General features: G+C 35.9%; 3 protein-coding genes and 1 long non-coding RNA gene across 8 annotated transcripts in view; 1 reads left to right on the top strand and 3 right to left on the bottom strand.

The window, feature by feature from the left end:
- Positions 1-734, bottom strand: part of LOC113699848 (uncharacterized) — a 765-nt gene extending 31 nt beyond the window's left edge. Inside the window, exon 1 of the mRNA XM_027220204.1 lies at positions 1-734. This exon is cut by the window's left edge and continues 31 nt beyond it. Coding sequence (XP_027076005.1) covers positions 1-734 — 734 coding nt within the window.
- Positions 735-13257: 12523 nt separating this feature from the next.
- Positions 13258-18188, bottom strand: LOC113697791 (uncharacterized). Its single transcript, XM_072056764.1, has 4 exons — positions 18043-18188; positions 14701-15185; positions 14365-14596; positions 13258-14248 (listed from the first exon to the last, which is right to left on the bottom strand). Exons 2-4 carry the CDS (start codon positions 15169-15171, stop codon positions 13779-13781), a joined length of 1173 nt encoding a protein of 390 aa, XP_071912865.1. The 5' UTR covers positions 15172-15185; positions 18043-18188; the 3' UTR covers positions 13258-13778.
- A 3521-nt stretch (positions 18189-21709) lies between these two features.
- Positions 21710-30579, top strand: LOC140010222 (uncharacterized). 5 transcript variants are annotated; one of them, XR_011817505.1, is made up of 5 exons: positions 21710-22135; positions 22223-27121; positions 27634-27689; positions 29742-29937; positions 30110-30579. It is a non-coding gene; the product is annotated as an uncharacterized lncRNA (long non-coding RNA). The 5 variants fall into 5 exon arrangements; XR_011817504.1 differs by having other exon boundaries at positions 22213-27121; XR_011817507.1 differs by having other exon boundaries at positions 21710-22552; positions 22645-27121.
- Positions 30580-41848: 11269 nt separating this feature from the next.
- Positions 41849-46711, bottom strand: LOC113699052 (putative late blight resistance protein homolog R1A-3). The gene is made up of 2 exons (XM_027219101.2): positions 42574-46711; positions 41849-42122 (listed from the first exon to the last, which is right to left on the bottom strand). Exon 1 carries the CDS (start codon positions 46481-46483, stop codon positions 42704-42706), a length of 3780 nt encoding a protein of 1259 aa, XP_027074902.2. The 5' UTR covers positions 46484-46711; the 3' UTR covers positions 41849-42122; positions 42574-42703.
- Positions 46712-72089: the final 25378 nt, after the last annotated feature.

Raw genomic sequence — 72089 nt, 5'->3', positions numbered from 1 at the left:
ATATCCTCCTCAGTTGCACACCATCCTCCCTGCTCCTTCTCCAGTTTGGAAATTCTGTTCCTTTTCCTTCTGCCCTTCACCACAGCATGAAAATAAGTTGTGTTCTTGTCCCCATTTTGAAGCCATTTGATTCTTGCCCTCTGGTTCCAATAAAGTTCCTCTTGCTTATAGGCATCAAAAAGTTGTTTCCTAAGCATCCTTATGGTTTCTTTATTATCACTTCCATTTCTGGTCCTCGAATCTTGAATCTCTTCTTTGATCCTTTTAATTTCTATCCTGCTGTTTAACTTCAATGTTCTGCTCCAAGCCGAGAGAGACATTCTACACTGCTTGATCTTCCTACTGATTCTCACACCCCTGGACCCCACTTGATTTTTACCCCACGCCTCTTGGATTAGGCCTTCTACTTCCCTATATTGTAGCCATCTGGGATCAAAGTGAAATCTTCTTTTTGGCTTCCTAATTCTAGGCTCTGTCTCCAAAAGAATGATATTGTGATCAGAGGCTTCAACCTCAATATGAGTCACTCTTGCATCTTTGAATACCTCACACCAATCAACACTTGCAAGAGCTCTGTCCAATCTCTGTTTAATTTCACCCTCCCCCTCCCAAAGCTTACTCCAAGTCCATGAGAGACCCTCAAAACCAACATCCAGGAGCTCATTTTTGTTAATGAAGTCTTTAAAATCAGTGAAAGTCCAATTTGGTCGTGTTCTGCCCCCCCCATTTTTCATCATTGGAAATTATGTCATTAAAATCACCAATTAAAATTTTGTTTTTACCCCAGAAAGTGTTCCTACTACACAAACAATCCCATTGCTTTTTTCGAATTTTATCGTTAGTACTAGCATAAACAAAAATGCACCACCAGTTACCAGATTCATTGTCATCATTCAACAGAAGTTCTATGGTAAAAGGGGTAAATAAAACATTCAAAACGTTTGTGGTATTTTTCCAAAAAACAGCAAGCCCACCAGCTTTACCAACAGGTTCTACTAAAACCATTTCCTCATACCCTATTTTCCTTTTAAACCCGTTCAAAAACTTTTTTTGATTTTTTGTTTCACATAAAAAAAATAATGTTAGGGGAGTGAAGGTGGATTACCTCCTTAAGACAGGGAACAGTCAAGGAGCTCCCTGCCCCTCGACAATTCCACGCCGCAACTATCATGTGGACTTGGGAGACCAATTAAGGCTGGCCTCCATGACCTTAGAATTTGGTACCCATTTGCAATCTTGCTTCCGTTTAACTCTTTTTGCCAAGCCCCCATCAATTTGCATATGTTTGGCTTCTTCCTCCTCCTCTGGTAATCTCCTCTTTGCAGCTACAGTTGTAGTTTCAATGTTCATGTCCATATCTGATAGTGGGAACCTACCCAGCTAACCTTATTGCCCTTTACCATCTTTCCTGGCTACCTTAAATTGCTTCTTACCTTTATTTCCCATCTCTCTACCTGCTAGTATTAGGCTGCTTACCCCTTGGTTTGCAGCTGATTGATCTTCGACAGAATGTTCGAGAGAGGTGTTATTTCCTCCTTCCTCGTTGGTTTCAACTAAAATGTCCATCTGATCCTCCAGGCCCTATTTGAAATCTTGCTTATATTGGGGACATTTTGGAGTCAGGCTACAAATTGGGCCTGGGCTTATATTACTTTTGACTTCCCCTGGAACCCACTTGCCTCCTTCCTATTCTGTTGTGTTTTCAGAGGTGGGCTTACTTACTTTCTTTTCTGCCCCGCCCAATTTTGAATTTTGATCTTGGATTTTTTGAGCCCGCCCTTTGCCTGACAAGACTGTGTCATCTTCCCTCTCTTTCCTGACAATCTTCAGTCCATCAATGTTAGTTCTACTGGAACCCAACCCCCTTGACTGGTGAACTATGTATTCTCCTTCGAACAGCAATTTTTGTGCAACCGCATTCATCGATTCTTTTGGATCTCTAGGGATATCTAACCGGTACTCTATTCCCTTTTTTGGGGATGCTCCCTTGGCTTGAGCTCTCATCCAAGGTCCAAATTGAGGTTTGGAATTGCCCCTGATTGTCTCTGATTTGTGCTTGCAAGATTTGTCACTGTGCCCAATTAATCCGCATCCATAGCAGAAATCCGGGCATTTTTCGTACCTGAATTCCACCCAGATGCTTTGACCACCTCATTGCACCACCGTTCCTCTTAACAGTGGAAGGGATGTATTAATCACCACTTTCAGCTTTATATGTCTCCCTTTTTTGCTTCCACCCATTGAGATAATGATATCCTCCACATCTTCAAAGATACCACCAATCTTTTGTTGTAAAAAACTTGATATTTCAAAAGATTTTTTTTCGTTTGTTTCGGACTAGAGCTTTATCTGATAATACTTCATCAGAAATGATTGTTTCTATTTTGATGGAGAAATTTTCAAAGATAAGGCTTTGACTAAAAGGCAAGTTCAAGTGCCAGATAGGAAGTTAGGCTTCGGATGGCCTTTTTTTCAAATGACTTGACCTTTTCCAAACTTATCACCACAGAGGATAGACCTCTAACTACTTCAGAAGATAAGTCTGGCAAGGGAAGCAAGCCTATTCTCACAGAAAATTAGCTTTCAAAATTCTATCTTCTTCCGTCCCGTGAAGCTTATAAATAGAACCAGTTGCTAGGCTCATTTTGCACTGAAAAAACGAAGTCTACACTTCAAAACTCTATTTACCTTCTCCTTTGTTTATCCTTCACAATGTTCTTACTTTTCTGCTGGGTTAGAAACAAGTTTTTTGGCTGGTTCTACGTCCCTCTCACAAAGTAGAGGAAGACTTGTTTAATTTTGGGGAAAGATTTCAATACCCCGAAATAGTTTCTTAGGACACTGCTTTCTAGCACGACTCAAGTATCCACGTGTTGACATTGTTCGAGCCGCTTTTTCCTACAATCTAAGAAACTATGGCATCTGACAATGTTAGCACCCCACAGCCTTCATCAGCAACTGTTGCAGTGGCACTACCATTCGCCAAGTCCTTTCCGGATATATCCAAAATTTAAATTTTCGCCAATGAAAATTTTAAAAGATGGCAAGAACGTGTGCACTCTCTACTTGATATCCATGGAGTAGCTTATGCGCTCACTGAATCTCAACCTTCTGCAACTGCGGATGCCAAGACTCAAGAAGCATGGCAATCGGCCAATAAGCAGCAAAGAAGCCAAGGCTATTTGGGAAGCCTTGGTAACAAAGTTTACTGCCAAAGATGCAACCAAACAAAAATTCGTCGTAGGAAAATACAACCAATGGCAAATGACTGATGACAAAGAGATGAAAATTCAAATCACCGAATATCAAATGCTGCTAGAGGACTTGAAAAATAAAGACATCAATCTTCCTGAGAAATTCGCTGCAGGTATGCTGATTGAAAAGCTACCTGAGTCATGGGCTGACTATAAAAACAACTTGAAACACAAAGAGAAAAATTATATCATGGATGAACTCGTGAAGCACATCCTCATTGAGGATTCAAACAAAAGGGAGTCAAGAGCTACCAAGACAAAGGAGATGGCTTTCAAAGCCAATCTGGTACAAAGCAATAATAAAAGGTACGCCAATAAATCCCAGAATTACAAGCCCAAAAATTTTAATTTCAAGCCTAACAATCCCAACTTTAAGAAAAGGAAAGGCAATTGCTTTTATTGTGGAAAATCAGGACATCATGCATTACAATGTAGACTTAATAAAGGTGACAGAGCAAATGGTAATCCTCCTAAGGTGCACTTAACTGAAGGAGATGATATAATTGCTGCTGTCATCTCTCAAGTGAACATTGCAACCAATGTCAAAGAGTGGGTGGTAGACTCTGGGACTACTCGGTACATATGTGCAAATCGAGAAGCATTTTCCTTCTATACTCCTATAGGGGATGATGAAGAAGTGGTCTACATTGGTGACTTACGAACAGCTAATGTTTTGGGTAAGGGCAAAGTATTCTTGAAACTCACTTCAGGAAAAACTTTGGCTCTCAATGATGTGCTGCATGTGCCCAACATTCGGGCAAATCTGGTTTCCGTAGCATTGCTAGGAAAAGTTGGAGTGAAAGTGTCATTCGAATCTGGAAAGATTATAATGACAAAAAATAATGTATTTGTGGGTAAGAGCTACTGTAATCAGGGACTTTTTGTACTTAATATTTTCAATGTGATAAATGAGAATGCTTCTTCTTCTGCTTATATTGTTGACTCGATTTCTTTATGGCATGCAAGATTAGGACATGTTAATATTAGTTATATAAAGAAAATGCAATCTTGTGGTCTAATTTTTGGTATTAATGATAAAATGGATAAATGTGAAATATGTGCAGAAAATAAAATGACAAAAAAGACTTGTTTAACTGTTCAAAGAGAAACTGAACTATTAGATTTAATTCATATAGATTTAGGTGACTTAAAACAAACTATGACTAGAGGTGGGAAAAAATATTATGTTACTTTTATAGATGATTATTCTAAATATACTAAACTTTACTTACTTAAAAATAAAGATGATACTCATAATGTCTTTTTATCTTATAAGTCTGAGGTAGAAAATTAACTTAATAAGAAGATAAAAAGAATTAGGTCTGATAGAGGAGGCAAATATTTAGCTTCAGATAAATTTTGTGAACATGAAGGCATAATACACGAAACAATACCTCCTTATTCGCCAGAATCTAATGGAGTAGCTGAAAGGAAAAATAGAACATTAAAAGAAATGATGAATTCTATATTAGTTAGTTCTCATGTTCCTAATAATTTATGTGGAGAAGCTATTTTATCTGCATGTCACTTACAAAATAGGATACCTCATAAGAAAACTGGCAAAACCTCTTATGAGTAATGGAAAAATTATAAGCCTAATTTGAAATATTTAAAAGTATGGGGGTGTCTTGCTAAAGTATTGTTGCCTGAATCTAAGAAAAGAAAATTAGGTTCTAAAACTTCTGATTGTATGTTTATTGGATATGCTGAACATAGTGCTGCATATAGATTTCTTGTTTTAAGAAGTGATGTGCTCGATTATAATACAATTATTGAGACAAAGAATGCTGAATTTTTTGAACACATTTTTCCACCGTCTAGTAATATTTCTCATGCACCTGTTGAAATAAATAGAGAAATAATTCCGAATGGGGAATTAAGAAGGAGTAAAAAGCCAAGAAAAGAATTTTCTTATGGAAATGATTTTCAAACTTTTCTTGTTGATAATGATTCTTTAACATACTCCGATGCTTTTTGTTCCCCTGATTGTAAGTTTTGGAAAGAAACAATTAAATCTGAAATCGATTCTATCTTGTCAAATAAAACTTGGATTTTGGTAGATTTACCTCCTGGTGAAAAATCTATTGGTTGCAATTGGATTTTTAAAAGAAAATATAACTCTGATGGCTCTATAGAAATGTACAAAACTCGTTTAGTAGAAAAAAGATTTTCTCAAAAACAAAATATTGACTATTTTGATACATTTGTACCAGTAACAAGAATTGCGTCTATTCGAGTTTTATTTGCTTTAGCCTCTATCCATAAACTTGTTATTTATCAAACGGATGTCAAAACAGCCTTTCTAAATGGTGATTTAGAGGAAGAAATTTATATGTTTCAACCTGGGGGATGTATTGTATCTGGATAAGAAAATAAGGTTTGTAAACTAATTAAATCTCTTTATGGCCTAAAACAAGCTCCTAAATAGTGGCATGAGAAATTTGATCAAGTGTTAATAAAAGATGGATTCTCATCTGTAGAAGTGGATAAATGTGTGTATGTCAAAATTATAAATGATCAATATGTGATAATCAACTTATATGTGGATGACATGCTTATATTTGGTACTAGTTTAGATATTGTAAATAGTACTAAATACTTTTTGTCCTCTAATTTTGATATGAAAGACTTGGGTGAAACCAAAATGATATTGGGTGTTAAAATCATAAGGAGAGGTGATGGTATAATGTTGTCACAAGAACATTATACAGAGAGATTTCTTAGGAAGTTTGAAAATTATGATGTGACATCTGTGAGTACCCCTTATGACGCTAATACTCAATTGAGAAAAAATAATGGCGACCCAATTGTTCAGTCTAAATATATGCATTTGATGAATTTTACTAGACCGGATATAGCTTATGATGTATGTAGACTGAGTAGATATACTCACAATCCCAATCGTGAGCATTGGTTGGCATTAATCAGACTAATGAAATATTTGAGAGGTATCATGAATTTTGGTATCCTATATAGTGGATTTTCCACTGTATTAGAAGGTTACGGTGATGCTAACTGGATCTCTGATCCAAATGATACAAAATCCACTAGTGGTTATGTGTTCACCCTTGGTGGTGGTGCGGTAGCATGGAAATCAGCCAGACAGACAATTATTGTTCGGTTAACTATGGAATCGGAGTTCATAGCTCTAGAGTTGACTGACTCTGAGGCAGATTGGTTAAGAAATTTCTTAGTCAATATTCTTCCTATTAAGGATCTGTTGCCTCCTGTGTCTATACACTGTGACTGTCAAGCGGCTATTGCTATTGCAAAAAATAAATCTTATAATTGTAAAAGTCGATACATGAGATTAAGACATGATGTCATAAAGTAGCTGCTTAAAGATGGAATTATTTCCATTAATTTTGTGAAGTCAGAGTTGAATTTGGTCGATCCTCTGACTAAACCTGTAGGAAGAAAATTAATTCTTCAAACTACAAGGGAGATGGGACTTAGGCCAACGGTTGTCAATAGAGATGGTAACCCAACCTATGTGATTGGTGATCCCATGAAATAGGTTCATATGGATAATAACAAGTCGATATTGACTGTAAAGCCCTTGAAATTTAAGTCTCTTCAAAATTAAGTGCTTTGACTGCCAGTAATTGTGAGACTGAGTTTAATACTCTTAATGAATTTATATCCCTTCAGGGAGGTGTATTTAGGGCAGTATACACTTGATAAATTCACCTATATGTGAATGGAGTAGGGCCACTCCTATAAGATTTTTGGCCGAATCTTTAGAGCTCTCATGAACAATCAGGCAGGCACACGGCCTAAATGCGTGAAACTGCATTGAACGGCAAAATTATGGGTTATAATGTGATTGATAAGATCTCTATCATACAATAAGAATTATTGGTTCATAGAAAGATATTTTTCACCAATAATTCTGTAAGACGTATTTTATCAATTTAAGTTTGGTTCATAGTCCAAAAGACACCAAACTGATTACATTGAGTTCAGACAAATCCAACAGATGTTTATACTCTTTTGTCCAAAATCTTTTGAAATAGGTGGAAAATTGTTGTAAAAAACTTGATATTTCAAAAGATTTTTTTTCGTTTGTTTCGGACTAGAGCTTTATCTGATAATACTTCATCAGAAATGATTGTTTCTATTTTGATGGAGAAGTTTTCAAAGATAAGGCTTTGACTAAAAGGCAAGTTCAAGTGCCAGATAGGAAGTTAGGCTTCGGATGGCCTTTTTTTTCAAATGACTTGACCTTTTCCAAACTATCACCACAGAGGATAGACCTCTAATTACTTCAGAAGATAAGTCTGGCAAGGGAAGCAAGCCTATTCTCACGGAAAATTAGCTTTCAAAATTCTATCTTTTTCCGTCCCGTGATGTTTATAAATAGAACCTGTTGCCAGGCTCATTTTGCACTGAAAAAATGAAGTCTACACTTCAAAACTCTATCTACCTTCTCCTTTGTCTATCCTTCACAACGTTCTTACTTTTCTGCTAGGTTAGAAACAAGTTTTTTGGCTGGTTCTACGTCCCTCTCACAAAGTAGAGGAAGACTTGTTTAATCTTGGGAAAACATTTCAATACCCTGAAATAGTTTCTTAGGACAGTGCTTTCTAGCACGACTCAAGTATCCACGTGTTGACATTGTTCGGGCCGCTTTTTCCTACATCTTTACCCCTATCTCCTTTGTGATCCAATGTATTGGCAGGTTCCATAGTTGAACCCAGATGTGGGCTTTTTGGAATGCCTCCATCTGGCGATCTATGCCTTCCTCCCACGGCTTGATGTTGAGGAGCTGGTTGTCAATTGTGTATGGTCTTCCACTCAGTATCTTTTCCATATCCATCACATCGGAGAAATTAAATTGAAACAGATTTGCTCCAAGTTCCACTGCCACCATATTCCTTGGGTAACCCCATACTTGGTTGACAAAGTTCTTCACTCCTGTGAAGTTGGTGATCCTTTCTCCCATTATTCTTCCAAAGAGACTTTTCCTGCATTCTTCCTTACCTATATCCACATCGACCCCGTCCAAACTAATTCCTAAGCTTTCTCTGTTGGATAGATCAAATCTATCAAACACTTCCACAAGTTCTTCCGCCATGATTTTGTTGCGATATTCAATGGTATTCCAGACACCTCACTGGATGAATTGCTACGTTACCAACCTACGCAGGGAAAATAAAATCAGGATGATGAGTCAGGCATATACACCCTAACCCCAAAGCCAAGATAGTAAGAAATTAAAAAAATTAAAAGAAGAGAGTTTAAGACATTTTCAGAAAGAGAAGATTTGTTTTTTTTTCTTTTGTCAAATATCAGCTTCAATAAAAAGAGAAAGAGAAGATTTGTTTGAAACTGGAAGAACTACTGAAAAGCTACAGAGAAGGGACCGAAGAGAGTTGGGTTTAAGTGTTCTAAAGAGTTTTCCTACTCCCACTAAAGAGGAGGCAAGGCTCTCATCGCAGAGAGAGAAGCTCTCAAAATGAGAGGGTCACGTCTTGTGCTATTCAGTCTAGTTGTTATTAATGTTTTAACCAATGTTTTAAAAACTGGACTGTTAATTGAACCGGTGACGTGAAAGGGTCGAGATTCAATCGGTCGGACCGGTTCAACCTCGGTTCAATAAATTTTTTTAAAAATAATTTATATAAATATTTATGCACAAAATAAGACATGTAATGGACTAATTTAATACATTATATGATGAAAAGTTTACTATTTTTGAATAACTTGATTTTTTAAAAATAAAAATTTTAATTATAAGTTAAAACAAATAAATTTCATTTCAATTTCAATTATATCTACCAAAAAAAATCTTAGATCTAACCCAAAAATATCATAATATTTTAAAATTATACAAAATTCATGTCTATGAGAATTTAGATTTTGTGAACTTAAATTTTAATTTACGTTTTGGGATTTAGAGATTGCAATTTAAAAAAGAAATTTTGGAGTTCGAAAGAAATCAAGAGAATCGAAAATAGAAATGCAAACTTGATAAGAAATAAAAAATGAGATAAAAGTGAGTGGTTGTGGCATTAAATAATTTGGATTGAAGAAAAATAATTCTTTTTTAACCTTTTTCAATTTAATGGACAAAAATAAAATTAAAAGATGGAAGAAAACATCAATAAATTAAAAATAAAGTGGTTCGATTAAAAAGAGAGTGACAAAAAAAAGAAGAAGAGAGAGTGTGTGTGTGTGTGTGTTGAAGATTAAAAAGAAAGAGTCATGAGAGGATTAGATTTTGTAAAAAAAATGACAAAAAGAAATATGAGTTTTTGTTTTATATAAATAAGTTATCAAAAAAACCTAATAAGATGTGATGGTGCAATGGTTACTACATTGGTTTTCTATTACAAAGGTCTTGAGTTCGAATCTTGATAAATGCATTTTGCAAAACGAAAAAAAAAAAAAAAAGAAATCTCGAAAACCTGAAACCGCCGGTTCAATCCGGTCCGCGCGGTTTTTACGGTTTAACCGATTTTTGACCGGTTTTCTAACCTGGTCAACTATAGCATAGAACCGGACCGGAGCCATGGCCGGTTCGCGGTCCAACCGGTCGAACCGGCCGGTCCGGTCCGATTTTCAAAACACTGGTTTTAACGGGCAAAGGCGTTGGGCGGCATTTAATATCCGTTCTAATAGGGTGAAAGCTCCGAGGCATGAGGCGTAAACTCCGTGAATTTTTATTTTTTAAAATATATATATTATAAAAAATTCATTTGAAGATATAAATAAATATAATAAAATTAGAAAATTTGTACAAATAAAGAATTATTATTGTATAACTCTAACTAATACTTTAAGAAACATACATACTAATATTAGTTGCAAACAAAAAGCAGAATAATTAACATTACAAAAAGTTCAACCTCTGAAACAAACTAGTCACAATTTAAAAGTCAGCACATTATCAAGCACTTAAATTACTAACACATAAATTCAAGTAGATACAAACTTCAAAGGTTAATTGTTTCAATAAATACACTTAACTAGTATCAAAAATAAAATACCAAATTAGCAACCATATTGCTTATAATACATAACAAGGAATAGCACAAAAAATTAGAAATAAACTGACAAATAAAATGATACTATTCATCAAAGTTACTGTCATCCATGTCATCATCTTCATCTAGTGTATATACACTAAATAATTTTCTTCTAATAGTTAATGGTGGTTCCGGTATTTCCATCCCATCACAGGATCTAATTTACAGGTAACAATATCTTTTCATTTACCTTCCTTGTCTAACCATATATTGTATTTCAAATAAATTCATATCAAATTCACCCAATGTCTCAATATAAAAGATAGTATATTAGTAGTAAAGCTGAATATGAAAAAAGTTAAAAACTTAAGTGATGAAGTTAAATCTTTTTTTCCTAAGACAATTTGTGGGGCGTACGCTTTTAACACCCCACTTCAGAGGGATGCCCAAACGCCTAGGACGTATACCTCGCAACACTTTCGCCTTATGCGATCACCCAGCAGTATTGGAATGCCTTGTCCTCGGGGCTCGCCCTGCGAATGCTTTTTCAAACATTGATTGTTATATATGTTTATAACTATATTATAATCTTGTATTGAATATATGCAAATATTTTATGCACATCACTTTTTTACTAGTATAATAATATAATACAATTACACACCAAATAATGTAATAAATACAGCAACGGGATCAAAGCATACATAATCACAACACCACCAGCCCAGATCCCGTTTTGCACACAACACCATCGGGCCCAAATCCCGTTTTGCACAAGCACATGGTATGTGAAAGCTCTCGATACAAAGTAACAGGTATGGATGTGAGTGGGTTCATGAAAACCATATTGATTGGATGATAAAGACACGATTTAAAGAAAAGTAAATGTCAGTCACATTGTTAATCCGATGACTAGGCTAGAATTCGAGAATTAAAATGAAGCTTAGTAGTTCATTCAATTAATGAAGCCAATTAATATGTAGAATTAATTGCACAATGGATTGGAGGAAAAGATTTGGTACCAGCAAATTTCCCTGGATGTAGCCGGGGTTATTTGCAAGAATAGAAAGACTAAAGATGAGCTACATGGGAGAATTTAACAGTGGACAGGGCTGGAGGAAGCTGGAAGGCTTATTTTTCAATAAAATAAGAGAGACAGTGACGTGAGCGAGTTTTTTTTTTCTCTTACAAATTTGCTACATAATTAATGTGTAGGGTGGGCTAAATCCACACTCCTCTAGTCTAAATCCACACCCTTTACATCAAAATGTCTATAAAACTCATACTATTTATCAGGATTTCATAAGAACTTCTTCAATACCAAAAACTAACCTTTTTGTGGTGGAAAAAGATGGAGCCAATCAAGTTCATTTTTTCTCCCACTTTACTGCATCCTTTTATCGTCCCCTCTTCGTACCTTCCAATACTGCAGACTTATAGTAGCTACTATCATCATCAACTAAAATGTACCATAGCATAGTAAAAATATTATTGATAATAAAAAAACAAAAATTTCAGGATCAAAATTGAAGAGTGATACTTGATTTTCAAATATCAATTGGTAATAAAAAAAAATGATGATCATATTCACTTAGAACTAGAAGTTTGAAATTCTCCAACTGATGATAATAGTTACTGCTATTGTTCGAGAATATCATAAGGTAAGGAATAGGGATGATGAAAGGATGCAATTGAATAGGGGGAAAAATAAACTTAATTCTTGGCATCTTTTCGTACCACAAAAGGTTAGTTTTGATATTGAAAATGTTCCTATGAAATTCTGATAAATAGTATGGGTGTAAAAGGTGTGGATTTAGCCCCATCCTTAAATATATTAGTGTTAATGATAATGCTTGTAAGGAAATAATTGTGTGATAATTGGCTACTTAATGCCTTGGATGGTCGATATTGTAACAGAAGTAATATAATTTTGTTTATTAACTATTGTATTAGGATTCCAGAACTGGTTGATTAAAAAAAAAAAAACAATGTATTGATAAATGTGTATGATGTAATTGATGAGAAGCGATTGACCACCTGATTTGTATATTGCTTATTACTGGAATTATTTGGTTACAGTGATTGGTTAGAAGTAGAGTTATGAAAATGGTTGACTTAGACCTGTTTGAATGGCTATAATTCAATTAACACATACGTACCAATTTAACTAATGATTAAAATGGACAAATCATAAATGGATATAGTTTTAAATGGGTGTGCATCAACTAATTCTATTTATGCCCCACTTAAAATTTTACTTACTTTTTCACCCCAACATTATGGTTAACATAAAAAAACAATATATCATTGTAATAATAATAATAAAGGTTGAAATACCAAGTCTTCAATCCGACACCATTAGTCCTCTTGATCCTCCAAAATGCAGTCCATAATTTGTTAGCTACCCAAATCCACGTTGAGATTTAGGAACAAAAACTGCCTTTATGCGCCTTAGCACCGGGTTAGTCTCTTGTCTGACACTCGCACTGCCATGAAGAAGCTAAAAACGTTATAAACACCCAACCTGCATATGCCCAGAGACTACCTGAAATTAGCCTGAGTTCCTTGCCACCAATCCAGATTTGGCAAACTTTAAATTGGCTTACACCGACCAATTTTTTGTTGGTATCTCATGGAACAAGGGTTATCCCACAAAAAAAAAAAAAAAAAAAAAAATGCTTTGTTTGGTTGATGGCTTTTTCATCTTATCTAATGATTGCATAAATATCTTGCTTGACCATCTTTTTTTCTCTCAAAAACACAATTATCAACTAAATGCAATACATCTTGTTAAAAACAACTAATAGAAAACACTTTCAGATGCTCTGCGTTTTTAACCTCCTCGGACAGAAATGTCACATAGTAAATAGTAACAGTTGTGGCTCCATGTTACGAAGGGGTTGAACCCCAGGTCACCTCATCCTGACATCTCCCAAAGAAATTCAAATTAAATGGGAAAAACACAGAAAGAAAGGTTGATTACTTAACAGGTAACCTCTTGTACTTCATTTCGCACCTGATCACACAAAACCTTGAAGTCATCAACATTGGATAGGTTGCTCATTCTATAATTGTAGTTTCACAAAAAGGTTTCCTATGAGGCAATTAGAGCTCCAGATAATCTGGGAAAATAAGTTTAAATTCATACAGAAAACATCAAGTGCAATTAGACATCCTGCTACCGCAACAAAGACAATTTTAGGATCCAGGGGGAGAGTTTCACTGGACTTCTATTCAATCTAGCCTGTACAAAAGAACCAAGCAAAACAAGAGGGGGTTAATTATCTCCTAGGCTAGTCCATTGAAATATCCACATAAGCACATCAAAATAGTGCCCCATTGGCTCCTAGATACGTTACTCACATCATAGTAGCAGCTACAGAGAAGGCAAAGTTACCACCCGTCCTTTCCCATTGAACAGAACTGTTAACCTAATAAAGCAGGGTTTAGAAGCTAGTCCAAGTGCAAAGTATAGCATTCGGCTGTCCAGGTGCCCCAAAAAAGGTAGGCAAGACAACAGGCCTTGGCACAAAATGACATCCTAAAACATGAGTTACCATTCCTCCCAATCATTGTAAAAATCATTCCACATTGCTGTGGTAATTGAGTCTCTTAAAGAGGCTGCCATCTGATCTTGTATCTGGAAAGCCAACTGTGGATCTGGTTGATCATCAAAATCACGCAGCTCTTCAACTCTTGCACCAACACTCTCAAATAACCAGTCATTCTTTTCCTCACGCCGGATGTGATTGTGTAAAACACAGGCAGCTATGACAATATCCCTTTGGGTGTGGAAACCATATTGGGGAGCAAGTTTAAGGATTGGAAATCGTTCTTTTAGCACATTAAAGGACTTCCACATAGCATTGCTTAAAGATGAGTGGCGATGATTAAACAATTCCTTTGCATTTCTTGGTAATTGGTGAGCACCTCTATATTCGTGAAGGTGATAGCGGACGCCTTCAAATGGAGCAATAAAGCCCTCCATATTCAAATAGCCAGTATCAACAAGATAGTATTTTCCTGTCACATCAAATTTTGTACAACAAAGTCAAGACCATATGGAATTTATGACAAATAAGAAATAACAAAGATAAACAAAAGATTCAGCAGGGTACAGTTGCTACGTCAAAGACAACCTTCCGGAATTTGAGGAAAGTTTTGATCCGGATCATCAAGAACAGCTTTCAATATACGTGAATCCGCAACAGAGCCTTCCCAACCAGGATAGATGAATATAAACTGAAGATCCAAAGTACATGCTGCCAAAACATTCTGTGTCAACACCCCCTTTTTATTGCGAAATCGTGATTGATCTTTAGCCGGTACATGGGCAGGTATATGCATGGCATCAATAACCCCAATGCAATCCTAAACAGGAGAGAAGTGCAATAAGTAATAAATGATTAACTCGTGCAATAAGTAATAAATGATTAACTGTACAAAAAGTGGAAATATGGGTTTTGAAGATAAACCTTGAAGTATGGGTAGAATCTATTACTTCTGAGGATCTCTGGAGGGGTAGTGAGAGGAGGTGGTTCAAGAAATTCACGCGATAGCGACTTAATTGCCTTCAAAACATTATTGAAATGCCTGCTTATGGTTTCCCCAGAATGCTGGAAGCGTTCTTGTATAACTCTATTGCGCTCATTGTGACCCACAATGTTTAAAAAAATTGCAAACTGCTCTTCTATCATGACACCAGCCGTGTCACGCAGCATGCCTCTCTGTCGAAAAATACCACATAACTTGTGAAAAACATGTTTGTCCATCCGAAACATTTCCCGACATAAATCATCCTGACCATTGAGTACTTCAGCCATAAAACTAGATTTTGTGGGTGACAAACTACGACAAGGCTGAGTGGTTATACTATTATAATAGTAGTAACCAGCAGCTGCTGCAACTAGTTCCATTTCATCCAATTCAATGTCAAGGTCATCCATGCCAGTTGTCAAGTCTGTAGACAACAAATCATAAAACACATATAATACCACACAATGTGCTTAATCACTAACGCTGTCAACAATGATGTGAATCCAAAAAAATAGCCATATATTGCAAACAAGCACAAGTGGCAATGAAACAACTGAAGCTAAAAGTAATTGCATTATATTTGTCAAAAGAACAATAGAGTCAAACCAGCTACAATGTTAGCAAATTCGTGAATCTCTAAGAATTGTACAAAATAAGATTCACGTTGAGAATCCAAAAAAAGGAAAATAACCCGCAAATTATTCACGCTACTGAACTACAGGAAGCACTAAACTTCCCCTGCAACCATGCAAATCTTCTTTCACTTTTGAGAGATATGAAAGTTTCTCGGGCATTGGGATTCTCAAACAAATCCAGAGCAAAAAAATAGACACGTTGATCAAGGCCTTGCATCTCATCCAGAACTTTTATACACTTGCTTATGGCGAAGCGCTCCTCATTCCGCATAATTGCAGCTGCCCTCATCTTTGAAGCAGCTGCTATTTCCAGCATAGCATCAACTATAGCATCACCAGTAGCCTTACGGCTTCTCTTGCGACGACCTGAACCAGGTGTTGCAGACGGACGCTTACTGTGTCCATCTAACATATTCAAGTCCTCTCCAGAGCCAGATGAAGCATCCTCATCCCCAAAAGTAGGATTACCAGACATAGTTGCAGTCTTACACTCTTAGACCTTAGAACATATCAACTGCTGACGAATTTCTGATTTTAACTGTTTCAGTTCAAAATAGCAAATCATGTTCACAAACACTTCAGTTCTCTGTAAAACCCAATAATTCAATCTAGCACGTTCTCTGCCAAAAGAGAAACTTAACAAAAGAAGAAGAAAGCAGAACCTTAGTACTGTCTGTGTGACAGAGAGAGAGAGAGGGCCAAAAAAAATGGCACAATTGGCCTTGTTTCAGCATCTAGATTGATTAAATGGTATGCCAAACTACTGGCAGATAAATTACTATTACTTGCAGACATAGAAGTGTACTATGAAACTAATACTGGTGATCTGAGATGGCACAAGCAAATTTCAAAAGAACAGACCAGTCTTCTTTTCTGTTTACCGAGAGCAGAATTAGCACTACTTATCTTTCTTTTCTTTTTTTTTCTAAAGCAAGAGAATCAGGCATTATCAAAATTCTGGTAGTTAAATCTTCCTAATTAAATGACATACAGAGGACAGACCAAAGCATAAAACAAAGGCATCTGTTCCTATTTCAAAGTCACAAGGGATCAATCACATTCTATCCTTCAGCCAATCGTATAGTCTAAATACGACTTCAAGGACTTATGAGTTTAGAGAAAAGATAAACAGAAGAAAGAGGAAAGGCAGGTCGAGACATAAACTGTCCAAAAACAAATCCAGACTACATAAATATGAAAATATTGCATGCAATAACAAGGTTTACACATACAAAGTTTTTAGTCAATTTGGTTCGAGTGCATCTATACTGGTAGTTCTTTTTATCACTAGTGGCCTCTGTAACTCAACATACTATAAGTTTTTCTACACGTCAAAATGCCAAAAGCATAATATGACAGGCAGAGCAACAAAGGACAAAGGTATATTAGTTCTTCATCCAGCTTCAGAATCTACGGAGTAAGTCTTGACTTGTATAAGGCGAAAGAATATTGCCTATTCCAAACAGCAGTGCTTGTTAAAATAATTTCAGAGGCCAAAAGTATCCGTCAGATGAGCTGTTAACCTGATTGACACTGACAACAACTAATCTACAGCAGTGCAACAAAGGACAAAGGTATATTAGTTCTTCATCCAGCTTCAGAATCTACGGAGTAAGTCTTGACTTGTATAAGGCGAAAGAATATTGCCTATTCCAAACAGCAGTGCTTGTTAAAATAATTTCAGAGGCCAAAAGTATCCGTCAGAAGAGCTGTTAACCTGATTGACACTGACAACAACTATAGGCACTTACAATGGCAAAGCAAATCATCTACAATATCTAATAGGATGAAAGATATGAAGCAACAGTTCTGCAGAATTTCTATATCCGCCAATAGGTTGTACAATTTTTGCAGCAGACAATGGAAAAAGACATTTGGGCAGTTATAACTGATTGTAGGCTATTACTCAAATTTCTGAAACTTCGAAACAAATAATGAGATGAACGCTGCAATTGTCAATTGATGCTTGGAGCATAGTTATATTTCCACAAAACCGTCCCATTTCGCAAACAGTTATGGTATATGAATCAGACAACCTGATTCTTAATTCCTAATATAAAAAAAGCAATCTCTACTGCTACAACAATTCTAGAAAATCTTCAATTGATTACCCTTAAAACCATTTGTTCAACTATTCTATCCATTTATTTTTTTTTTCAAAATTTTTTCCTTGGCAACAACATATCAGACATTGTGATCTGTTACCCTCAGAAAAAAATGATGGGCTAACAGGGCTATAATACACAATTTCCTCCATTCATAGAACAAATCTTTCAATCAACTTGGTTTTTCAAAGGCAACTACTTTGCTTACCAGGGCTATATAAAAAAAATTATTTCTTGTTTTTAAAGTAAAATAAATGGAACTCCTTTGCCTGATTCTCTTAATCCAGTGCAAATATAAGTTTTTTTCCCCACTTTCTCTTCACTACCGTTGTTTCTAATATCAATCGAAACAAGGGGGAAAGAAATACAAAAAGAAATAGGAAATTCGTTGTTAACATAATGATTTTTTTTTCTCTTTTGGTTTCTTGTACTAGGCGGGGAATCTCATTTCGCAGCCATTACAAACAGGCCATATTATTAAATGATAAAAAAAAGGAAGGGAGGGGGAGGAGATTGAGGAAGGAGAGATTGAAGGATTTACCTGGGCGGGCAAAGGAGGAATGGGGAAGAGAAGCGAAGAGCGAGATGAGTTCTGGGAGGCTGGTGATGACGTCACTGGAGAAGCAAGCAGGGAGGGAGGAGTGAGGACGGTACCTGGAAGGACGAGAGTGACAGAGCGGAATTGATGTGTTAGGGTTCTTGCTTTTGATTCTTCTTGTCTTCTAACACTCCTCAAAAACCCTTCCGATTCTCTTTCTTTGCTCTTTTTTCGGGTTTTCCTTTTTGCCATTTTTCCACGGTTTTTTTTTTTCTTTTTCGGACCTCTTCTTTTTTTCTTTTTTTTCTTTTTTTATTTGAGCTGAACACTGAAGAGGCCCCTTGCACAAAGATTGACAAACGATAGAATTAAATAAAAGAATTTTAAAATGAAGGGGTGGACCATCTTTTATTTTATTTTATTTTATAGAATTATTCAAATAACAAAACTCCCTGATGATGTAGGCCCCGTTTGGCAAGTGAGTTTTTTGGATATTTGTCTAAAACTTTACTGTAACTTACTGTAGAAGTTATAGAAAAAATTTTTGAAGTATGCAAATTTTTGGATATTTTGAAATATATAGTTTAAAATTTTTTAAAGTTACTATAGTTAAAGTTGTTAAAAAACTTGTAGCAGACAAACTTAACCAAAAACTTGCTTGTCAAACAGGGTCGTAGTTTAACTTATCGGCTCCCATGTTTTGTAAATTTTTGGAAATGGGAATGGATATACTTGCAATGAATATTTGCAACTAAAATATCGCAATTGTTCCACATAAATAAAAAAAGGTCAATACCAAAAACTCCCATGTGATATTGAGAATGTCAACTTACTTCATTGTACTTTTGAAACATTCAATTTAGCTTCTTCTTCTGGTTTTGTAAGTTCTTGAAATGATGATGGCTTTACGAATCTTCAATAATCTTTGTTATGGCATTCCATTAACAGTTGCAAAGTTTGTATTGATATTTCAAATTCCTAATTCTGCAATCCCCTAAGTAGGCTGAAAATGATATTCCAAAAGATGTGTGAAACATGTTTTGTATGTTTTCCTTTTATACAACTACAAAATAGGTATTCTAATTGGCTAGCGATACTGTCATAGCAATTTTTATTTAAATACCAATATTACCCTCAGTTAGTCAACCTCATATATTCCCATTGATTTTGTTGGGGTTGATTGTTCACTCATTACTCTTTTTTTCCCCTTTCTTATTAATCAGCAACCAGTTTTTCTTCTCTCTTATTCCCACCTTAGGATCTCTCTGCATCTTTCCTATTTTACAATTTCTTTTCAGTCTCTTGAGACCTTTGCAGTATGTAGTTCAAGACTTGCATATATTCTTCTCCGCATTGCTTTTGCTATTTCTCCATCAATATCAGTAATTTTTTTCCTGCTTTTTTCTTTTCATTTTTGGTTTTTTTCCATTATGTTTTCTATCAAATAATCTTTGCTTATAGTTTTTTGGAGCGATCATAAATTTTGATTAAATTTAGGATGGAATTTTGTTGCAATTATAATGAGATTCAAAGTTCTCATCTTTTGAGTAATTTTTTGTTGCAATTATAGCAATATTGTACATTTTTTATTTTGTTCTATTTATTTATTTTTTGTTAATTCATTCTAGTAGTATCAAATTATAGATTCTATATAAAGTCTTTTTCACGTTTTGTTTTACCATGAATTTGGGGTTAATCATAAATCATGAGTTAGACTTGTGACTTGTTGCTTACATAGGAGTAAATCATGAGTTGTTCAATTATTATATCAATCTTGACTTCAACATGTGTCCATATATTTTTTTTAATAACTAGATTAAATTAATTTTAAATTGCATTATGTTCTACATCCATAATATTGAAGGAACAGTGTGTCTACATTTTTTGGATTATTTTCATTTAGATTGTTAGTTGTTTGAGTTAAACCACATTGTATTCACAAAAAATAACTTTTAAATACAACTTTGAAAATAAAAAATAAGGGCATTCTAAAACAAAAGAATTACACTATAAGAAAACATTATGGTAAAAAAACTCAAAACCAAATCAGTGATTTGCAAAAATAATAAGAGTAAATTTTATATACACTGACAGTTTATTCACTATTATGATTAAATGAATGCCACATAAGTGAAATTCATATTTGAAATTCAAATTTAGCATATATAACATTCATCCAAACATGACAGTATATATACTCAATATATAGAAGATTAATCCAAATAATAAATAAGTTAAAGAGAAAGAATAAGAAGGCAAACTAGTCAATTAATTAGAGAGGGAAGCAAAAAGAGTAATTAGTGGACAATGGGTCCAACAAAATCAATGAGAATATATGGGATTTACTAGTCAAGGGTAATGTTGGTATTTGAATAAAAATTACTCCGGTCGGAAGATTATTGCTCTGATGGCCAGCCATTCTAACAACATTTAATAGCAGTATTTGGCTTAATTACAAGTTGCCCCGGTAATACAGAGTGAGTAGTAGATTATCTCTATAATTTGAAAACTCACAAATTACCCCCTGACAAAATGGTCAAACATTTGAGGTGGGATTTATACGTACGAAAGGTCTAAAAAGATATTCATGTCCTCGGTTATATGATGAAATAAGTTTCTAACTCACAAGTTGCTCTGAAGTTTCTATTGAAGAGCATTGTAGTGTGTAAAAGATAATGACATAAATTTAGTTGTAATAATTGAAATTAGATAAATTATTTTTATTAAATAAATGTTTTAGTTTTCATAAGAATTTGTGTTAGTTAAAAATATTTCATAAAGAAATATCGATTGATATTTGAGCATTAACCGGAATTATTAAAAATGACAAACAAAGAAAAACAAATAAATATTCATTGTGATATTTATTGAGCTTTTCGTGATTTTAATTTCAATTTTAGTTTTAACAAGAGGGAGGTAGACTTCCAATTGAGTGTCTGAAATGGGGCTATTGAATAACACCAACATTATACACACACACACACACACAGAGATATATATATATATATATATATATTATTTTCAAAAATAATTCCCAATCGCAAAAAATGAAAATTACATATTGGCATGAGACGTAATTCACTTTTATTTTTCTTTGTTTTCTTATTTATATCTATAATTGTATCATTATTTCTTAGATACTACAAAATTTTTTATAGAAAAGTATAATAATATAATCTTCTAAGGACAATATTATCAAAGCATTATGTATACAAGGGGCATGACTGTCCTTTCACATCTCACATACATAAAAAAAAAATAATAATAAACCTACATGTTTGACCAATTGATTATTGGGGGCAATTTGCTACCCAACTTATCTACCTACTAGATAAGAGAACAACTTGAGTTGTCCATTGAATGCCAAGTGTCAAGCTCTTATTGGAGAAAGGAACTTTGTTTTATTCATTTGGATCTTAAAGAATGGTAAATGTCTATTTGGGACTTGATCTTACAATTGAGAATTCCAATAGTAGCTTACTATTTTAGGGTCAATTGGTAATAATGGATTGAATATATTTATTTTTTAACTTTGTTTGTGTTTTAATAAGTGTTAAAAGTCAGTTGCGTCCTTTTGTGAAAAGTGGTTGTTTGAATAGTTACTAACTATTTAGGGCTATTTTTGTATGTTTGAAAATATTTCCTTCTTATTTTTCTGTTTCGATGCAAATAGTTTGATACTGATCTAAACATATGGGTCAGTTTTAGGCCTCTCACTAAAAGTCTCTTCTTCTCCGTTTCTTCCGCTCGAATAGCCGAATATGAACCTGCAAAAGATGCCACTGTTCTACCAATTTTCTGAACAAAGCATTGTACTTTCTCTTGGTTAGAACCACCAAAACCCTCCACATGCACGTGATTGCATTTGCCCCAAGAATTCAGCTTCTTTTAGGGATTGTACTTGGTTTGAATTTACCAGCGAATTCTTCCTTTTTTCCTGCTACGAAGTGATGTTTTCTTTTAGAAAACAATTTTTAATGATCTATGGTATGGTTTCTAAAACCTACCATGTATACAAAAGGGAGAAGGGAAAGGAGAAACCCTTTAGATGTTGGTTCTTTCTTTCGTCATATTGAGCAAAGGATGAAAAACTTAGGTACGATTATGATCTTGCCTTTTTTATTGTTAACTGTGATTTTTGCTTCAGATATCTTTCATATCTATTTGATTTAGAGAAAAACAGCTTGGCTTCAAGCAACTGGGAAACTTGCCTTTGGATATGCTAAATACAGGAATACTGAATGCAAACGTTGATTGGATTATCTGTTGTCCTTCTTGCAAGCAACACAGTGAGGTTGATATGAGGTAAAGTTACCAATTCATGCTCTTTAATTACAATTTAATCCTCTTTCTACATTTAAATTGATGTTAATTTCTGTTGTTGAATTTGAGGGCTCGAATTCCCATCATATTAACTGATGATTCGGGAACAATCAATTGCACTATATCTTGAGAAGGTGCAGAAAAAATTATTCTATTCACTTCACTTCAGCATAAACTAGCACAAGAAAGTGTAAGTGATATATATCTTTCTGTTTTATATCCATGCATAACAAAAAAGTTAACAACAGCTGACTACAACTCAAAAAATAATTTTTGCTGCAGCACTTTGAAGTAGACACTGAACTTAATGGTTCCTTGAAGAAATATATAATTGTCTACTTTCTCAAGGCTTATGAGACTCACTTTTAAGACCAGGGACAAATTAAACTATTGTGTCCAAAGCTTACACTGCAGATGATCTGTTACTGTAACATTTCCAAATCGCACCGAAGTTTCTTCTGCAGTGGGCACTTCCTCACCAATATATCAAAAAAAAAAAAACAACAAACAAAGGAAGAAAAGTTCACACCAACCACTAAGTTGGTGCTTGAAGAAATTGCTGGAGGCAATTTTTCCACGAAAAATGATGCATATGGGAGCAGTGGAGTAAATAGTAGCCTTGATTTTCCAAAAGGGCTACCTGAAAATGAAGCTACACCAGTAGAAACACTATCCAAAGAGCCATCCAATATTTCTGAGCAGTGTACCAAAGAAGGTCCAGAAGATAGCAATCTGCCTGAGAATATTGAAGATAAGTCCAGCAAAGAAGCTTAAGGGCAAGTAGGCCTAAACTGCTTTAATTATGTTACTTTTATTAAATCTTTTGTTAGCTAGCTAAATGATTAGGTCCATTGCTTTGATACTTTCTTTGAAACTGCTTCAGTCCTTGACAAATAAAGGATCATGAGATAGCTAATAATAGTTTAGTTTGTTATCTTGCACCTGCATAGATCATGAAACTTAATTGCAAGTGCTAATATGTATGAAGATCCAGTCTTAAAGCACATGTGCTGTCAAAAGTGAATGATTTTGTTTATATAATCTTTGCCACTGTTTTAAATGTTATTTACCTCTCTGTCTTTTAAACACAATTAGCATATCAAATCCACAGATATATTATCAACATCCACAAAATTATCTGGATTTTGCATAGGACAAAAATGGAGGACTAAATGAACAGCGAAAATTATCAGTGGATAGGCCAGTGTGTAGCATGGCCAAATCCAAGCTAGTATTACAGGGTGCAACTTAAAATTAAGCCTTTAAGTTTTTACATCTATTTTCAAATCCAATCACACCTGCTATGTAACATCATAAGCCTAATTTTTCCCTCAAGTCTACTGCTTTCTCTTCTTCAACATTTGGACCAATGGTAGACTATGATTTGGGTATTTCATGCTGCATCAAAAGGTATAGTTGGCATATTAAGTCACATTTTTGTGTCACAAGCACTTTTGCACCCAAAAGAATAAAAATCTCCAAATGCATGTTTCTTGCAAATCTGGTTATTTTCGGCTATTCGCATCCCAATCTCAAAACTAATAAACCACAAGGGGCTAGATTGTAGGTTGCAAAACTATAAGGGATAAATTGAACATTTGCTAAGCCATAGGACAATTTTCAAGAATTAAAAAACCATCAGAGGATAAATTCCAAGTTTCACAACTATAAAGAAATAGGTTAAACATTCACTAAACCACAGTGGAGTTTTGGGTAATTAACCCTTTTAATTTTTATTACCTTGGGCGCTTTTTATTAATTTACCCTTTTAATTTTTATTAATTTCGTTTGGAGCATAAGAAGCTTTTTGCAATTTTGGTTTTTCTTTTTTTTTCCCTTTTCTTTTTGTAGGAGTAATGGGTTTGGTAAAATTTTTGTAGGCTTGGTCAATGAACCAATTTATAAACCATTTGGTATGTGCAATAGGCAAACGAGCTTTCTTACCTCATTATATATCACTCATTATCACTTTTCTTAGTCATCATATATTATTAAACCCATGTGGCTATTTTGTATACCGCATTGCCATTTAATAGCGAACAATACATATCTCACATTTGTTATGTGATTCAAAAATATGTACGCGTGAATCAACCTTTTAAAAAAACAAATGTGAATCGAAGTTCAAACTTCTTATAGGGTAAAAGCCTAGATGCACTGGTGATTGCTCTTGGTCTCAATTCTTTTGGATGATTTCACAACTTCACATGTATAAATGACATCTTCTGGTCTGTTAAGAGAAGTCTATTCTTGGGGTGGTTAAACAAAATATAAATGGGTGTTCAAAGGAAAATCCGAGTATCCATCGTGGGGTGGAATTCTCTGGGATAATAGTGGACAATTTATACTAGCCTTTTCTTGTTATATTGGGCGGGTGTCCAATGTTTAAGTTGAAGTTTTAGCACTCGCATTTGGGATCAAATTGTGTTTATCACATGGACCTTCTTCCATGGATGTTAAATCTTCCTTTCACATTGCTTTCAACAAGCGAAAAAAACCTTCTTCTGTTCCATTTCCAGTGTAAAGTAAATATTCGGTAAAATGAGGATCACATCTTGCTCTCATATTCTCGATTAGGTGTAGATTATGTAGCTATGGCCATATGTATGACTTGACTATGCTTGCTTCAATAAATTCAGATTTTGTTCTGGTAGCACTTGACAAAAATCGCCTCAAAAAATGATAATCTTTGACCCAAATAAATCCTTTGAGTCCATTATATCCCTCAGTAGCTTGTCAACACCTCCAATCGAAACTTTATGTGCCATTGGTATCTCATCCCAGATTATTAGACTTGGTAATTGGAGAAGTTTTGCTAATTGAACTCTGCATTGGTTACTCCTTATTATATCAATTGGTATCTTGGATCTTGAATGAGCTATTCTTCTACCAGGAAAAATTGAAGTTGCAACTCCACAGGATGTTGTAGCAAGGGATACATATACTTTTGATCTCACTTCTGCTAGTAATGCTTGATAAAGGAATGGTTTTCTGGAAAAAAAAAACTATATTCATGATAATATCAAAAGCATTTTTCGATCAGCATTGAGTTGATTAATTGCTAGGAGGTCAAGTTCTGGTGTACAAATTCTTGTTTCAACTATTGTGTCACGAGTGTTCTTGTTCAAGTGATCAAAATTCATGATATTTGGAACCAAAACATAAAATTAATGTCTTTTCTCTTTGATTGTAGAAAATCATTTATTTGTTGTAATACTTGGAATCGTATCTGATCAGGTGATAACTCTGGAATCCTATTGAAATGCTCAGATAATGATTCTTCAAATTTTTGCCAAAGATGCCTAGCATCTAATGGAGGAAAGTGAACAAGCAAAGTCGCAAACAAACTTCTTAAGCTATATGGCATGTGATACAAACTGGCTTCAAGGCATTGTTCTTGTGAACTATCTGACTCAAAGTAGCCTCTTAGAATTGGTGCTTTATAGAAATACGGATATAGGTTCCATTTATTATTTTCATATTATCGAATGATGTTGGACGTTTAACACGTGTGAGAAGCAATCTGAGGAAGTATCGCTCTTCTTCTATTGGACTCGCTATTACTATCTGGCCTATTGAGTCCTTTTGTTTTATAGGCTCCCATTTTCTCCTTCTTAGATATCAAACAAAATGTTCAGGAAACTCGTTATAAATGCATTTAAGGTTTTGAGCTAGAGGATCAGTGGTGTTCATGTAAAAGAACTCAGATAACATAGTCCTCTTAGCAAATTTATATGGCTCTGTTTGGATTAGCTGTTTTCGGAAGTGTTTTTTAAAAACTTTACTGTAACTGTGTATATGAAAAACTTTTATTGTAGATGTTTTTTGGATTGTTTTTAGAGGTATTTTTAAAATATATTTTTTGAGTATTTTTATAATTTACAATTTTTTTGTGATTTTTTAAAAATATATATTGGATCTGTTTCTATATATTAATATTTATTTATATATAATATTTTTTATTTTAATTTTGTTTGTGTATTACTGTAGCATTGTAAATGAAAAAATTGTTTTCCAAAAAATGCTAAATCCAAACGGAGATCATCTCTAAAATTCATAGGTTGGCAATTCTCCTAATGAAGTTGTAGGTGAATAATAGAAGGATGCATCTTAGTTAACAAGAATATGTATATCCTCAACATAGCTTCTACATGGCATACCCATCTAGCTAATTAGTACTGTTTTATTTCGTCAATCACAAGTGTATGAGCATCAGAATTTGTGGCATTAGAATGTCTAAACTAACTCAGAAATGAATCTTGTCATGATCCTTATAATGTACTTATATATATATATATATATGTACTTGACAACCTTTACTGTAGAGTAGATTTCAACATTTATACGTATGTTGAATTTTGCAAGCAAGGAAGCATTGTATGGAACAATCCATCTATTGTCTACTTCGTATCCATGAACCATCATTTTGTATCCATTGTTTTTTCTTCCATAAGTAGAGTATGCATTATCTCCATGAAATGCATTCTCAGCAAATGGCTTTGGATAACTATTTATGCATTTTTTTTTTCTTGTGTTCTCCTTGCATACAAGCATTGCTTGGATTCTGTTTTCCACAAGGACCTTGGATCACATGCTCACGAACCATATTAAAGAGATGTCGATCTTTGCTTTCATCTGGAATCTCTGCACTAACTAGCTTGTCATAAGATTCTGTAGAGTAAAGCTTTGAACATGGCTTCAAGATTATGAGGAAGTAAGCATGAGGTAGCCCACATTTCTGGAACTCAATAACGCAAGTGTAAGTAGCAATAGAGCCAAATATTTCTTTCTTGAATAATTCTTGCTTAAGAAGATCAAGTTTTACATGAAAAACTCGAGCTAGTAGGTCTAGCTTGCTACGAGTCTCATCAGTAGGAAGCATGTGTCTCTTTATTTTAGGCCATGAAGGATTACACGTCATGGTTATGAAAAAGTCTGGTTTACCAAATTTCTATACAAAAGGCATAGCATCAACACATCTTCTTTTCATGTCACGAGAGCCTCCTATAAACAAATCTGGAAGTACAACTTGCTGTCCCACTTTTGAACCTTGGCAATGTCTTGCTATAACACTGTCCATAATACCTTGCAATTGCTCTCTTCTTATAAATTCTTATCTATTTTTATAGTAATCCAATCTCTGATTTCCAATCTTGATATATATATATATATATTGAAAACATACTGCTGAAGTGGCCTGCCAGTGTTAAGTATGGGCAATATCTATAAGCATAATATCATCGCATTGAGACAAATTCGTTGTTTTTTCAGGATCATTCAAAGCTATAGTGTCAAAAGAATAAGGTACAAGTTATTGATTTGAACAGGTAGGCCTACTTATTTTTTCTTTTAACATTGGTATGCTTTTTAACTTTGAAAGGGCAGACCTCCGAGAGATGAATTCAAATCCCTTTCTCGTCCATTTTCTTTTCTTTTAGTCTTACAAATAATGAATTTTGTAATCCACCTTTCAATGTCCCCATATTTATTTCTTTATTAGTTTGTTCATATTAGATTTTTGTGAAACTTAGAGTAAATTATTGCTAATTATATTTATTTTAATTATTTCTTTCAATTCATTGGTATTTGTATATTTCCTGATTTCTTTGCTTATGATTATTGTGTTGTTTGAATATCAAGGGTTCGATATTTAAATTAACTTGATAATATACTACCAATTAAAATAGTTGAATCCGTAATTGTTTGGCTATTTTAATTCTTATGGTGATTGGCATGATTGGGTTTGTGTCAAGAAGACATATGATCTAATCTAAACAAACCTTAATAGCATGTATGTTGGTTAGAACTAGGCTTTTCTAGTTTTTACTGTAATTGTGAGATTGAATCCTACGATCGTACCTTGGATTATCTCTTGATTAGGGATGTAGTTAATGGTTATACTTTAACTACCAACAAAATAAGGAAAAGTGGCTGTCAAAGTTTGTTGATAGCTATGACCTGTTTATCAATGAATGATAGAATTTATTATTGCATCAAGGATGAGTTGTGCGAACCATTTCCAAAAGTTATTCCTCTGGCTAAAGCTTTCCTTATTATTGATTTAGTTTTAGTTTTTTTTCGTTTGATTATTTTTGTTTGAGTTGATTACTTATTTTAATTCTCCAAAAATCCGCCACTAAATCTTGCTCAAAAAAACAAATTTTCTCATTCTCTATAGAAACAATCCTATTTACTACTCCCTACATCCCAGAAAATATGTCCTACTTCGGGAGTTGCAAATTTTATGAACAATGTTTTAATTTGTTGTCTGATTCACTCGCTTTCCAATTTCACCCTTGTTTGTGTACTTGTTCGGTGGCTTAGATAGTGCACATGTGTGTTGTAGAGGACACACTGACTTTTTGTCTAACATCTAGTATGTGTACGTGTGTTTTGTACACTACAACTAAACTTCATACATTTCAATTTGTTTGCATTTCATTGGAATCACGCGGGCCATTGAGAATTTGTGTACATGTAACTAACTATATAACCATTGGGCCAATGGCTCAGTGGCCACCAGAGAGGGACTTAAGTCCCTTCTTTGACTATAGGTGAGGTTTGACCATAACACTTCTTTGGTCTAGTTGGGTCTGTATACCCACTAGCCCCTACCACAATCTCCTTAGGTTCCCCCTCCCCCTAGATTAGGATAGACCGATAAAGTAGGTTATACAAATATATCGTTGCTGACAAAAAAAAAAGAGTAATAATTATATCGGCCCATATTTGCAAGTTCAGATGTCATGTCCAACAATTTAAATAAGGGGTAAAAATTGGAAATGAAGAGATGATTCATTACTTTTTGGGAAAGTGACAGAATTGTGGGACAGACAAAAAAGGTAAGCATGACAAATTCAATGGGACATAGAAAGTACTATATACAAATTTACTTTTTCTTAAGTATGTACTTTATTATTGAATATATTCTACTCCTCAATTTTTTTGGTGCCATTGCTAACGATTGGTGTTTTGGTTTATTTGTTTCTTTTGGAGTTTTTCTTTTATTTAAATTTTTAATATTTTTCTAATTTTTGCCACGTTTTTCTCATATAGTGAATTAATCTTTGATCCTGAGATTAAGAAGGCAGCGCGTAGGTTAAGGAAAGAGACTAGGAAACATAAGAAAAAGTAGTCATCTATTGCATCTCCAAGGCTGAATTTGGCTATCAAATTGGTAGATTCTTCAAATGGCTATTCTAGTGATTCTTGGAAAAAAAAAAGGACTATGACCAATAATAGAACATTAAAGGAGTTGGGTGCTCTTGATTTGAACTAATAGCCACTCTACATAACTTTTCTGGCTTTAGATGAAAACATTGCCTTTGAATTAAAATATGGATTGATACATCTTTTGCCTTCTTTTCCTGTTCTTTTAGGTGAGGAACTGTATAAACACTTGCGGGAATTCCTTGTGGTCCGTTCGAATATGAAACCTTCTAGTGTTACCGAGGAACAAATCAAGATGAGAGCATTCATATTCTCTCTAAAGTATGCAACACTAGACTGGCTATACTATCTGCCCGCAGGAAACATTACAACATGGACCAAAATGAAGAAGAAGTTTTTAGAGAAGTATTGTCCTGTTGTTTGAGAAAAGCAATTTGTGGTATCAAATAGCAACATGGAGAGTCCTGATAGAGCAGTTATTTGGCACATTTTGCATTGTCATCTTGTCCTAATTTTGGCTATTCATGGCGCTAAGAATTGGAATTTCACTCATATTTGATATTTGTGTGAGTTGTAGGTGATTGGCATTAAAAATGGTCTCTCGAGGCAAATTTCCAGAAGACCTTTCATCTCAGGACGTGGCCACGCCAGAAAAGGTAGACGCTACCGAAAAGACGGACTCCAGTCCACGTGAACCCGAAGCATGAGATCAAAACTCCAAAGGGGATAGCTCTTGTTAGATGAATTAGGTCAGACGTTTGATAGCTCCTGGCGGCGCTAAAAATAGAAAAGCAGAGCCAGATTCACGGATGAGTCATCAAGACCTTAGCTTTAGTTTTCTTTTTCTACTTTTGGGTCAGACGCCTTTTCTTTGCTTTTGTTTTCTCCGGCTGCAATTAGATTAGTTTTTCGTCTCCTTTTTCCTAGCGGTCAGAGATTGGAGACTTTTCTTGTTGGCTTTTGGCCTAGTACGACTGAGACGTTTTTGCTTCTACTCTTGCTACGGATAATATTTCGTGAGATTTTTCTTGTGCTCGCTGCTCCAGCGTAGACGCAAAATAAGAAAAACTGTTCCTTCGTTGTTTCACCTCTCCAATTCTTCGACAATTAATCGGATGAATTCAATTAAATCACGCGGGATTGACACGATGAGGAGCGGCTAATTTTCTCCTCTACCCAAAGGTTGACGCGAGGGCGCGGTCCATAATATCTGTGAGATCTAATCGAATCTTCATTATTTCTTCCAATTTATTGCTATTCGTGCGTTTCCTGAATTAATTGTTCATGGGTATTTTATTAATTGAATATCAACGGTCGGGTATTTGATTTAATTTAATAGCCTATTGTCACATTAACTAAATTGAATCCGTAATTGTTCGTTTAGTTGATACCTAGTGACAACCACCATAATTGGCTATCTGGCTTAAATAAACCCTCTTAGCGTGTTTATTAGTTAGGGTTGGATTCTTCTAGCTTTAATGCAATCAGGTAATTAAATTCCTACGGTCGTACCTAGGGTTGTTATCTGGTTAGAAAAGCAGTCAATGGTTGTACCTTGTCTGTCGAAAAAGTAAGGAAGAGCTGGTTGTCAGAGTTTGTTGATAACTATAACCAACCTAGTGACGAATGGATGAAATATCTTTATATCGATGATCATTTAATTGGACCGTGCCTGAGCAGTTGATCTTTTGGATGGAATTTTATTAATTGCTATTTTTAGTGGATTGTGCTTTGTGAGTTGGTTTTGAATTTTGTTTGTTTTATTTTTACTTTTATTTGTCTCTCATTGAAAATCCCCCAACTTCGTTCTACTAATTTGGAAAGAAATAATTTCCTACACACTCCCTGTGGAATCGACCCTACTCGCCATTGTACGCAAAATCAATATTTTTATAGACAAATCTGGTATATCGGTACAAGCAAACTTTTCGGGAACATGGTGAATCAAGTAATCCATTGCACACTTAGGGTCCCTGCTCCAGTACTTGGATTTGTTCTATAATTAATTGTGGTGGTAATTAGAACTTTTTAGTAATTATTATTGCACAGGTTCGGCACCTGTCAATTTTTGGCACCATTGCCGGGGAGTTGGCGTTTGGATTATTTGTTTCTTTTCAAATTCAGCTTTTATTTTATTCTATTCTTCTTAGTATTTTTGCTAGTTTATGCCCCATTCTTCTCACACATGTGAATTGATATACGACCCTGAGGTTGAGAAGACAGCGCGTAGGCGGAGGCAAGAGACCAAGAGACGAAAAGAAGGGCACGTATTTATTGCAAACGAGTCAGTAGAAGACGAAATAAGCATGGCCAACACCCAAACATTAAGGGAGCTGGCTGCTCCGGAACTAACTCACCAACCCTTGTGCATCACATTCCCCACTTTGGCGGAGAATACTACTTTCGAACTGAAATCGGGGTTGATTCACCTCTTACTTTCTTTCCATGGTCTCTCTGGCGAAAAATCCCACAAGCACGTTAAGGAGTTCGAGATAATTTTCTCTAGTATGAAATCTCCTGGGGTCACTGAAGAGCAAATTAGACTGAGAGGTTTTCCGTTCTCTCTCAATGATGCAGCTAAAGATTGGCTGTACTACCTACCAGCAGGTAGTATTACCACATGGGCACAGTTGAAAAAGAAACTTTTGGAAAAATTCTTCCCTGCATCCCGGGTTGCGAGTTTGAGGAAGGAGATTTGCAGCATTAAACAGTATCCCGGGGAGTTCTTGTATGAATATTGGGAAAGGTTTAACAAGTTGTGCACTAGATGCCCGTAGCATCAAATTAGTGAGCAACTGTTAATCCAATACTTCTATGAATGACTCCAATCAATTGATAGGAGTATCATTGACGCTGCAAGTGGGGGAGCACTGGCAAATAAGATCCCGAGGAAAGCATGGCTGTTCATTGAAGCTATGGCAGAGAATTCTTAACAGTTTGGCTTCCGTGAGAGTAACCCTACCCGCAGGATTAATGAAGTGGAGTCGACATCTATTCAGCAACAGTTGTTGGAGCTAACATCCGTTGTTCGACAATTAGTTGTGGGGAATGTGCCCCAAGTAAAGGCTTGTGGAATCTGCACAAATGTGGGCCACCCTACTGACTCATGCCCTATGTTGCAAGAGGATGGGGCTGAACAAATGAACATGGCTGGAGGCGTGCCCGCGCCTCGTTGACCGTACGACCCATACTCCAACACGTACAATCCGGGTTGGAGAGATCACCCCAATTTCAACTATGGTAATAGGCCACAAAATGCATTCTCCAATCGTCCACCAGGATTTCAGCAAGCTTGGCAACAGAAGTCTCAACCCTTGTCCTCAAGCTCAGGGAGTTCTTTGAAGGAAATTGTCAAGAGTTTGGCCACGACTACCACTCAACTCCAGCAGGAGACTAGAACCTTAGTCACGACCACCGCTCAACTCCAGCAAGAGATTAGGTCCTTAGTCGCGAGTACTACTCAGTTCCAACAGGACACCAAAACAGGCATGAAAGACATGGAGACTCGCATGAGTCAAATGACAACTGCCATTAATCGCCTGGAGTCTCACGTCTATGAGAAATTGCCATCGCAACATGAGGTAAACCCCAGAAATGTAAGTGCCATGACATTAAGGAGTGACAAGGAGGTGGAGGGATCTAAGTTGATGATTTCGAAAAGCAAAAGTGAGGAGCAGATAGAGAAGGAGATTGAAGAGGAAGGGTGCATTCGCGAAGAGCCTAAGGTAACATCTATTCCTTCGATCCCTATTAAATCTAATCTAGCTCCTTTTCCTTGCAGGTTGGAAAAGACAAAGAGGGCAGAAAAGGAAAAAGAAATCATGGATGTGTTCCGCAAAGTTTAAGTAAACATCCCCCTATTGGACGCGATCAAGCAGGTACCCAAGTACGCAAAGTTCTTGAAAGACTTGTGCGTTAACAAAAGAAAACTAAGGGGTGATGAAAGAGTCATGGTAGGAGAGAATGTATCAGCTGTACTTCAAAGGAAACTCCCACCCAAATGCGGAGATCCATGTATGTTTACTATCCCCTGTAAGATTGGCCATTCTAGTATCAAAAATGCCATGATAGATTTAGGGATTTCTATTAATGTGATGCCTAAATCAATCTATGATTTCCTAAATTTAGGAGCTTTAAAAGAAACGGGGATAATAATTCAATTGGCTGATCGTACATGTGCTTATCCGGATGGGATAGTTGAGGATGTTTTAGTGCAAGTAGATGGATTAATTTTTCCTGTTGATTTTTATGTGCTTTACATGGATGATAGAAGTGCCCCAAATCCATCACCCATTATATTAGGAAGACCATTTTTGAGTAATGCCCAGACTAAAATTGATGTTAGTAAGGGTACTCTCACGATGGAATTTGATGGAGAAATAGTCCACTTTAACATTTTTGATACAATGAAACATCCTGTTAACTCTCATTCTGTGTTTGCTATGTATACCACTAATCCCTCTGTACAAGAATTTTCTAAATTTGCTTATAGGGGTAAATTCAAGGTTGTTGCGAACAAGTCCTATAGGATGAAAGCAATTCATGAGGTAAAAATGGAAAGAAAATTTAGGAAAAAGGTTGCACTCAATGGCCATGTAGATCTCGGAGGAGGGCTACCAATTACAAGAAAAATTCAATTACATCCAGACTAAAGAGTGGTGCTATGTCTAGCCAGAGACATTAAAGAAAGGCGCTGCTTGGGAGGCAACCCAAGACTTCTTTTGTTTTAGTTTTCTTATATTTTTGAAATTTTTGTTAAGTGTTAGTGTCATTTAGTGGGTTGTTATTTTGTGACAGGAAGTTGGCAGTTAGACATGCCCACGCTAGATCGTCACACCTAAGGAATGGAGTTTTGGAATTGACAGTCAGAAGACTATAACTTCTAAGGCGTGCCCACACCTTCCAACCCTTCCGAAAACGAAAGTCAAAAAGAAAATTTTTTTTTCCTAGCCCCACTTTTCTACTTTTTTTTTATTTATCCTGTCTTGTCTAATCCCTTTTCACTTTGTTTTAGCTTCAGTCTTCTCCTTCCTGTTGGTGTTGTGTCCATCGCCGCCACTCCACCTTGCGTCCGCCGCCACCACACCACCTTGTGCACGCAGCCGTCTCACCTCCTCCGCCTTAGTGTCTCACTTTCCTTCCCCGGTGGTCAGGGAAGTTTCTTTTCTTTTCTCCTAATACTTCATTTATTTTTTTTTACATTGAAGACAATATAGGTTTTAGGTGTGGGGGAGTGGCTTCCATTATTTCTTTTTGCTTTGTTACTCAAAAAAAAAAAGAAAAAAAATGGAAAAAGAAAAAAAATGGAAAAAATGAAAAAAAATGGAAACATTGTAGTTAGTCGATTTTTTTTGTTTATTTCTATGCTTGTTAATGCTGGAGCATGTTGCTGTGATGAATGACACAATCAAGGAGCGTGGGTATGTAGGTAAATATAACTAGCTATGCATTTTGTTTTCCCTTGGCAGTGTTATTGAGTGTTGAATACATTGGACTTGACCCATTCTTGAAACTTTTGGGAGCTTTTGAGCCTTGCTTGAGCATATTATTCTTGTTTGTTCTATTTTTGTTGAGTGGGTATCGCACATGGCATTGACATTCTAGAACTTGCTATTTTATACATGTCAAGACCACATTTTGTTGAACTGGATGCATTTGAAATGATAAGGGCATTTAAGATTTGACCTTCTTTAACTTTCTAAAAGACCATGCATTCATCTTATCTCCCAATAGTGAACCAATTTGAGCGTTTATCCCTCTCTATGTTTGTTAACCGTGTTCGATAACCCAAGACCTCTTTGGACATTCTTGTTCACCCCTGTGTTATCAAGGGATGTCTGAATTCCATCATTAGTGCAAGGCAAATAAATCGGGGGTCACAAGTGTTGTTAGAGTAGGATCTGTATGATGCTATCCTTGTGAAAGGAGGAGAAATCGACAATAAGCTACTGATCAGAAGACTTTGTCTTACAGGGCGTGCCCACGCCTTGCAAGACATTCTCCCTAAAAAAGAAAATACCAAAGTGAAGAAAGTGATCAGGCGACTTTGGCTTACAGGGCGTGCCCACGCCTTGCAAGCCGCCTGTTGTAAAAAAAAAAAAAAAAAAAAAAAAAGAAGAAAAATCTTGGCGGCACTTGCACAGTGTGTGTAGCAGGTGAAACTGCCTTGTTTGTGAAACTCCTCCGGCGAAGCATTGTAGTTATATGGTGGGATTCGGACAGTCTCTTGACATATTACCCCGTCTCTATACCTTCCTATCCCGCCTTTTACCTAAGCCCCATTACAACCCTATCAAAATCCCTTTGATTTATGTATTTAGTTCACTTTTGAGTGGTGGAGATGTGATAAATGTGCAAGCCTATGGTAATGGCATTCCGTGATGTTGATTTGAAAGTTCCTAGTATTCATATATGTTCTTTGAATTACAACGTGTCCGGTATGTTCTAATTTTGGTGATATTGTCAGGGAACTGAAGTGCTTGTGTTAGTATAGACTGCTACATGACTTATGTTCTCCTGGTTGTACTTCTGAGCTCCAAAATGCTTGAGGGTAAGCATTGTCTAGGTGTGGGGGGATTTGATAGAGCAGTTATTTGTGGTATCAAATAGCAACATGGAGAGTCCCTATATGAATACTAGGAGAGATTTAAGAAACTGTGTATAAGATTCCCGTAGCATTAGATAAGTGATTAGCTGCTGATATAATATTTTTATGAAGATCTCCTTCTAATAGATAGGAACATTATTGATGCTACAAGTGGAGGCGCATTGGGTAAACAAGACGCCTAGAGAAGTGTGGAAATTGATTGTAAGAATGGCCGAAAATTTATAGCAATTTGGCACTCATGATGATGTGCCATCTCGATGAGTAAATGAGGTAAATGTTCCATCTATTCAACAATAATTATTTGAATCCACCTCTTATATTCGATAGTTGGCTATAGGAAATATGCAACAGGCCAAAACTTGTGAAATTTGCTATACTTTGGGTTATCCAACCGATATGTGCCCCACACTTCAAGATGATTTGAATGAATATGCAAATGCAATTGGAGGATTCCTAAATCTTCCATTAAGGCAGTATGATCCATACTCCAATATCTATAATTTGGATTGGAGGGATTATCCAAACCTTAATTATGATAGGAATATATAGTAGAATTTTTTGCCAAATGGACAGCAAGAGTTTCAACCACAATACTTATCTAAGTCTCAACCTTTCTCCTCTAACTCAGGTATAACTCTCGAAGATATTTTTAAAATGTTGACTTCTAATATTGTGCAATTTCAACAAGAGACAAGGCCAAACATACAAAATTTGAAAAATCTAGTGAGTCAACTGGCGATTGTAGTTAATCGCTTGGAGGCCAAGGTGGATGGAAGATTGCCATTGCAACTTGAGGTAAATCTAAAGGATGTAAATGCTATGACCCTCAGGAGAAGCAAAGAGATTGAACAACCCGAAGTGGTTGTTCCAAAAGATAAGATTGAGGATCGAATTGAGAAGGAAATTAAAGAAGAAGGGAGGAGCAATGTAGAACCATAGGTAATTCTGACTATGTTGTTCAAGTTAAATCTAATCAACCACCTTTTTCTAGCACGTTAGACAAACCAAAAAAGCAAGACAAGGAAAATGAGATCTTAAAGTTATTTCATAAGATGGAGATAAATCCCTTTGTTGAACGTAATCAAGCTACCAAAGTATGTAAAATTTTTGAAGGACTTGTGTGCCAATAAAAAGAAATTAAGAGATGAGAGACAAGGTGGGAGAGAATGTTTCAATAGTATTCAAAAGAAAGTTTCCACCCAAGTGTGGGGATTCAAGTATGTTTACTGTTCCCTACAAGATAGGAAATACTAGAATAAGGAATGTCATGCTAGATTTAAGGGCCTCTATTATAGTGATGCCTAAAACCATATATATTTCTTTAAATCTAAGACCATTGAAGGAAACTAGAATTATTATTCAATTAGCTTATTGCATTAATGCATATTCTAATGAGTTAATTTAAGATGTCTTCACTCAAGTTAATGAATTAGTATTTCCTACTAATTTTTATATCCTTGATATGGATGATGAAAACTCTCCAAATTTGTCTCCTATTCTGTTAGATAGATCGTTTTTTAGTATCACCTAAGCTAAAATTGATGTTAGTAACAATACTCTTACAATAGAGTTCGATGGAGAGGTTGTTCATTTCAATATCTTTGATGCTATGAAATATCCTTTTGAATCTAACTCTGGGTTTGAAATCAATGTGATTAACCCTGTGGTGCAGATTGAACTCAATGGCAAGGATGTGTTACAAATGACTTTAATCAAACATCTTGAGTTGGAAACAACTTATGATGTAGAATTAAGTGTTGAGTTAAAATTTAAGATTGAAGCATTGCAATCACTGGCATCTACTTCAACAGGGTATGAGCTTGCTCCTATTTTTATGCCTGAATCTCATCAAAAGTTATTACGTTCTTTTTGAATTTAATCCAGAAGATGCTCAAGTGCATTTAATTCTTTTTGCACAAACAATTGTTAGAATAGGAGAAGCCAGCTGATATAAAGTTGGCATAGGAGAACTAAAAGTTGGGAGAAAGGACAGTTTAAGTAAAAAAATCATTAGGATAACCATTCTTTGATAAATTTTGGTTTTTTTCCTTCTAAACTTTTTTGCCTAAAAAGTTTTTAGAATAGCAAGGTGATTTAATATTAGATTGGCATTAGAGCATTTGGAGTGGATCAAAGGAGTGTTTAAGTGAAAATATAATTCTTAGAAAATCAAATTTTTAGTTTTATAAATTTTGGTATTTAATCTTCTAAATTTTTTCCTAATAATTGTTAGAGTAGCGAGGATATTTTAATATAAAGTTGGCATATAAGGACTTTAAAAATACTGGGGTGTAGGAAAGGGGGTTTAAGTGCAAAATTAACTCCTAAACGGCAATTATCTTTATTGACCTTAGTTTTTTTATTAGATTTTTTGGTCTAAATTATTATTATAATATTGAGGACAATGTTAATATATGGTGTTGGCTATTTTAATAAAAAAATATCACATGTTTATTTTGAATTCAAACACAATAAATTACAGATTGTTTAATGTATTTTCAGCTACAAATAAATCCATTCAAAAGTGTAACTTATGTCTTTAAAATGAGATTTATGTCTTGAATTGTGTAACCTATGTAATGATTTGGTTTATGAATTCATTTAGTAAATTTTTTACTGTTATACAATGAACCTAAACTTTCAATTTGTAGTTGAAATATGAGGTGTTAATTCCTCTTAATGTTGGCATTTTAATACTCCTAATTTCTTAGCCTATAAATAGAGGGGTCTATCAACCAAATCTGATATATATTTTGCCATCTTTGATTATTTTCTACTTTTTCTTCCTCTCACTACTATTAGAGTTTATAAGAGCAAAGAAAAGTGTTGTGTGAGATTTCTGTCTTACTCTAATAGTGCAGATTGGAGTAGACTATAGTGAGAAAGAGGATGGGTTGTTGTATTTTCGAAGCAACGTGATGAGACCTATTACCCCAGAAGATACTCCGTAGAGGCGTAAATCGTCTTAAAGAGAGTGACATAATCCGCGCCTCAATCCATGTCAAATTAACTTTTTATGGTACAAATTATTTGCATTTTTTAATGCAATATTGAGGTATGAGATTTTTGTTAATTTCTTGTTAAATTTAATTGGAGAAATATTTCTAACTAATGTGATTACTTTAGCCTAGAACCAACATATGGGTCACATAGAAGGACTAAAAATGTACGAAGGTTTTAAGTGCCAAAAATGTTTGAGATAGACATTCTAATTTGTCAATTTCTATTTTTTCTTCTAAAATCTTTTAGAACAAATGATGTTACATAGTGAGGATAATACTTTCACGTTGTATGCTGCAATGGCAAATTTTTGTCACATATCGCTTATGGGGAAGGTAAGTGATATTTTTAGAACTATAAGGGTGCTAAATGATATTACAAGAAACTTCAAGGGAGGATTTTTTTTTTTGAAAATATTCCAGTTTTTACAACTTTAGCAATTAAAAGTGTTTTGAAACTTGGACCGGTGATGAACAAAATGAGTGATTGGTTTTGACTTTATAGTTCAAACATCTGGATCACCAATTCAATCATTTTAATGTATTTTGAGCTTGAAAAAGTTTTGATGTATGGGAAATCATTACAAAAATCAAAACCTCTTGGAGTATAGGACTCCTAAAGATAAAATGGTCCAAAAAGAGTAAAAAGTTCATTTTGACTCCTTGAAGAAAAAAAATTCATATAACTTAAAACAAAAATTTGTCTAATCCAATGTAAACCAGCCACAACTTCCAGAAGAGCTTTGAGGTTCAAAACGTGTAATTAAAGTTAAATATTTGAATATACCAGTGAGTAAAATAGATTTGAAATTAGGATCGATTGGAGAAAAGAGAAACAATGGTGAAGGATTCGTGGCAAATGGCGTACAAGATGAGGTTTTTTTCTACTGCTTGTTATTGTGGTAATCTCATCTTCTCCAACTTGCTCTCTTTTGTGAACATATCTCATCTTTTATGCCAGGGAGAGGGAGAATGCCAAAATGGGATGCATGGCATTAACTATAGTAGATTGTGCCCTCATGCCCTAGTTTAGTTAAGAGCAGTATTAACTATGTGAATATAAAGTTTTTGATTCAATGCCCTCATGCCCTCTATAAGATTTAGAATTTGCTTTGAAAAATAAGATGTAAAGTTTTGTAACTAAGGGAGGGTTTCATAAAACTGAAGTCTGAAAACTGAAATTTGAAATTTGAAATATGAATTTATTAAGTTATTGAATTGTTAAATATTAAATCTAATACATTTGAGTGTATATTACATTTAGTGATAAGTGAACAGCTTATCACTTATTTTTTAGAACAAGTTTTACTTAGAAAATTTAGTGTCACTTAATTAATTCAAATATTTAATTTTTGGTTATCAAACGCATCTGAATATATTAAGATATAAATTCATTAAATTTAAGTGTTGAATTAAGTTACCAAACAGGGCCTAAGATTTTGAGAAGCAAAATGAAAATATAAAGAACATTAAAGGTGCAAAGTGGAATAAAACCTAAAAGGTTAACGTAGAGTGATCTGACCATTGGAAGTGTTACCCTTCACGTCTTGTCAATTATACAAGCTACATAGGGGAACACTATTGTATACAGACAAGAGAAGACCTTTTTTTTTTTTTTAATTTTATTCTCCCATACCTTCTCACACTCTTTTTTATCCCGTACTGTCAGGGATAACACGTACCTCTTTTTGACTCCAATTGTCATATATAAATGATTTAAATTTTGAGTTTGACAATGGAAAAGACTCTAAAAATCCTTTTTTGACCACTGTAACACGATTTGATAAAGTAATTAAATGGCTATTAAAAGAACTAATTATGTTTTGTGATGCTTCAGTAGTGGTCCATCCATGAAGACCCCGCGAGTTTGTAAACTGTGTCTATACATGCTTATGTAAATTAATAAGTTTTTTTTAATATAATGTTCTATTTTGTCAAATTTGTAGGTTTCTTTTATGGAACCCAAGAAAGGGAAAAAAACAAAAATAAGGAAAAAATAAATCACAGAAACAAAAATATGGAGAATACTAAAAAAAAGACTAAAACATCAAAAAGAAATACCAGAAGAAATAATAAACCCAGTAAGCCAAAGCCCAAAATCAGAAAAGCAAAAATGAAACAAAGGCCCAAACAAAGAAAGAAAGTCAAAAAATAAAGCACAGGAAACGATATTTGGAATTTTGGATTACAATCATTTGGATAGAAGAAAGTTAAAGTCAGCTTTCACCTGGCATTCTGTACTTTTTAGGCTCACAAGTCATAGCAACAAAAAAAAAAAAAAAAAAATTTTTTTCATGTAAATGATTGCCAGCTAATGGTTTTGTATTAAATAAGTTACATGGTATAGAATATCACAATTAGATGTCAAGTTAAATGAAGAAATATATTTCAGCAAAAATGTCATCCAGCTTCTTTAATTTATCATTTTTACCAGGTTGAACATTGAAGAATTAATCACATTGATCAGAAAATAAAAGATGAAATAGCACAGAAAAGAGTTTAAGAAAAGTTACACCCTTTAGACTTTTGCTAGGTTGAAGAATGCAAAGAAATGCGAGTGGCTACTAAATAGCCTCCTTTTATTGTATGCGTTAATTGTCTGCTGGTTTTAAGGATCATTTGATCATTAATTTCAATCCGTAGTAGCAATGAAGAATGTTTGAAGAATTGGGATCAAGAACACTATTAAACATCAAATCAGAAAAGAACATGGAGAACATTCTACAAAGAGCTAGTTTTGAGGATCATTTCAATCTGTAGCAGGATTGAAGAATATTTGAGAAACTGGGATCATGAACACTATTAAACATCAAAATCAGGAAAGAACTTGGAGAATATTTTACAAACAGATTGTGATGGATCATAAACACTATTAAACATCAAACCATGACTGTGCTTTAAACAGAGAGTTACAAACAGCTAGTTTTACAAACAGATTATGATGGATAATATTGGCTTGATAGAATGCATGACTGTGCTTGCCCCTGCGATGACAAGTAATACTGCTGCATCAGGTTCAAACCAAATAATTTGGTACAGATGAAGAAGAAGGGACATGATCAGTAATTATATATCATTGAACTGAATTAACCACTTAAAATAACAAAATAAAACATGGAAGAAGATTTCGCAAATTGGGATTATAAATCCTTACATAAGAACTACTCAACACTGAACCAGAAAATGTGTTTCCTACTGCAATCAGAAATTTATCAGAATGTTATGCAGCAGCATCAGGTTTAAACAGATAAAGAATTTAGAAGCCTCCAGAAATTGCTTCAAAATACACATGAATTAACACATCATTGGACTGATTCAACATATAAACAAATGAAAAAGAGACATGAATGGTTTGCCGTCGTAAACTGTTAAGAGAAGCATGAATCATTATATAATTGAACTGATTCAACATATGCAAATATAGTTTTATCTGACCTGATGAGTGGAATCCCACTGTACATTCACTCTCACAATTGCCAACTGCGTGATGAGAGGATATAGGCTCTCTTTCTGAAGAAACCTCCTCTGCTTCTGAGGGAGTTGACTCTGCTTCTGTAGACTCTTCTTATGAGGAAATGGATGTATCATAGTCATCAATTTCGATCTTTAGAACCTCATTTCCCATATCTATCTGCTCTTGTTGAATTTGCTTTACAGAATCTACAACAGACTCGGGACACTCTTTCACCTCAATCATTTCAAGCGTCTCACACTCCCCTAAACAGGAAGGGACCTTTTCCAGCTCCTCACACGAGTGCAAGACCAATTTCTCAAGGCGGGAAAAATTATCAGAAAATGCAGTCCAGTTGCGAAATTCCAATTCCGACAATTTTAAGACTCGGAGTTTAGGGAACTCCCCTTCTTTCATTACCCATTCTTCCCCAACAAAGCAGTCCTCAAGTAATTTAAGCACTTCAAGATTGGGCAACTTTCCAATTGTTGAAATTTCACTCCATGGCTGACGATTATGTGAGAGAACCAACTTTTTCAAATTCAACGGGAATTTAAATCCACATCCATGAAAACGAAACAAATGAAGTGATTCCAGTTGACTCAAACCGTCAAATTCAAGAATCTCGTTGCAATTTCTGGTAGCTTCTCTTGAGCTGTTCCAGCGTTCCATACATTTTAACCTGCGAAGGCTTGGTAACTTTCTCTGTATCTTTTGCAAGCTTTGAGGGGAGGGATCAATTGCAAGGTGTAAAGTGTCTAAATGATCTAAATCTGGGGATCCTTCAAGATTTCCAAGTGGAAAAATAAAACCCATTGGCCATACTCCATGATAATTTAAAACACGTAGATGACTCAATGTCTTAATGTTCCAAATAGTACTTGGCAGCTCAGTACCAAACGGATCTTCTACGATGAGAGTTTCTAACCTTGAGAGATTGGCTATCGCAGATGGGATGTATGGTATTCGTTTGAGCGCCAGGTATCTCAAGTGAACAAGCAATACTACTTCCATTGGAAAAGAATAACGAAAGTCCAAATTCCTAATATCCAACACTCTGAGAAGTTTAGGTAACAAAATACCCAAATCCTCCTCTTCATGTTTAAAATCATCTTGTCCAAACAAGATCAAAGAGCGTAAATTGGGAAAAATAAGCGTTAACTCCCAAATCTTCAATTCCCTGGCATTGGAAACACAAACTCGGTGGGGGTTGCTTGGTCCAGTAAGACAAAGAGGGTTCCAACTATGAATAGCATATAGAAAACTTTCTTCTTTGGCTTTTTTCACACAAAACTCGTGTACCAAATCGTGAAGTAGACAGTATTTGGCACCACCCACATTTCTTTGTCTGACAGCCATAACTAAACTTCTATTAATTAGAGTCGTCAAGTAGTCATAAGCTGCTTCCTTTAAGCTCTTTCCTTCAGTTTGTTGCACAAATCTTTCAGAGATCCAAAGCCGTAACAACCTTCGCACATTTATAACCTCATCTTCTTGAAATGCAGCAAAATACAGAAGGCATGGCTTCAAATAATCTGGTAAATGACTATAACTCAGCTCAAGTGCCTTCATGCAGTATTCATCCTCAAGGACGATAGAACTTAGACTTTTTGCAACTTCTTCCCAACTATCTTGTGCAGTAGTAGCAAGAATTCCAGCAATAAGGACAACTGCGAGGGGTAAGCCGTGACAAAGTTTTGATATTTGAGATCCAACTTCACTTAGCGCGGGAGGACAATCTTCCATGCCAAATAGCTTTCTCTGCAGCAATGTCCAACTCTCTTCGTCAGTAAGATGGCGGAGATGGTGAGGCTCGCTATTAGGTTTGAAATGCAAAGATAAATTCTGGTATCTACTGGTGAAGAGAATCCTGCTTCCATTGGCATCATTCGGTAGTGATTTTTCCAACAAATTCCATGCCTCAACGTCCCACAAGTCATCCAAAAAAAGGAGATACCTACTTCTCAGCAAAACCTGCCTTAGCTTGTTAGCCAAATTATTTTCATCCTCCTTAAGATATTCATCTGGACTCCTAGAATCAACACTACACAAAAGTTGAACTAACAAACTGTGTTTGCTACACGTTTGAGAAACACGACACCAACCATGAACATGGAAATGTGACCTAACTGAAGGAGCATTATAAACTTTGTGCGCTAATGTGGTCTTACCAAGGCCTGGCATACCCACAATGGGAACAATATCCAATTGCTTGGATCCTCTCGTAAGCCGATGAGTAATAATTTCCACCTCGTCGTCAAGACCTACCAGATCTTCGTCGTGCATGGCGGCAGCAAGTTGTGACGGTATGTGAAGGGAAGTCTTGTTAACTCTTTGGGTTTGAGCATTATGGATCTCAGGGGCCTCAATCTTCAAAAGATTGATATCTCTAGAAACAGCATCCAAAGAATCTTCACATTTATCACCAACAAGTGCCAAGTCAATCAGTAACTCTGCCTTGTATGCAGCCTCCATAACATGACTCCAGAAAGCTTGAAGTTTTCCATTCTGATAGCGCTGCTCCTTGATATTTTCCAGGAAAGATCTTAAGAATACGAGATCGTTTTGGATCACTTGGATTCTATGATGTTGAAAACCAATTGAATCATCAGCCTCATCACACCTTGCTAGTTCCTTGAGATTTTCTAGGAAAGAATCCATACAGCCCAACTCATTGGGTCTAGGATAATTAAATGATGAATATGGTGATTTTAGTGGATAATTTTGTGCAACCTCTGCCACCATATATTTGAGAACTTTGTGCAAATGAAACACCCCAAGATCTGTTTCCTCAGGCAAGCCTTCTTTGATTTCATTGACAGAAAGGGAGAAGGTCAAAATTCCTACATCAGAGACCGCAACTCCAATAAGATGCTTTATTTCATCACCTAGTTTCTCCTCCTGTTTAAGAAGGATATCCAGGTATCTTAATCCCTCATGGAGTTTCAGTATTTGATCCTTCACTGGAACCTGAAAACTGGCATAAGATCCTAGTAGATCTATAAGATAATAGCAGAGAGAACCAATAAACTGGCCTACCACTGGATCGTCATTCTTCTGAAGGGCTAAATCATATGATGATCTCGGTTGTTTCTTTGAAGCTGTCAGGACATGGACAAAAGTTTCTCGAACTTGGAGATCATGAAGATTGATCTTCTCGTGTATCAGCTGATAAATTTCAGATTCCATTCGATTGACTGCTTGTTCATCATCATAGTCAGACAGACATATAGAAATCAGGCTTCCAGCTGCAACTACAGTGTAAGTCAAGAGATCTGTCAGTTGCGAACATTCAAGACCTTGCATTGTCACAAAGCCAATGAGATTCCTTAAGAGTTTTAGCCTATTTCTAAGTGTATCTCTTAGCTCCCCAGCACGTAAAACGCAATTCAGATTCTCTATAAGGCACATAATAAGATCCATAACTAGTCGTGGATCTCCTGGTGAGTAATAGTCGATGAAGATGGCGGCGCATGATTTCTTGAGATCTGTCTCAAGAAGCATTTTCATCTTTTCCTTGGATCTGGTAGCCGTCCTTTCAATGATGTCAAAATCTAAGAGATAATCAGTACAAATAAATTCAAAATAAATAGGCTGAAGTTCTTGAATCATCCTGATAGCCACATCTTGAAGTTCAGACATAATATTACACCTGTCCTCGCGATCATGCTCCAAAAGCGCTTCGTGGTTCCTCCTCCTCCTACACTTTTTGACATACAGAAAACAGGTTTTCATTAATCTTACCCTCTTCTCCACGTCCTTGAAGACCCGGCGCTCGGCTAGAAAATCTAAAGCAAGATCAAAGCAACTAGTGCTAGTGCTGGAGGAGGCGTGATGCGACTGCAGATAATCAAAGCAATTGGCGTTACTGCTGGAGGGGATCTCCATTATCATATCTTCTTTTCACTCTGATATTAGATTTTTATCTGGTTTAGCAGCTGCTCAATAAAATCAGTTCAGGATCCAAAACTTTCTCATCTAACAATAGCCAACAAACAATAGGCTGGACTTTTTTTTTCCCACTTTTTGTGTAAATATTGCAAGACACTATCTTGTTCACAGAAGATATGGTGCTTCAGAACTTTGCCAGCAACTTCAGTGTAGCGCCAAAGAAAGATACCTCCCAATCTGATGCATTATTGGTGGGCCATGCATGTACCAATTTGGCCGCTTTTTTTTATGACCAAATGCGTGTACCAAATTGGGCACTTTTTGCAGTCACATCAGTAATTAGATTTCAATATTGTTCTTAAACAATTGCTGGCTTATGGCTTTCAAGTTTTCAAACTAATTGTCTAATTTGAATCATAATGTAAATTAACCAAGAAATAGCTTTGCATTAGGAAGAGCTCAACTTGCTAATTGCATAGACTTTGCAGAACTAAACTTAGAGAAAATATTAACCTTGGTAATAGAATGTTGTTGACACAAATTTCTACATGCAATTTTGAGGCAAGGATTCCTAAATGATATATGGAGGTTAATATGCACGTGTTTAATTGTTTATTGACTTAATAAGAAATAAAAGCAAAGCGTTGCAAGTTGAAACCAACTCTTCAGAAGAATAACAAACACTATTTCAAATCAACTAAATAAGGAGCTAATATCTGTTTAAGAAAAAGCACAAGGAATACAGGAAAAAAAAATCAATTTTAGCTAACAGGTTCCTTTCAAAATCAATAGGTGGCACTTAAGTTTGCCATTTCATGGGTTTTTATTAGTTTGTCAAATTAAAAAATATGTATTTAAATTGCCAAATTTGCTGTGTTATGATGTTCATTAAATTTGGCTCATTCTATGTGAAAATCTAAAGGAGTTTCAACCGTGATAGAAGTTTTTCTTTTGCCACACCTCTAAGTATGCATAATGCTTATATAAGTATCTAGCCTCTAACTGAGAATTAGCACTAATAAAAACAAGAAAGCTAAGAAAATATAGAGCAAACAATTTATATGTATTTATAAAATTATTAGTCAATTGGTTTGGTTAATTTTTTTTTTTGTTTTATATTTTTCCTGTTGATATAAATGTAGGATATCTACGCTTACCGCCAAGACAATGGATGTTACTTTATCAAAGGAACAAAGAAAAGTATAGATCATCCTGGTGTTGCTAACGTTATGACCACTTCTGATAAAAATTTGTCAAACTTAGGATTCTCACCCATTTGGTCATGGGGTGTAATAAAGAGAACTCGTTGCAAATGGAAGACCTGATAAGATAGAAAAGGTAAGAAAAGGTAGTGCCAAACTCTTTGTTGGACTTTCTTGTGAAAAGAGACTAATAGCACGCTTGGACCGTTAGTATATCAAGAGAGATTCGGGAGGCCCAATTTAAGAGACAGATTTTTGAGAACTGCCAACCGAAAGAGCTAGAGAAGCTTATTTGGACCTCTTTTAGGTTGTTGGGCCTTTTGCTATATCTAAACTTTTTTTTTTTTGTATTTTTAGTATTTAGTACTTTAAAACTTATGATTTTGTACTCTCTCCTTTACAGTCAACTTGCCGCTCTTTCACTTGTGGCATAGGTCAATTGGCCAAACAACAAGATTCTTGTATGTCATATTTATTTTTGCTTTATTATTGTATGTTGAAGTTGCCAAAAACTCTTTCATCAATTTTCCAGATGACAACTCAAGATGGAGGCTATTTTTAGTCCTTGCTGGAGTTAATTTAATGCTGCAGGGAATTGAGAAAAAGTCCATTAAGGGTTTTGTGGAGAAGATGAAACAAGATTATTGTATTCGTGAATTTTTGTCGCATTTCACTTGTGGGGAAGGTAAGTGATACTTTTAGAACTATAGGGGCGCTAAATGATATTACTAGAAATTCAGGGAGGATTTTTTTTTTTTAAAGTATTCCACATTTTGAACAACTTTAACAGTTAAAAATATTTTGAAACGCAGACTAGTGATGAACAAAATGAGTGATTGGTTTTGACTTTATCAGTTCAAACATCTGAACCATCAATTCAATCATTTTAATGTAGGGAAAATTGCAGAAACCTCTCTTGAGGATTCTGACACTTGCACTGACCTCCCTTGTGATTTGAAAAATTGCATTGACCTCCCCTAACCTTACTAATTCTTTGCAAATTCAGTTCAAACGATTAAAATATTGTTTTAGGGAGTGAAATGAGAAGTTTGTGCTAGATTTGCTCTTTGTGCTACATGTCAAGTAGTATTAGCAAATGAATGACACAGTACTATAAATCAATTAACAATTAATAAACTTTAAGGGGTGTAGTTTATGGACAAATACGCATTACCTATTTAAAGTATCGGTTCTTTATGGGCATTTTACTCTCAAACATTTAATTTATGATAAATATATCAATGTTTGTAAGTAAAATTCAAAAAGTGTTACAGTAATATTCTTACAAAAAGGAAATCGCTAGGTTATCTAGTTAATATAAATTAAACATTTCTAAAAAAAGAAATGGCCCATAAAGTATTAATTTTTTATGGCTTTCATCCATTACATGAGTAAAGTATTGGCTCTTTATGGGCATTTTATTTTGAATCATTTAATTTATGTTAAATACATAAATATTTGTACTAAAATTGAAAAAGTGTTACATTAATTAATATTTTTACGGAAGGAAAACTGGTAGATTTTGTATTTAACAAAAATTAAATATTTGAGAGTAAGTACAAATTTAATTGCTCTGGCAAGAAGATTATCGCTCTGAGGGCTATCCATTCTAACAACATTTAATTGCAATATTTGGCTTAATTACAAGTTGCCCCTATAATAAGAAGTGAGTAGCAGATTATATCTATAATTTGAAAACTCACAAATTACCCCCCACAAACAAAATGGTCAAACATATGAGTTGGCATTTATATGTATGAAAGGTCTAAAAGACATTCATGTCCTCGGTTATATGATGAAATAAGTTTCTAACTCACAAGTTGCTCTGAAGTTTATTGAAGAGCATTGTAGTGTGTAAAAGATAATGACATAAATTTAGTTGTAATAATTGAAATGAGATAAATTACTTTTATTAAATAAATGTTTTAGTTTTCATAAGAATTCGTGTTAGTTAAAAATATTTCATCAGAAAATATCAGTTGATATTTGAACATTAACAGGAATTATTTAGAATGACAAACAATGAAAAACATATAAATATTCAATGTGATATTTATTAAGCTTTTCATGATTTTAATTTCAATGTGTAAAAGAAAATGGTGAATCACCAAGCTCATAGTAATTAGATTAAGAAACAGACCCTGCTTTTGGCCCTCATGGGTTTCTTTTTAGTTAGCTTGGAGCATCTACCACTTTGTCGTCCCCTAGTTTGTCCAGCAGCTGCAAGTGTCCGAGGACAGAGAATATGCAGTTAATCAAGAATCTTGTGCCCTTTTCCTGAGATTTTTAATTTGTTTGTAATTAATCTCTCTAGAGGACGGAAAGTTAATTTTCATTAGCTTGGGACAGTTATTCACTAAAGCTGGAAAAGAAAAGAGTAAACAGCAAAGAAAAATGTTTAGGGAAAATTACTTTTGTTGGACTTCCAAAAATATTGCTAAGTTGAAGAATGAAAAGTTTGTACTTACTGCAAAACAAGAAAGATGAACATAAAAACAACATTTTGACAGGTTTTCAGATTGTTTCTTTCGGCTGATATATGCAGCTATTTCAAAGTGTCTGTTTCAAATGAAACAGGGACTCAATATAACAACCTTCATGCAACATATAAAACTGCTGTGTTTGACATTTAACGTTTGTGCAACTTACTTGGACCGGTATAATGCTTTTAAATTCTTTTCCTAATTCTGTCTCTGCTTAGTATTTACTGCATAACAAGTGTTCTATGCAAGTCACAGAGATTTTAATATATCAAACAGTTAAAGTTTATGGTTCTTTACTCAAAAATGAGAGAAGCAGTTAAAATTTCAGTATTAGTTAGACTGATTTATAGAAAGTCACGAAAAATGTCTAACTAGCACATATGCTGGTTTGAAGGATCATATCAACGTTGTATTAGCAGCATTGGAGAAGATTTCAGAATTGAGATGATATATGACAAGTATTACTTTAACGCATGATAATTACAAACACTTATTTTAAAGCGTTATTGATGTATATTCTAAAGAATGATTTTTGAAGCCATCAATGGAATTAGTATCGGAAATCCCTGAGAACAGGGTGAAGATCAAAGCAGTGGCGCAGCCAGAAAAAAAATCTTAGTGCGGGCAAAATAACACTAAAATTTTTTATCTACTCTTTTTCTAGTATTTTAAGCAAAAATAAATAAATAAATTCACCAACAAGTACAAATAATACGTATATTCCATGAAAAACATAAAAAGACAAACTCAAAATTATTAATGTAATAATAATTTTATTTCAAAAACAAACTAAACTATTTACAATTACGAATTTTCATATTTTGATAATGGTTTATAACTTTCTCATTTTGAATTTCACTGACAGGGCGTCAAACTTGTGCAATAATAATAATAAATACAGAACCTAACTACCACTAAAAGCAGTCAATAATTGATCCTAGGTACTGGAGCAGGGACTCTAGGTGTGCAATGGGTTACTTGATTCACCCTGTTCCCGAAGAGTTTGCTTAATCCGATATACCAGAATCAATTAGTTGACAAAAATTACTAAATAGTAGACAGTGGAAAGTAGGGTCGTCTCCTTAGGGACTGGAGATATTTGTCTCTTTTAAATTCCAATTGGTAAGGGGGGATTTTACCGGAATGAAACTAAAAACAATTAAATAATTTAACTAAAGATGGATAAATAACTAGCACAAGCAAAACAGGAATTAAATCAAGAATAAATAAATTCTAGCCAAGGATGCAACTACTCAGACACAATCCATTTATCCGATCATTGATGCAAGAGAGGTTCACTTAATTTATTAATAGACTAGTTATAGCCATCGAGGAACTCTAATGACCAATTTTTCCTTAATTTATAGATGACCAAGGTATGACCATTAATCACCCCTAACCAGAAAAGTGTTCCTAGGTACGACCGTAGGAATTAATTTTCCAATTGCATTAATAATTAGAAAAACCTAGCCCTAATCAATAACACGCTACGAGGGTTATTTAAATTAGATTGCACGTTCCCCTAATGTGTAGACACACCAGTTGCCACTAATATTAATCAATCAAATAATTACGGATTTAATTGACTAAATTGGCACGAGATTAATAAATCACATTGAACATCGGGCCCTTGACATCCAATTAATAAAATAATCCCATGAAAATTCAAGCAGACAACGTGCAAATATTAATAAATAAAGGAACACGCGAAAACTAATTAGATCTCACATATTTTCGGGACTGTGCTGTCGAGTTGACCCTTGACTAGATGGAAGACTTAGCCACGCCGCATAATTAAATCACCACACGAATTAATAGATTGCAAAGGCATTGCGTTTTCTATTAAGAAGCAAGGAATAAAAGGTGTTTTTCCCGTTGGGGAATATTGTCAAACATCTGGCGTGTGTCAGAGGCCAGTCAGGAGAAAGAAAGAAAAACTAAAGACTAGGCTAAAAACTAAAACTAAAAGGTCGTCTAAGAGCTCCTCATAATAGCTCCTGTCCGTCTCTTTTCTTTTTAAAGCCAAAAGAAAGATGCCTAGTCTTCTCTCCAGTGGTCCCCACCCAATTGGTAGTCAAAGCTACCCAAAAGAAAGCCTGCCGATTTTACTTCCATGTTTTTCATCTCTGTACGTTCCTTTCTCCTTAAGAGCCAAATGACCAATGCTATTCCGTGGGCCTCCACCGAATTGAGAAGATGAATTACCAAAGATAGGCTCTGCGGAATTGACTCTTGTCTCCTATTGCTAGTAGGACCATTTGGTAATTTTCTGCTTCACTCCTGAAATTGATTCCAAATACCAAATATAAGTAAATATGTGCAATTAACACAATATTTGTCAGGGATAAAAAAGAAAATAAATAATAAAATTAACTCAGAAGTACAATCAAGATACGAAGCAATTTACAGCAGTTCATACAAAAAACGGCACTCCAAATTCCCCAATAACTTCATCGAAATCAAAATATACCAAATCAACAATGCTCACAGTTCAAAGTGCACTCATTCACTTCGAAGTGTATAGGATATATATATATATAAGATGGCTCTCAAATCAACACAATAGAATGACACTACCATAAGCTTGCTCATATATCATATCTCCACCACTTACTTATGAATTTAAATGCAACAATCAAGGGATTTTGCAAGGTTGTAATGGGGCTAGGGTGAGAAGGTAGGATAAAAAGGAATCAAAAGGGTGTAAAGATATAAAGAAAGTGCTCAGTAATTCACTACACAGATTCTTGCACATTGGGAACTTCAAGGCATCTCAACCATCACACGAGTAGAGTAAATTGGCACTTGCCACGACCTTCGACTTTTCCTTTCTCCTCTTTTTTTCTATATATTTTTTCTTTTTTTCTTTTCTTTTTTTTTTCAACAACTCCCAACCAGCACCATAAGAATCAACTTTACTCGTTGCTTTCTTGCATTTTGCCTTCTTTCCACCTCTTTTTTTTTCTCTTTTTGTGGGTTTTTTTTAATAGATTGCAATGCCTCTCAGATATTATTCCAAAATTCTGTATAATGAAATCAAAGCACTTCTTCACACGAGATTCAGAAAGAAAGTCTAAAAAGAGGTTTCACGGCTAGAAGCTGGGGTCTCAAGCAAAGAATAGGAGTTAAGGCTCAACTTGGCTCCCTAATGGTAGTAAACAATCCAAGGGTCGGTTTTAAGAAAGTCCAAAAATGACTCATTCCTAGGTGCCCTATCATTTCAACGCATTAAACTCATATAAATGCAGCCTTGACATGCATAACCGAGCAAGTTCTAGAATGACAAACCATGTGCAATAACCACTCAAACAAATGAAAAATTAGGCCCAAAAATCGCACAAGTGGTCAAATTTATGTCAAGTTCAGCATATTAATCAATCAATTCAGTATCAAGGAAAGTAGAACACCCCATGGCATGAACTTACTATGTACGCTCATATCTCAATTTGCATTCATCATCGTTTAAAGAAAGGAACTACTAAGGCAAGGAAAAATTTAATCAGACAACTAAAAACACAACCAAAGCATAGTCAACCCTCTCCCACACCTAAACCTTACATTGCCCTCAATGTAAGCAAAGGAAGATCACAACAGAGGTACTGGGGCAACGACACTTCCCTTAAACGGAGGAGGGCAGAAATGAATCACGGTTGTGGAGGGAAAGGCGGGCGGAAGCCCACGTGATGGAGATATTGCGCTAAATTCTGGGTCATCCCGCCCATTTGACGCTCCATCCGATCCATACGAGTGTTCATGTGCTGCATCTGGAACTGAGGAGCTGCAAGCTAGCTATCGACGGAGGAAGATGGTGGAGGTGCCGAAGAGGATGGTCCGGGGGCATCCGTAGAAGGACCACCAGCCTCCGGGTCAGTGGTTTTGGAAGCTCTGCGCTTTGGAGGAACGGAGATTGGCCCCGGGGGAGCAAACTGAAAAACGCCCGCCACCTGTCTCACAAGATCCATTTTTTCCAAACAAACCAAATCGAGGGGTTCCATAGTACAAGCACGATGCAAGTTATGATTATTTAAGTCCAAAACCCCAAGATTTACAGCCAACTGAGTGATAAATGAGCCTAAAATTAATGGCTTATTTTTCTTACTTAGCACAGTTCGGAGGTGGAGGGCAAACCAGCTATCCAAATTGACCCTAGTCCGAGTGACCATGCACCAAACGAAAAAAGAACTCGGGTTTGGTCAGAGTACCCGAGCTATCCTTCCTACCTGAGAAACTATAGGCCATGAATCTATGTAAATAACGGTAGGCGGCGCTCTTAAGATAAGAAACCTTAGACTAACTGGGGTCATAGGTGTGTCGGTCAACCGACAAATCTCTCCAATAACCAATGTAATGAGAGAAAAATGGCTCAGAGTACTCGCACACACTGTGCATATACTCCTCACTCTGGGAGTAGGGAATATCAATAAACCCAAGAGCCAAATTAAACTCGGTGATAGATTGGTTGAACTCTCTACCCATCAATCGAAACCTCACTACCCCCGAAGCGGTAACGGAGAATTCATCAGGAATATTAAATTCAAAAGTAGCATAGAATTCCCACGTGAGTTCAGTAAAAGCAGGTAGATTGATAGAAGCATAGCGGGTCCAGCCTACGTTAGTCAAGTGCTGCGTGACCTCATCCCTCAGGTTGAGCATATCAAGTGTAGGGCCATGGATGTATTTACAAGGAATTATCTTCCTTGTGCAAGTCGAGGCATACCGCTCCTTGTCGGCAGCCCGGGTAAAGGTCAAATTTCCATCGAAGTGGGCCGGAGAGGAGATATGAACCTCGCTATTCCGTCCAAGGCGGGTACGGGGCCCTCCCGGCTCAGTCGAGGGGGCAGGTCCGCCTAAGGGGACCGTAGGCTGAGGGGTGGAGGTGGATGGCTTGTTCTTGCCTTTAGTTTTTGGTTTGGTCATTTGGTCTAATGGATAGGACAGAGGCAAGGCAAATGTGCACAAAAGAGGTCAACAGGCAGCTGATTCAGTAAAGGGTCCCAATCACAGCTTCCAATCACAGACAAGTGCACAACCAAACAATAAAATTACCCCAAAAGCTAATTAGCACTGTGAGCAACAAAATTTTCTCAGAATACTACCAAATTGACCCAAAAAATAATTAATCAAATAAACAGAGCAAAAACCCCCCCCAAAACTAAATAAACAGGCAACTATAGCAAAATTTTTCTCCCAATATCACTGGTTGAGCACAAAATTTATCAAACAATTAACAATCCACCACAGATATATCACAACACCCAAACAAGCACAAAATATCTGTCCTCAGCTAGCAAATCAAAAATCTGACCTCAGCTACGAAACATCAACTAATAAAGAAGTAATAATCTGGCCTCAGCTAATTAGTGACATAAAAATAAAGAAAGAAATCACCGGAGTGTTTGACTGGCCGTGGGTGAAATGCAGAGTAGGGTAGGACCTAGTACGCGCGTGTGTCGCACGCACTCTGGCAAGCACGCGGAGGCTGAGTTGCTGCTCTGCCACTCTTGTTGCGCGAGGAGGCTCGTCTGAGGCTGGGCGCGGCAGGTGCAGCAGGTCGTGGCTGCGGATCATGTGGCGCGCGGCGTGCTATGCGCCTACCTGCTAGGCGCGCAAGAGGCGAGCTGCTGGCGCGGGGATTACGAGCTGCGCTCGCGCGAGGCTTGGCGCTAGGGTGCAGGCTCACGGCAGCCTGCGGATGGCTGTTGTGGCTGGTGCGAGTGCTGCTTGCGAGGGGGGTCGCGCGAGATGGTGGAGATCGAGCGGCGGGGGGCGATCAGCGAGGAATGGTGGCGTGCGGCGCGGTGTGGAACGGCGGCGGACCAAGCAAAAGAAGGGAAAGAAGAAAAGGAAGAAAAGAAGAAAGAAGAAAGAAAGAAGAAGAAGAAAAGAGTAGGGTTCCGTGTCTTTTTTTCATTTTTTTAATATATTTCTATATATATATATATATATATTTTTTACAAAGAAACCCAGTCTTAGGCGCGGGCATGCCTAACCGCTCCCTCGTCTTTTGACCATCCGGCGAAAATTCTCGATCCGTTAGAGTGACCACCTAGCGTGGGCACGTCTAACTGCTATAGAGTCCGCAGATCTTGAACGAAAATTTCTTTCCCTCAGGCGTGACCACCTGGCGTGGGCACGTCTAACTACTAATTTCCTGCCACCAAACATCAAACTATTAATTGACACTAACACTTAACTAAAACTTAAAAAATGCATGAAAACTGAAACAAATAGTCTTGGGTTGTCTCCCAAAAGCGTCTTTTTTTAACGTCTTTGGCTAGACGTTGTCCAAAACTTTGCTTAAACTAAGCTAATCGAGTCCTCCAAGTGCATCATCTCCACCCGCTCAATTGGAAAACCTTCATAATATGGCTTGAGACGGTGACCATTCACTACAAATTGCTTCTCAGTTTTCAAATTTTGGATCTCCACTGCACCATAATGAAAGACATTAGTCACAACAAAAGGGCCAATCCAACGAGAACGTAATTTACCTGGAAATAACTTCAATTTGGAGTGGTACAGTAGAACTTTTTGCCCACACTCGAATGTCTTCCTTGAGATCTGTTGGTCATGAAAAATCTTATTTTTTTCCTTATAAATCACCGCATTCTCATAGGCTTCATTACGAATCTCCTCCAATTCTTGTAACTGTAACTTCCGTTGAATACCGCCCTCCTCAATATCCATATTGCATTGTTTTACTGCCCAAAATGCTCTATGCTCGAACTCCACTGAAAGATGACAAGGCTTACCAAATACCAACCCATAGGGAGACATTCCTATAGGTGTCTTGTAAGCGGTTCTGTATGCCCACAAAGCATCTTCCAACCTTGAACTCCAGTCCTTCCTATCAGGACGGACCATCTTTTCCAAAATAGACTTTATTTCCCTATTCGAGACTTCAGTCTGGCCATTGGTCTGTGGATGGTAGGAAGTGGAAACCTTATGAAGTACACCATATCTCCTGAACAAAGCAGCAATTGTCTTATTGCAAAAATGCGTCCCTCTATCACTCACAACTGCTCGTGGCATTCCAAATCGTACAAAAATGTTAGACTTTATGAAATCTGCAACCACCTTAAAATCATTAGCGCGGGTGGCTTTTGCTTCCACCTACTTCGAGACATAATCCACTGCTAGTAAAATGTATAAAAATCCACAAGAATTTGGAAAGGGACCCATGAAATCTATACCCCAAGTATAAAAAATTTCAATGAAAAGCATGGGCACCTGCGGCAGTTGATCCCTTCGGGATAAATTGCCTACCCTCTGACATTTATCACATGTCTTACAAAACAAGTAAGCATCCTTAAATAAGGTAGGCCAAAAAAATCCACTTTCCAACACTTTTCTAGTAGTCTGTTTAGGTCCAAAATGACCCCCACATGCAAAAGAGTGACAGAAAGTCAATATAGATTGGAATTCACCTTCACTTACACATCGCCTCATTATTTGGTCAGCACCTTGTTTCCACAGATAGGGATCATCCCAGACATAGTACTTTGCATCGCTTTTTAGTTTGTCCCTTTTTGCCTTGGGCCAACCTGCGGGCAATTTGTCAGTAACCAAATAATTCACAATATCTGCAAACCAAGGAAGGGATGAATTAATAGAAAGTAAATGCTCTTCAGGAAAAGACTCCCCTAATGGTAATTCTTCCTCCGCTACCAGTATTCGACTTAGGTGGTCAGCTACTAGATTCTCCACTCCTTTTTTGTCTCTGATTTCCAAGTCACATTCCTGCAGGAACAATATCCATCTTATCAAGCGGGGTTTAGCGTCCTTCTTGGTCAGTAGGTACCTCAAAGCTGCATGGTCAGAATACACAATTATTTTAGCACCTAACAAATAAGGTCTAAACTTTTCTAAAGCAAAAATAACAGCTAAGAGTTCTTTCTCCGTAGTAGAGTAATTGAGTTGGGCGCCATTTAAAGCTCTAGAGGCATAATATATTGCGTGCGCCGCTTTCTCCACCCTTTGTCCCAAAACTGCTCCCACGGAGTAGTCGCTGACATCACACATAATTTCGAATGGGCGATTCCAATCAGGAGGTTGGATGATAGGTGGAGAAGTGAGTAATTTATTCAACTTCTCGAACGCTTCTTTGCACTCCTCGTTGAATTCAAAACTGACATCCTTTTGCAAAAGCCTAAAAAGTGGTGCCCCGATCTTTGAGAAATCCTTGATAAATCTGCGATAGAAACCTGCATGTCCTAGAAAAGAACGAACTTCCCGTACAGTTACGGGGTAAGCGAAAGCAGATATCACATCTATTTTAGCTTTATCAACTTCAATTCCTCTAGATGACACTACATGTCCTAGAACTAGCCCGTGCTCAACCATGAAGTGACATTTTTCCCAATTGAGCACTAGGTTAGTCTCAATGCATCTTTTCAAAATCAATGTTAGGTTATCTAAGCAATCTTCAAAACTATCACCATAGACACTGAAGTCATCCATGAATACCTCAATTATTCTTTCCACATACTCAGAAAAAATGGTAATCATACACTTCTGGAATGTTGCGGGGGCATTGCACAATCCAAAGGGTATCCTTCGATAGGCAAAAGTGCCAAAGGGGCAAGTGAAAGTTGTTTTCTCTTGATCCTCTGGCGCAATTGCTATCTGAAAATAACCAGAGAAACCATCTAAAAAACAATAATAGGCACGACCAGCTAACCTTTCAACCATTTGATCAATGAATGGAAGGGGAAAATGATCCTTCTTGGTCACTGCGTTCAATTTACGGTAATCGATGCACTGGCGCCAACCCGTAGGCTTTCGAATTGGAACAAGGTCCCCTTCATGATTTTCTTCCGCAGTTACCCCTGCTTTCTTTGGCACCACTTGGACCGGATTCACCCATGGGCTATCTGAGATAGAGAAAATAATTCCTACGTCCAGAAGCATGATTACCTCTTTCTTGACCACTTCCATCATGATGGGGTTCAATCTCCTTTGTGGTTGTCTTATCGGCCTAGCATCATCTTCCAGGCGAATTCGATGCATGCACACGGACGGGCTTATACCCTTGATGTCCGCAATTGTCCAACCTATAGCTTCCTTATGCTCCCTTAAAACCCGTAGCAGCTTATCCTCCTCCGTGGGTGATAATTTGGATGAGATTATCACTGGTAACGTCTTTTTTTCACTTAGATAGGCATACTTTAAATGTTCGGGCAGGGGTTTCAACTCCACTTCAGGTGCCTGCACGATAGAAGGTAATAACTTTAGGTGTGGTTCAAGCACGAATATAGGAGCAACATCATGCCTTAGAGGACTTTGGCCTAGTGAATGCAAGGCTCCAACCATTCTTTGCAAACTAATGTCTAACTCCATTTCGCAAGCTGCTTCCAGATCCAAATGTTTGGTGATTGCTATCTCTAATTCATCCCTGCCATTAATCACAAATACTTCTTGCACCAAAGGGTCAATTACACTCACAGCAAAAACAGCATTAGAATGACACGGATATTTCATGGCCTCAAATATACTGAAATGAACTATTTCTCCATCAAATTCCATCGTTAGGGTGCCCTCACTAACATCAATTTTTGTACGAGCTGTGCTCAAGAAGGGCCTCCCCAACAAAATTGGTGATGGATTTGGAGAACGTTCATCACCTATATCAAGAATATAAAAATCAGCAGGGAACACTAAATTGTTCACTTGCACTAACACATCTTCTATCACCCCATCGGGATAAGTATTAGTTCTATCAGCCAATTGAATTATAATGCCAGTTTCCTTTAAGGGGCCCAAATTTAGAGAAGCATAAATAGCCTTGGGCATCACATTTATGGAGGCTCCTAGATCTAACATGGCATTCCTAATGCTAGTGTTCCCTATTTTACAAGGAATAGTGAACATACCTGGATCTCCGCACTTGGGTGGAAGTTTTCTTTGAAGCACTGCAGATACGTTCTCTCCCACAATTATCCTTTCATCTCCCCTCAATTTCTTCCTATTGATGCATAGGTCCTTCAAAAATTTGGCATACTGGGGTACTTGCTTAATTGCGTCAAGTAAGGGGATATTTATCTCCACCTTCCTAAATATCTCCAAAATTTTCTTTTCCTTGTCTTGCTTTTTAGGCCTTTCCAACCTGCTAGCAAAAGGTGGTAGGTTAGGCTTAATTGGAACCACTGGGTTATGTATTACCTCTTTATTTGTGTCGGGAGTTCCTTTTTCCTCAAGCTCCTTCTCAATGCGGTCCTCATTCTTGTCCTTCGGAGCCACTGGTGCTGGTCCTTCAACCTCTTTCCCACTCCTGAGGGTCATTGCACTTACATTTTTGGGATTCACCTCAGGTTGGGATGGAAGTTTCCATTCCCCTGGGAGTCTAGTCGGTTGACAATTGAAGCTAATTGACTCATCTGATTTTTCAAGTTTTGCATACATGCTTTCATCTCTTGATTGCTGGCCTCAGTGTCCTGTTGAAATTTCATAGTATTAGAAGCTATGGTTTTAACCATGTTTTCTAGGGATATACCTAAGGCAGAAAAGGGTTGATTCCTTGTTTGATATTGTTGCTGGAAGCCCTGCTGTCTATTGGGGATGAAATTTTGTTGCTTATTTCCCCCATAACTCAGATTTGGATGATCCCTCCAACCCGGATTGTAGGAGTTGGAATAGGGGTCATACTGTTTACGTGGCATGGGCATGTTACCAGCCATGTGTGCTTGCTCAGTTCCCTCCTCTTGCAACTGTGGGCATGAGTCAGTGGTATGACCAATATTCGTACAAATCCCACACACTTTGGCCTGCTGTGCATTTTCTACAGCTATCTGTCGAACAAATGAGGTTAATTCAGATAACTGCTGTTGAATGGAAGATGAACTTACCTCGTTGACCTTTCTCGTAGGAACATCTGCTCTCGTACCAAACTGCTGGCAATTCTCTGCCATTCGCTCGATTAAGTCCCATGCCTCCTGGGTAGTCTTATTCACCAGTGCACCACCACTTACTGCATCAATGATATTTCTATCGTTCATCAGTAGTCCCTCGTAGAAATACTGAATGAGCAGTTGATCACTTATTTGGTGATGCGGGCATCGGGTACGCAGCCTGGTGAACCTCTCCCAATATTCATACAAGGATTCCCCGTGAAATTGCTTGATGCCACATATTTCCTTTCGCAAACTAGCAGCTCTGGATGCAGGGAAATATTTTTCAAAAAATTTTTTCTGCATCTCTGGCCACGTGGTGATAATGCCTGCAGGTAGACAGCATAACCAGTCCTTTGCCGAGTCCTTTAGAGAGAAAGGGAAGGCCCTTAATTTAATTTGTTCATCAGTTATTCCCGAAGGCTTCATACTCGAACACACCACATCAAATTCCTGCATGTGTTTGTGGGGTTCCTCTCCTGGCAGACCATGAAAAATAGGCAACAAATGTATTAAACCAGGTTTTAATTCAAAATCTGCATTCTCACTAAGGCGAGGAAAAGTTATGCAAAGAGGTTGTTGGGTCAAGTTTGGAGCAGCCAACTCCCTTAATGTTTGTGTGTTTGCCATGGCGACGTTCTCTTGGTACGAATCACTTGAAGTGTCACCAAACGAATCTGATGGTTCAACTTCGGGCTCAGATCTCTGAGATGCAGCACTGGAGTGCTCCTCTCTGAGCTGTCTGGTTTCCTTTCTCGTTCTACGTACGGTCTTCTCTACTTCAGGGTCAAAAATCAATTCACCTGTACGAGAAGACCTAGGCATACACTAGAGAAATACCAGAAAATTAGAGCAAAAATGAACTTAATAAAGAAACAAATAATAACGCCAGTCCCCGGCAACGGCACCAAAAATTGACAGGGCGTCAAACCTGTGCAATAATAATAATAAATACAGAACCTAGCTACCACTAAAAGCAGTCAATAATTGATCCTAGGTACTGGAGCAGGGACTCTAGGTATGCAATGGGTTACTTGATTCACCCTGTTCCCAAAGAGTTTGTTTAATCCGATATACCAGAATCAATTAGTTGACAAAAATTACTAAATAGTAGACAGTGGCAAGTAGGGTCGTCTCCTCAGGGACTGGAGATATTTGTCTCTTTTAAAGTCCAATTGGTAAGGGAGGATTTTACCGGAATGAAACTAAAAACAGTTAAATAATTTAACTAAAGATGGATAAATAACTAGCACAAGTAAAACAGGAATTAAATCAAGAATAAATAAATTCTAGCCAAGGATGCAACTACTCAGACACAGTCCATTTATCCGATCATTGATGCAAGAGAGGTTCACTTAATTTATTAATAGACTAGTTATAGCCATCGAGGAACTCTAATGACCAATTTTTCCTTAATTTATAGATGACCAAGGTACGACCATTAATCACCCCTAACCAGAAAAGTGTTCCTAGGTACGACCGTAGGAATTAATTTTTCAATTGCATTAATAACTAGAAAAATCTAGCCCTAATCAATAACACGCTACGAGGGTTATTTAAATTAGATTGCACGATCCCCTAATGTGTAAACACACCAGTTGCCACTAATATTAATCAATCAAACAATTACGGATTTAATTGACTAAATTGGCACGAGATTAATAAATCACATTGAACATCGGGCCCTTGACATCCAATTAATAAAATAATCCCATGAAAATTCAAGCAGACAACGTGCAAATATTAATAAATAAAGGAACACGCGAAAACTAATTAGATCTCACAGATTTTCGGGACTATGCCGTCGAGTTGACCCTTGACTAGATGGAAGACTTAGCCACGCCGCATAATTAAATCACCACACGAATTAATAGATTGCAAAGGCATTGCGTTTTCTATTAAGAAGCAAGGAATAAAAGGTGTTTTTCCCATTGGGGAATATTGTCGAACACCTGGCGTGTGTCAGAGGCCAGTCAGGAGAAAGAAAGAAAAACTAAAGACTAGGCTAAAAACTAAAACTAAAAGGTCGTCTAAGAGCTCCTCATAATAGCTCCTGTCCGTCTCTTTTCTTTTAAAGCCAAAAGAAAGATGCCTAGTTTTCTCTCCAGTGGTCCCCACCCAATTGGTAGTCAAAGCTACCCAAAAGAAAGCCTGCCGATTTTACTTCCATGTTTTTCATCTCTGTACGTTCCTTTCTCCTTAAGAGCCAAATGACCAATGCTATTCCGTGGGCCTCCACCGAATTGAGAAGATGAATTACCAAAGATAGGCTCTGCGGAATTGACTCTTGTCTCCTATTGCTAGTAGGACCATTTGGTAATTTTCTGCTTCACTCCTGAAATTGATTCTAAATACCAAATATAAGTAAATATATGCAATTAACACAATATTTGTCAGGGATAAAAGGAGAAATAAATAATAAAATTACTAACAAATTATACCCCATCATTCACGAAGTGTATTTTTCTCAATATAAGTAACTAAACTAAATTTTGTGACTCATTCTTTCACATCTTTTCTAAAAAAACTCTGAGGACACACTTAAAATTATGTTAAAATTATATAAGTATTATAGGAATTTAAGGGGGGTAGTGGAGGTCCATGCCCCCACCGTAAATCCGCCCCTAGATCAAAATGCTTTAAGAGGAGGAAAGCTGTGATTGCAAAGTGAACTACTGTAAAGAAACTAAACTTGTGGTTTTCCAAGGATTTCACATTTTATGTTCCCCCTCCTCCCAAGTAGGGCTGCAAACGAGTTGAGTCGAGTCGAATTTTGGCCTAATTGAGTTGAGCCTTGACTTAGTTTTATTGAACTCGAACTTGAGTTCAAACTCGACGAACTGACAATTTAAAGTTCGAGCCCGAAAAAATAAAAATAATTATTTTATAACTCGAGTTGAGCTTGACTCTAGCCGCTCTTCAGCTGTAAACTATTACCTCAAAAAAACAAAGATATAAAAAATGGCTAGCAGTTCCATCAGGAAAGAAAGGTTTGGAAATTGGAATTACATTTGATATGCATTAGCAATTCGGCATTAGTACGAAATTAATGTTGCACCATCATGTCTCATTTTGTAATATGACACTTTAAATGTAGACTTTTTTACTTTGGACACTTCATTATTTGTATCTTAAAGTCCTGCCTGCTTCCAAATTTGAATAACTTCAATAACATTGGGGACAATAAGAAGTTCACTTACCTCCCCTAAACTTTTGAAAGTCTTACATGCGTCCATTATCTGGCATTTTTGTACGCCATGTCAACCCAAATCAATCAAGGATAAACAATTTCAAGGGAGAGAATAGAATTTTGTACCATAATGAACTTTTGTGTTGCAACAATTTGTTTTATGATGGATTTGGATTGAGGGATTTGATGAAAATTTGATATCCTCTCAAATTCTTCTAGGTCATTTGAATTACTTCGGAGGCCTTTGGTTTTAAAATCCACCATTTATTTTACTGCTTAAATGCATTCAATGAGTAGTGAATTCCAAAATCATATACAACCTAAGTAATCCAAAAAATTTAGAAGTGTTTGAGAAGATTTCAAATCTTTCTTCAAATCCCTCAATCCAAGCCAATAATTAAGAAATTTTTAATTGTATTAAAAGTTGCAGACCAAAAGCAAAAGACTAGATGTGACACCCTGTATTTTTTTACATTTATTTAGTTATATAAATTTGAGATGTTTCAAGTTTTAAATACAGATTTCATTTTAGCAAAAAATGATATTACTAGAACATTGTTTTTTCTAATACCAAAGTTACCATAACTAGAGTGTATTATCAAAGAGTTCTCTCCTAGAATTATAAAAACTAGAGTAACGCAATCATTTGCTAATTGATGAAAAGACCAAATTACGTATAGGAATTGATAAACTTGATTTAATGAATTGCTATATATTAGGAAGAACTAATTCTTATGTTTAACATTGGAGAAAGAAACTAATCATTAGAATTGCAATAAGTATGACTTGTTTATTAGACTTGGTCTTTTTTTTGTTTAATTTTTCTTTTAAAGATTTTCATCATTCTTTGTAATTGATAAGTTGAAGGTTAAACAAAAAATGAGTAATAAGTACGAGGGATTCCTAGAACTCAATTATTGAATTAATGTCAATCTTATCCAGAAAAGCAAGAATAAAATGCCGGCAAAGTTGAAGAGCTTTTTTGAAATTTATGTGCTATTGATTATGAGAAAATGGTGATGTTACAAGTTTCTTATTAAAAGCTTGGAAGTTTATACTAAAATATATATGGCTTGACGAGCGTGAATTAAAGCTTAGAAGAGAGAGTAACCATGGAAAATTGGAGAACAGCTTTTTTTTTCCTTGTGAAAGGTGCAGTAGAATCATTATCATTGCTAATTTTTGTTTGTTTAATATTTTCTTTTTGCATCGTATTACGAAGTTGTGGAAATAAGACTTGACTTGATTTTTTGCAAATTACCTTTGAAGGTGAGAAATTGTTTAGTTAATATCACCAAAGACTAAAGATATAAGTTTTTTGTTGTGCCTTTCGTCATCAACAGGTCCCTATTGTCTGCTAGGAATATGTGAGATTTCCAAAAGTTGAGGAGAGACAAGTGATAGGTGCCGAACCTGTGCAATAATAATAATAAAACCTAACTACCACTAAAAGCAGTCAATAATCAATTCTAGGTACTAGAGCAGGGACTCTAGGTGTGTAATGGGTTACTTGATTCACCATGTTCCTAAAGAGTTTGCTTAATCCGATATACCAGAATTAATTAACTGACAAAATTCACTAACTAGTAGACAGTGGCGAGTAGGGTCGTCTCCTCAGGGACTGGAGAGAAATTTGTTTCCTTTCGAGTCAAGATAAATGGGAGGTTTTAGAATTAAATGCTAATGAACTAAATAAATCAAATGCGAAAAATAATTAAATGACAGAAATAAATGGAGAAACTCTAGCCAAGGTTACACTTCAGAAATGGTTTATGCACTGATCATCAATTCACAAATAATTTCAACATTTATTAATAGATTGATTATAGATGTCATACACGCGATAAACAACCAACTTTTCCTTACTTATTCGATAGTCAAAGTACGACCGTTAACTATTTCTCCAACTCAGAAACAATCCTAGGTACGACCATAGGATTTAATTTCTAATTTGCATTAACATTTGGAAGGCCCAATCCTAACTAACAAACATGCTACGAGGGTTTGTTTAAATTAAATTGTATGATTTCCTGACCTAAACCCAATTATGCCAGTTGCTACCGAGATGAAAGTAATCGAACAATTACGGATTTAACTACCTCCCATTAGAAAATAGCCTACGTGAATAATTAAATATTGCGCATCTATTCAATCATACACGATAACTATAACAACAATTAAAAACATAAAACATACGAATACCAATAAATGGAGGAAATAGTTAAAATAATTTAGATCTCACAGTGATTGTTGAACCAAATCTTCAGTTGTTCCCTTGACTAGAAGTATAAAATTAGTTTTCCATTAATGGAGAACAAGCCATGCAAATAATTGTTCCAAGCTTTTCCATCATTTTTCCTCCCAAAAGTCGGCTAAAAAGAAAAAGTAAAAGACAAGAGTAACTATCGTTTTTTTTTCTATAGCCAAAGAGATGATGAATTGATGTCTGCAGAATCTTTTCTCAATTACCTAATTGATTGGTTTCTTAATACCAATCCAACTCTTAAAAAGATTTCTATTACAAATCAATTTCCTTCAACTTTCCTTTTCTTTGAGAATGATCCCCGAAATAAGGAGTGTCCTGGCAGCTAACAAATTAGGAAGTTGATTTGGATTGGGAGACTGCCCAATATCAATCCTGACTTTCTAGTTTTGAATGTAGGTCCCGAACGTACCATCATCAAATTAACTGGAAAATTACTACTTTTAATCACGTTTTGCTCCTTTTCCTACAACTAGCACCATTAACCAAATATAAGTAGAATCAATCAATTAAAATAATATTTGGCTAAAATCAAAGGAAAAAATAATTATAAATTTAGCAATAAATTATGACCTATCAATTTTTCCCACACCTAAATCATGCTTGTCCTCAAGCATGAGAGCAACAAATCAAACAATCAAATTCAAACAATGGCTATTGCTCAAATCTTCTATTGCCAATATACAATTAAAACATATGTCAAGTATTAGTGACAATTTTCAAAAAATATCTCTCCAATTAGTTTTTAAGATCAAGGACTCTTTCAATTTATGACTATCTAATCTAAAAATATAAAATATTCAACCAATATCCATAAGTAAATGATTCGACTATTAAGCAAAATTTCAATATTAAAATTTATGGATTAGCGGGCTAACAATTCACTCAAATACTTCCACATTTTTCACTATTAGCACATATTTTTTCTAAATATCTTCACATTTGATTGATTTTTTTTTCTTCAGGGGGGGAATGCTTAGTCTTTAGCCATTTAAACGTTTTGACGCGAACTCCGACATTGGCCAAATGAAGGAACCCTGTTATTCAACTTTTATCGTTAAAGGATCAAATACTCATAACTATCGTCGCTTTTTAACGCGAAAGTCAACACTTGTGGTAAAGACCTCCGATTACTAGGCAACAATACTAGTGGAGTATAGCCGAATACTGCTCATAAATAAACACCAAATTAAAATTAAAAATTATACAAACCCACTTCATTTCTTAAACATGGAGAACTAAGATTAATAGTTGAACCAATTTGCATAAAAAAATGCTAGACAAATATTTACAATACTTAGAGAAGTTAACCAAAAAGTGCAAAAAGTCACAAAATCTCAAATATTCACAAAAAAGATACCCTTAAACTTAACCATGTCATACTTAACACCTTAGAATGTAAAATCTTAGCAATAGAAAATTTTGAAACATCTAACCATCATTTATCAGGAATAATAACAAATATGCACAAAGATAGGCAAAAATTAGATAAAATTCAACAAAGTCAAACAAAAAATTCCAACAAAAATGCCTACACTTACACTTTTGCAATAAAATACTAATTGTGATGCTCCGAAAAAAAAATGAGTTTGAGAACCCGGAAATTTTCTAAATTTTTAGGGTTTATTTTATTTAATCGCCCGCCTTTTCTACATTTTCTTTATTAGAAAAATTCCCCAGATAAATTTTATGAGCAAAGATAGTTTTAAAAATGATTTTTCTAGTATCGGTTAGTTTTTGAGAAATTAAGAGTGTATTTTGGACGTGGGACCCGCTAGTACGGTAAATGCATTATATTTTTGACAACTTTTTGGAATTTTGTATTAAGTGATATTATTTTACAAGGTGTTAAGATATTTGAATTAGAGAGACAAAAAGATAAGTTTTGAACCAAAAGGTGACAAGTGTCACCATAAGATTAAGTCTTGGATTTTGACTACACTATTCCCTACTTTACTAAATAAATCAAAAAAATTGCCAAAAATCATCCTTATTTCTAAAGCTTCATAGCCGGCTCTCTCTCAAAGGAAAAGAAAGAAAAGCTATCAATTTCTTCCTTCTATTTCTTGCTCAATCTTTAAATCCAACCAATAAAACTCCAAATCATTCCATAAAATCTCTTTGCTAAGTGGTCTTGAGGTGTTTTGTGGAGTTGTTTGGAAAGCTAAGGTGGCTAGTTGCTCTATCTCTTGTTGCTAAGGTGAGTTGTGAAGGACCTCTCTCCTTCCTCTAATGATGTTCAATTCATGATTGGTGGTGGTATAAGATGCACTTTTATGGATTATTTCTTGATTTGTGGTTGAAGTGATGAAGTTTTATTATTTTTGGGGATTTTTCTGTTTTAATATAAGCATGATTGTGTGGCTATCTATGATGATTAGAAATGGTATATAATGACTCTAGAAGGTGGAAAAAGTGGATGATTGCAACCAATTTCTGTTTGGAAGAAAAATTGACAAGTTAGGGTTTTTGTAAATAACATTCTGCCTGAATTTATAGCTCCTAGTTAGAGGCTGAATTAGCCTTGACTTAAAACATGAAAGTTGTAGGGAATGACATTTTAGAGGTGCCTACAAAAGTTCAGGTCAATCGGAGTAGCGTAGAATGAGAAAAGTCGAAATTTCCCTTGCTGTCCTGGTTTTACCCGAATTTGGGAATTGCTTCTGTAATTGGTTGTTTTGGTCAGGAATGCTTCCGAATTGGTTGTTGAGGTCTTCTGATGAAATATAACCCTGTTTCTTAGCTTTCAGCTGGTTTTGGAATTTCTGGATTTGGACTTGGATAGCCTGATTTATGATGTTTCCTCTAGAATGCGTTCTGTGAATCTGTTTTTGTGATTCCGGTGTAGTATCTTACATTTTTGACCTGGTTACACTCGAAACTAGGTTGAGTGACCTTCTGTAATATTGAAGCCCTATCTCTTAGCTTCGAAACGGTGGGTCTTGCACCTTCATCTGACAATCGTAGTACCTTTGGTGCCATTACCGCAAAATGATGTCAAAAATTATTTTTCTGGTTTTGAGCTTAACTTTCATTTCCGGACTTTTCCCTAGCTTGACTTGTACTAGTACTACTTGGAGCTTGCTGAATGACTATTGGATGAACTTGTTGTTGTGTGTGTACCTTTGGGACTGGCTGAGGAAATAATGAAGTCATGATGGCTGAAAAAGTTAGCAAATTCAGGGGAAGTGCTGTCCGAACTTTGAAGGGACTTGTTTGCATTGATTTTGTGATCTAAGACTTGGATTTGAGCAAGGCAATGTTATATGATAGATAATTTCTGAGCCATGGAGGTGAGTGACCCTAAACTATTTCCAAAGTACTTGTGAAATGCTTCTTGCATTATTTATTCGATTGCATATCGTGCGTGCTTGCATGTGGATTCATGACATGATTTGGCTTCAATGAGTTCTGGGAAAGTCTAGTGCTGGACACCAACGTCTCCACCTTGTTTATGGTTCATGTTCATGTTTATCTGGAGCTCAAAAAGGGGCTCCCTCTCAATGTTAATGTTAAATGATCTATTTGAGCGTTGGGTGTTCAAGTGCAATGATTTCACCGGCTCATGAGAGCAATAAACGTACATTTGATCTCTGAATTATGACATCATCGAAATGATCGAAATGCATTATTGTGAAATATATTTGATTTCTGATTTTACTGGTTACTCGCTGAGTTTCTAGCTCACCCCAAAACTATTTTATTCCCCTCCACAGGGCTCGTGGTGAAGGAAGGCTTGTTGTGATTTTATTGTTGTGGAATTTCTCTTGTATAAGAATTGGGATCATGGATCAGAGTGGCGCAGTGGAAGCGTGGACACTTCGCTTTTGATATGTAAATGTTGGAACATTTGAGTTATATTTGAGATTTATCTTGTATTTATTTGAGAACTGTAGTGAACGACTGAGTCCCGGCGAGAGTTGGGCAGGCTGTCCTCCGAACCCTCTGGTTCGCCTTAGGGGGAGGTGGGGCTGTCACAGTTGGTATCAGAGCTTAGGCTTCAGATCTCTGTAGTGTATCCTAGACTTGAAGTTTAGGATGCCGGACTATGGGTTTGGTTTGCAATATTAGTGATTCTTGCGGGATATCTCGACTTGATTGGTACAAAATGGAATGTCGAGGACGGCATTCTTTTAAGGAAGGGAGTTTGTGACACCCCGAAAAAAAAATGAGTTTGAGAACCCGAAAATTTTCTAAATTTCTAGGGTTTATTTTATTTAATCGCCCGCCTTTTCTACATTTTCTTTATTAGAAAAATTCCCCAAATAAAGTTTATGAGCAAAGATAGTTTTAAAATGATTTTTCTAGTATCGGTTAGTTTTTGAGAAATTAAGAGCGTATTTTGGACGTGGGGCCCACTAGTGCGGTAAATGCATTATATTTTTTGACAACTTGTTGAAATTTTGTATTAAGTGATATTATTTTACAAGGTGTTAAGATATTAGAATTAGAGAGACAAAAAGATAAGTTTTGAACCAAAAGGTGACAAGTGTCACCATAAGATTAAGTCTTAAACTTTGACTACACTATCTCTTTACCAAATAAATCAAAAAATTGCCAAAAATCATCCTTATTTCTAAAGCTTCATAGCCGGCTCTCTCTCAAAGGAAAAGAAAGAAAAGCTATCAATTTCTTCCTTCTATTTCTTGCTCAATCTTCAAATCCAACCAATAAAACTCCAAATCATTCCATAAAATCTCTTTGCTAAGTGGTCTTGAGGTGTTTTGTGGAGTTGTTTGGAAAGCTAAGGTGGCTAGTTGCTCTATCTCTTGTTGCTAAGGTGAGTTGTGAAGGACCCCTCTCCTTCCTCTAATGATGTTCAATTCATGATTGGTGGTGGTATAAGATGCACTTTTATGGATTATTTCTTGATTTGTGGTTGAAGTGATGAAGTTTTATTATTTTTGGGGATTTTTCTGTTTTAATATAAGCATGATTGTGTGGCAATCTATGATGATTAGAAATGGTATATAATGACTCTAGAAGGTGGAAAAAGTGGATGATTGCAACCAATTTCTGTTTGGAAGAAAAATTGACAAGTTAGGGTTTTTGTGAATAACATTCTGCCCGAATTTATAGCTCCTAGTTAGAGGCCGAATTAGTCTTGACTTAAAACATGAAAGTTGTAGGGAATGACATTTTAGAGGTGCCTACAAAATTTCAAGTCAATCGGAGTAGCGTAAAATGGGAAAAGTCAAAATTTCCCTTGCTGTCCTGGTTTTACCCGAATTTGGGAATTGCTTCTGTAATTGGTTGTTTTGGTCAGGAATGCTTCCGAATTGGTTGTTGAGGTCTTCTGATGAAATGTAACCCTGTTTCTTAGCTTTCAGCTGGTTTTGAAATTTCTGGATTTTGACTTGGATAGCCTGATTTATGATGTTTCCGCTAGAATGCGTTCTGTGAATCTGTTTTTGTGATTCCGGTGTAGTATCTTGCATTTTTGACCTGGTTACACTCAAAACTAGGTTGAGTGACCTTCTGTAATATTGAAACCCTATCTCTTAGATTCGAAACGGTGGGTCTTGCACCTTCATCCGATAATCGTAGTACCTTTGGTGCCATTACCGTAAAATGATGTCAAAAAC

The sequence above is a fragment of the Coffea arabica genome, chromosome 7c (genome assembly GCF_036785885.1).
Source record: "Coffea arabica cultivar ET-39 chromosome 7c, Coffea Arabica ET-39 HiFi, whole genome shotgun sequence".
Classification (NCBI taxonomy): Eukaryota; Viridiplantae; Streptophyta; class Magnoliopsida; order Gentianales; family Rubiaceae; genus Coffea; species Coffea arabica.
This window is presented reverse-complemented; position numbering and strand designations above follow the sequence as displayed.

Excerpts from the sequence above, each read along its gene's own strand:
- LOC113697791 (XM_072056764.1), bottom strand. The coding sequence starts at position 15,171 with ATGGATGACCTTGACATTGAATTGGATGAAATGGAACTAGTTGCAGCA. Across the intron at positions 14,597-14,700 it reads GATTCTACCCATACTTCAAG|GATTGCATTGGGGTTATTGA; the intron begins GTTTATCTTCAA and ends TCTCCTGTTTAG. Across the intron at positions 14,249-14,364 it reads CTTTCCTCAAATTCCGGAAG|GAAAATACTATCTTGTTGAT; the intron begins GTTGTCTTTGAC and ends TTGATGTGACAG.
- LOC113699052 (XM_027219101.2), bottom strand. The coding sequence starts at position 46,483 with ATGATAATGGAGATCCCCTCCAGCAGTAACGCCAATTGCTTTGATTAT.